Source organism: Pseudochaenichthys georgianus, chromosome 13 (genome assembly GCF_902827115.2).
Source record: "Pseudochaenichthys georgianus chromosome 13, fPseGeo1.2, whole genome shotgun sequence".
NCBI lineage: Eukaryota > Metazoa > Chordata > Actinopteri > Perciformes > Channichthyidae > Pseudochaenichthys > Pseudochaenichthys georgianus.
In genome coordinates, this window is record NC_047515.1 from 23,075,692 (window position 1) to 23,147,780 (window position 72,089).

The window sequence follows — 72,089 nt, forward strand, 5'->3', positions numbered from 1 at the left end:
GAACTGTTGGCTATAACAAAAAAACATGGAGGTGCAAGATGTAAAACATATGACTCTTCCAGCAAGCAGCTAGTCAATAGTCGACTTACCAAAGTCTGGACAGATGGTCCTCCAGAGCTAATAAAATAAATGAAGAAATATGTGAGTGAGAAGTAAGTGGGGAGCCTAGGAGGAAGAGAAGAGTGAAGGGAAAAGGAAAAGAGCAGCACAAGGACTGACACTGAGTCACACAGCAGGACAGGAAGTCTTACATGGAGACACCCTTCCTTCCTGTCAGCTCACTGATCACCAACAGTGGACACCATTCAGTCTCACATCACATGACACATGGGACAAGTATTATGCTGGGTAGTAATGAGCATTGCACTTTGTTAAGGAGTTGTACTACTGTGTATTACCCATAGTAAAAACTGCAGCATCGAGTCAAGCACTCTCACACACACAACACCAGTCAGTAGGCAATCTTTTCAGGGAACAGTAGCATTTTCTCACCTTCTGCTTTCGATTGAAGTGCCTGTGATGATGAAAAAATACCCAGGAGGTATATATTTTTTCATCCTCAGTGTCTTCTTTTGGTAAAAGCCTATAGGCAGCAGGATTACGACACACTGAAGTCTTAGCAGCCAGACAGTGCATTTGAGCCCATTGATCAGCAAAATACTTTGTAACCAAGCACAGAGTGCCAAAGGCTGAAAGGGCATTGAGTTCCAGATTTATGTGAAGCTCCCATCTGTTAACATGCTTTTCAGTTATCTCATTGTGCCTGTATAGCCTAGCAATACATTTGCATATGAGCATTAGATGACTGCAAATATAATTTTGACACCTTCAAAGTAAAATTAGCGGGATTTGATGTAATTTTCGCAGGCAGACACTGGCTAACTTAGCTCACACCACTAAGTGTGATCTGTCATAATAGAGGAAGATGGCACATTTGTTACCATGCACCATTGCTCCACTATTGCACCAAATATGGCAGGAGATCTTGCCACTTCTTATTTAAGATACCTTGTTGAGTTATTGAAAATGATTAACACTATGGAGAAATGTTTGATGAGTTTTTTTGTATGTTGTCTAGCATGCACCATAAGGCCCAGCCAGGAAACATAGAAGAAGGGCAAAGGGCAGAGAAGAACAAGTCTGCAAGGCTGAGTAAAGTATCTTTACAAAGTTTCAAAAAATGTATTGTTTAAATAGCCTTGTTTCATGAGGAAGGAAACACATGTGTTGTGTTGTTGTAGCGAAACACTGAATATAACATAGATTTAAGAAAACGTATTTAAGTTAGACCAACATATCAATGCAACAAGTGTTCTGATCAATGATGTCAGAATCACGTCTTTCTTTCCGCAGGTCCTAAGTAAAACCGTTAACAAAGCAAAGCAGTAGTGGAGCAGGATACAGAGCCCAGGGATGTGGGTCAGCAGACTGGAGATTCCCACTGTCACAGGAGACTTCCCCTTCCATAGCTCCACACAGGATATGAGCAATTTCCTTGGAGCCTAGCTTCTCCAAAATTCCCAGAAATAATTTCAATGCAGAGGGTCATATCTGGGGCATCTGCTACATCTACCATATAGAGTATAATGTAACTTATGTATGATCATTATGCTGTTGCATGTGTGAACAGTTAGCAATTGTACATGCAGGTGTGATTGCACATGTATACACTCTACTTTGTCAGCACAAACATCTCACAGTGGTTTCACTGAAAATGAAAGAGCCCAATGTGTGAATCATGTTGTAATAACCCGATGTCATGTGTCAGCTGCAGAGGTATGAATGTTTGCTCACTTCCTGCTGCAGTGTGTTGGTGTGCGAGGCAGATACTCTGGCATTCTGGGTGGGGCTGTTGTGTAATGGTACAGGCTAAACTCAGCTGTGCAACACACTGATTTGTCCATGCACACTTCCTGTCATGACCATATTTGGAAAAAGTTTCAGAAAGGTAAATAAACATGCTTTGATACCTCGGCTGTTGATTGTGTAAATATAGTACAACATAATCCATAAAAGATCATTACCTTTTATTAGAAAATATTCTTTACGATTTACAAACTTTCTCAGATTTGTGTTATGATTTTTAAAGATTACAATTTATCTAAGAATTTTATGTATTGGAAAATAAGAAACCATTTAAAGTTAATTCTGAAGAAATAATACAACATTTTATATTTCCCTAAATTGTAAGGGTTTATATGTGAGTTGGTGTGCAGATTCAATACATGCACATTTGAGTTTGTTTCAATTATAGACATAGAATACTACATGTATTTGCCTTTTTTGGATGCCACTGGATTACTTACTGTGTGAATGAGCCGATTTATTGTTCTTGGTAATGTGATGATTTTAGGAATGTTATGAACATGACACTTTGGCACTGTTAAGGCTAATATAACCATATGTTGGATAGAAATTTGAGAGACATCCATACTAACGGCGACTATAAGGACACATATATCCTGAGAGCTCACACAAACAAGGCAGTACGGAAATACACACATACTTCTCACTATGACACATTTGGCTCTTTCTGTAGCTATTATCTCCCACAAGGTTTCTTTTTTCTGCCCCCTAGTTGCTCAGGTTATAAAACAGTATTGCATAACAGAGCCTTGAGAGAAAGGTTTGATAATAAATCTGGACTCATAACTTGGGGGAGGAAGGAGGCAGGCAAAGAGAGGTATAGAGGAGAAAATAACTATATCAACAAACCTAAACAGGAACAAGGTATCTATATAAAAATGCTCTTCCGGTCTCACCTCACCAAAGAAAACACACACCCTGAACTGAAAAAGCACAAAGTGACAAATTCCTAGAAATGCATGTCAACCCAGATTGTAGTAAAGAGGTGGCGGGAATGACAGGATATACCCGAGTAATGATGACAAGATGCAGAAACTCAGTGAGGAGGGGGAAAAGATGATGGAATGAGAAAAACAAATGGGGTTGAAAATGGGGGAGGAAGGTCACGGATGTCACAACATGTTAGTCAGAATGCTGACGTTGCCGTGGTGACAGGAGGGTAACACTAGGGTGGTGGGAGGCTGTTACATGACCCAGGATCAGGCCCTGGAGGAGAATGCCACAAACCTTTTCCTGACCAGATAGGGGGAAGGAAAGGAAAGGAGGGCAGGAAGAAGAAGCTGAGCGCAAGTTACGTGCACGTGATAAAGTTCAGCTCTGAACAAAGCAGGAAGCAGAATAATGCAGCGAGTGAAGACAGATTTCTTTCACCAGAAGGCCAAGGGTTCAGATCACACTACATCAAGCATCCTGTCCTGCTATATTGTCCAAAGCTCTACATTTACTCCCTCAGGAGCCATGTGAATATTTTCACCAGCTTTTAACTGAGCCTAGTTATTACCCTGTTGACTAGTTTGAGATGTACGCATCACATCAATACTAGAAAAGGATTTAAACTCAGATAACTGCTTGAAGACAACCAACTGAAATGGCTAATGTTAGCTGGATTATAGAGTATCCACTGACCTCGCAACATTCCACAAAATAAAACAATTTACCTCAATTGACTAAACTTAAGGCCAATAACATTAGACCAAATAATAACAGCACAATTTGATTTTACCCACTGATTATAAACTGCATAAACTCTGAAACTCACTTTCCGACATGTATGTATAAGAGATTCACTATTCACTAAAGAAGGTCATTACAGACTTAAGGGACTTCATTGGATGGTGCTAGAGATAAACTAATGTTGACCAGATATAAAGGGATTTAGTAAATCCCTTTAAAACTAGCTCCTAGTTTTAACCAAACTCAAACCTCTGCCAGAGATGCTGTTTTGTTGCAAAATGTGTTAAATGTCCTTGTAGTGGGTGTTGCCATAGTTAAAGGGTGTTGGTATTATTATATCATACACAGATTCTCATCAAGGAACTGTCACAACCAATAGTTTCTAACTTTTCTCTTCTATCAAAATCGCTCTCAGAGAATGGCCGGGTCCAAAGGATGTTGTTTTCCCTTCTCTAAATATGGCCTAATGCATCACTTCTAAACATCTGTTGACACAAACAAACAAGGAAGTATTCAAGGCCATTCACTTCTTGTAAGTCCTCTGACAAAAGACGTCAGCCTGTCATTCAACTGAGAAACCAAGCACGCACAAACCTCAGGAGCTACATCTGAGGCCTGCTGCAGAGCACCAGCAGCAAAGTCACTGACGCAGTGCGTGACTCACTCAGACCAAAGCTAACAGAGATGTTATTGAGAATGTATAGGCATCTCTCGAAAACCATATATACCGATACAGAAAGATCAAACTGCAGCCTGCCATGCCTTCACATGTATGACCTGGTTTTTTCCCACCATAATTAAAACCCTTATTGCAACTGAGCTCAATTACAAATCGGGTCCTTAAGCATTCTTTTTCCTCACTGACACCAGTGAACAAAAGCTATTTATCATCCACACAGGGGACTTTGCGAGTAATTAGTCCTGTCTGTCTGACTAGCTCAATTGACCTAGTTTCCTATTCAGATGGAGCTTTGATGCAAACTAAGGCAACGGTGCTAGGATTATCTAAAGATGGGTATAAAGAGCAGTTGGACTGCTTGCCAAGTGGGATCCATCTTGTGACAGAGCGGGGCGTGTCTGGAGGCCTGTATAGACAAACCCTGCACTCTCGCTGTTATCCCTTATCTCAGCTGATCTCTCCTTTTCTCTAACTTTGTTTGTTGTAGCTTCTTGGTGATATTCTTCTCTTGTCTATCATAGTGGTGATCAGAAGAGAGAAAAAAGCCTTGGGAACAACAAGGGTGTTACTTCCAATCAGACTTGAAGGACAACTGGAAGGCCAATGCCCCGAAATTAACCACAAAGAACACATGAATGCCACTCCTTGTCACAACTTTCTCCCCTGATCCATCTCTCTCTCAGTTCAGGCTAAAGGCATGTCCAGACACTACAGTTGAAGGAATGACAGGAATGAGAGGAATTCTGGGGCATTCCCATCTCGGCACAGTCAGCTCTCTGAATGAGAAGGTCGCTCCATGATTTACTGAGAGAGGTGAACCAAGACACAAATGGATAAAAAGTCACAACAGTTTTAACTCTTAACTGACACTTGCTATGTCCGGACGAGATATAAAATGAGAAATAGTAGTTCACACAATCAAGCCCACTCTTGTGTATGGAAAAAAGCAGCAGAGCAGCAACATTACTGTAAGATATAGCAAAATCTAGATATTAGAAGTTCCCTCACAATCTACTGTCAACTGTATGGTAAGATGTTACACTTAAATAAAGCATGGCCAAACTAAAATGAATAGTCTCATGGGCTAAGTAATACATGGATAAATATGAAACTGACAACCAATGTTCCTGTGAGTGACAACAGAGGAGGTGAGTGAAGCCTCTGCAGCTTGTGTCTGCACAAAAACTTGGTGTAGGAATGCTGCAGGAATCTAAACTGCAGTGGGCTTAAATGTGCACAACGTGGGTTAACTGCAGTGTGTGTGTTCATCTGTGACTGAAGGAGAGAAAAAACAAAGCTAATTCAGCCTTCTAGGCTAAGACAAACAACGAGTGAATGGTCATTCCTGTGTTGTTAACAGCGAAATGACTGTGACACAAACTATAAAATTAACAATGTTGCCACATATAAACTAAATGGTCAACAGTAGAAATGCTTATAGTCAAATGGATTTCAGAGCGCACACTGCCATAGAGTGCATAACACGCACATGTGCCAAGAAAAACCAGGCGAAAACCACACTCTTGAACACAACAGAGCCTCAGAAATAGCATGATGACGCTGGGAGAAAGAGAAGTCTGTAATTCAGCAAAGAGCCTATATAGTGATTAAATCCCATGTAAAAAAATGCAAACACGCACCACCCACTCTCTCTGGCTGTGTAGCAACACTTCCTGTCAGAGCAACCGCTACCAACAGCTAAATATAAAGAGAAACAGCACAGACCCTTTGCAGCAAACGATACATTTAACCCTTATCTTAAACATTGAACAACATCTATATTTAGTTATTTGCAACCAAGGAAAGGCAATTATTTGTCTAAGGCTGTACAAATCTGCCCCCACAATTATCAGCAGGAATAAGCTAAGAAAGTGAAATTGCACTCCCTGTAATAGCAAAAAAAATATGTTTATGGAAATGGAGTGGAAGATGATCAAAGAGACCGACACCCTCCTCTCGTACAGTCACCATTCCAGCAGTGACTGAACGCCCATAGGTCACGAGGCCACCCTCAGCAGCCATACCACATCCCAACCCCCCTTAACCATGGCAACCACATCACATGACTATCTCCCATGACCAGCAACCACTGACAAACCAGGCCATCCATAAACCTGATCATAACCGATGTCCTGTTGGTTGCATCTGAAACCAATAGTTATCCTCATTACATGTGTTACATTAAAATAAAAACACTGAAATTGAAGAACACAACAACATACTAAGACCTAATAACTAATATGCTTAAACCTATTAAACTCAAAACCACACAAAGAGTCTACATTGGCGCTGAGTTGTGCAGAATTAAAGGTTAGGAAGTGAAACTTTTACCTTCTCACTTTCTACAGAGATAAATCAAAGGAAACAGGAACTCGACAGGCCCCTTTCTTTCCAAAGGGCAAATTCTTCAGCTATCAGATGTTTATACCACAGCAAGAGACAGAAGCTGCGCAACAGTCAGAGATGGAGATGTACACGTACAGTATCTGGGGCATAGCTGTAATAACTTCTCCCTCTTATCCACTTACAGTTAGCAATATTATTTTAAAAGGTACAGTTCAAGTTCAGCGCTGTCTAATCACGCAACCTGTATCAGTGTCTTGGAGGAAACCTGCCATCAGTTTTGAAACAGGTGTGAACAAGCCACGGCTTGTGATGGGTGTAAGGAAGATTTGAGACCTGCTGCTATCAACAGCCAGACAAACACAAAGCACATCTGGACTAAAGTTCATGCCGTCAGCTTAGGGGAGAAAAATACAGTGTGGGAACATGGAAATGTTTTCTACTAACACACAGAAAGAATCGGCAATCACTGTAACATATGTAATTATCATAAAATCTCTTTTTAATACCACAATACTAACGTTGACCCCATTTGCCCAGCTCTTATGTACATTACTCTTTAATTGCACCTGTTGGATGCAATATTCAAGCTGAATTTCTCCTGTACCCTGACCTCCTCATGCCCCACAGTCACATGGTGCAGGCAAGGCCAAAGAATGCATATGATAGCATCGCTTACACTGGCTAACAGGCACAGATACCCGGCCCACAGAGGGGTCCGAGTCTGTGCAGGGCGGTGACAGGCAGACACATATGCTCACACATACCAAAACACAACATATACACAGTATACAACTTGAAGACCAGCACATATTTACCCACAGAAAAACCGGACTATATAAGTAAAGCTTGTGTTGCGTTTGTTTACTCCCCCGCCCCAAGCCATACTGCGGTCAGGCAGCCAGAAGGGGCTAAGTAATCCCTGTAGGTAAACAGAAGCGGATCGGGGCCTGCTCAGTCATAACGGCCTCTCCACATCACACACACTGCACCCAGGCTGAAGATCTGGGCTGAAACACTGCTACACCCACACAGTTAAGAGACATGACAGCACAGCCTGGCTTTGGCTATCAATGCACTGATAGACTGATAAGACTGACAGACGGAGAAGATAGACGCATTTTCCTCTTGATGACATTTTGTTGCTGAATATGGTAAAGGTAAAGCAAATCTACTTAATATATTTTAATTTACAATTATCTTTACACAAATTCCTGCTCTTAGGAACGGAACATGCGCTCCATAGCCTGACAATAACCATCCTTACATTACCAGTGTCATGTTTGTAAACAATGCAACATACAAGGTTACGAGGTTAGTTAGTCATCCATTTTAGAATTAGTCATGACATGTGCACAGTCTGCACACCTTAGTCTGGTTTCTTTCAGCTCTTGATTTTTCACATTCAACACATGCACAGTAATCTCAGCGTTAACCACACAGAAGGTTTTGTGTTTGTGAAAAAATAGCATTACAGGGCTTTTTGTCCGTTTGTGATTAAGGGGAAGTCCTGTTACTGTAAACTATGCATACAACAACATTTCCTTTTTTATAAACTGTTTTACTGTGGTTTTTTTGTAGTAAACTCTTATTGTTGCAGTATGTAAATATACTAAGCTATATTAAGTAATGATAAACTGTTACCTAAACTGCTCATAACATCTTTGTTTAGGATTAGCAAACTAGCAATTATGGATACACAATGAAACAAGTGAACAAAGAGAAAACACAGCATGGTTTCTTTAAAAAAAAAAATGCAATTTGTATTAAAAGTCTTGTTTTTGACAGCCCATTGTTAAATGGCTGGTCTGAAATACATCTTACAATCAGGTTAGATTTTTCAACGGTACATCATCACATTTCCTGTTAAAAACAACAAAATAAACACAAACAGAATTTGATTTAAGTGGTCTGGAAGGTAAGCATTTGGGGTTGTTATCGCGTCTAGGGTCATTCCAGTACCTCTGCATTTCAAGATATGTTTGGCCAGACTAAGCAGACATTGCAAAATGAACACCTTAGACTTAAAAAAGGCCAACGTAAAACATACAGAAAACCGCCATTCCATTAACAAAAAGCCTATTGTAGTTTCTTTTCAGCCTCCACCCCTACGAGATTATCCAGAAGAACAGTTCCCTAAATTGTGGATTGCCATGTTGAAGGGTTCTTTTGGTGATATGTAGGTTGGCACTAAATCTGAACAGCTGATTTGTTTAGGAAAGGCACTCGACACAAGGGCGATCGGGTCCCCATGTCACTTCAGTTAAGGTCCTCTAACACACTAAAGAGGAGATGAAGAAAAAAAGTGGCACTCATCACGTTTACTCCACCAGCAGATAAGTGGGGTCAATTTCTTTTGACTTTGGAAAAAAATAGGATTTGGAGTGTTGTGGAACGTCGCTCCGATAATGGGTTAGGGAGAGATATCACCAAAAATCTTTACCCACCCCAGACTTTGCAGTTTATTTAACAAAATATACTCTATCTCTCTGTCTTCTTATACAGAAACATCAATTTATGAGTGTCTTTTAAGTGTTGCCCTCCATTTCTTTTCCATTGGGGTTTAGCTCCAGTTGTGAATACAGTTGGAACTGGTGAGGGGGTTGTTGCTGAAACTCTGGATCTGACACTGTGTTGACATCAATGGTGGACACTGATCGTGCAGCAAAGATACTCCAACCCAGTAGAATTCCTGAAGAGTGGACCCCTCCCTCTGAGTCTCAGTTGCTCCCCTCCTCCTCCTCTCGTCCCCCTGCAGCATTCCTCCAAGGCCAGGGTGAGAAACGAAGAAGAGCTCAACAGTACACACTCGCTGCAACACACTGCCACAAACAAAAGATAGGAAGAGCCATGAATGAACTACAACAACCTCTGACAAAAGTAAAAACACATTTCATTTAAGGCTTATTCTGGGAGTCTTGAATCTAGGCCATAGAAGAACATCGGAATCTCCTGACTCCTGTTAACCTCATTCTGGAAAATACAATTGTAGCTGTTGTTTAACAACTTCAGACTATAGGTGTAAATATTAAACTACTAAGTGTGTAACCCTTATTTAAGTAACTCATAGCTTGTCCCTCCAGTTCAGACACTTCCCCAATCTGCTTGGCAAAACAATAGACTGCAAGGTTCCTATTGTATGTCACAAGTGAACACTAACACTGAGCTTGTTTAAACGAGCACTGACATTTAAATGAATACACAAAAAGGCTCAAATTAAGCCCAGTTGAGCATACATCCGGTATGTCGCAGTGCATGTATCTATAGGCTACTTAGTATGGACATGTGCTGAGAGGATTTCAGTAAGTGTAATAAGTAGCCTAGGTTACTGGTGGTTACATAGTGTCAATTGATATCATTAATGTCAGCTTAACATTTCAAGTCTCAACTTACCATTGCAAACTTAAAACCGAGCAAAGAATAACACTTTATGGTTGTCCTTTTTCTTAAAGAATGACACAAGACGAGCAGCACTGGTCGTCGCCATTAGGTGTTGAAGAATAGTTCATCTGTCGGACAATCTCTGCAAACAGTTCGTCCACCGACGTTTTATTTTTGGCAGAAGTTTCGATGAACGGGCAGTTCCATTCGTCCGCCAGTGCCTTCCCCTCAACGGACGAGACCTCCCTCTCCCCCTCCAGGTCCACTTTGTTTCCAACCAGAATCATGGGCACTCTCTCGTACCTTTTCACCCGAATGATCTGATCCCTCATAGGCTTGATGTCCTGGAAGCTTTGCTGGTTCACCAGGCTGTAGACCAGGATGAAACCCTGCCCGTTTTTGATGTACAGGTCTCGCATGGAGGCGAACTGCTCGGTCCCCGCCGTGTCCAGGATCTCCAGGACGGACGGAGAGGAGTCCACCTCGATCTCCTTCCTGTAGAAATCCTCTATCGTGGGGTCGTATTTCTCTATGAAGGAGCCCGTCACGAACTGGACGGTTAACGCGGATTTCCCGACCCCTCCGGATCCAAGAACCACTACTTTGTACTCTCTCATGGTTCTCAGCAGACAGTCCTGCTTCCTCTCCGCTGTGAGCTAGCCGCCCTGCTGGGTTTCAAACCGCTCACCGCTGCGCCTCCGCCAGCACTTTAGTACGGGCTCTGCTCGGTGGATACGGGGCGTTGCCCTCAACTATCGCTGTACAGGGGATAAATACGGCTGTTTCGCACCCACGCTCAGCATTTCTATTGTGGCATGTTGAGTTCCCGACGACAGCCCAGCCGGTTCTTGAGCGAGCTTCCCCCGTTTTCGTTCAAGTAGCCACTGTGCGCCCGTTGCTGTCTTTGTCAAGTCAAACACTTCCGAAACAATCTACTTCCTGTGTGTGCTTTCACAATAAATGTTTAATGACCTGATGTGTCGAAGTAAATCCCAATATGTAGAGCTAATTGAATAAAACAATTCACATGCTGCTTGTGTAGAAACAATGTGCGTAGTATTCTCTCTAATTATTACACAGAAGTAATAGCGGATTATCACATTATTGAAATAAATATACAGGCTTTATTATATCCGGTATGGTTCTTGCTAACTTTAGCTAACTTGACGTCGTGATTCCTCTGTGCTTCCTGCCCACACTGCGCACGCAGTCTGCGTCCCACGTCACTCAATACATACAAGTGTTTAGTTAAAAGTGCAGTCGGACTTATCGCACTGTCAGCGCGGCTGCTACTCACTACCCACGCAGACCTGCTGCCACACCTTAGTTTCGACATTACTGATCCTGAGGTTGACAAATGCTTGACTCATTTGCACACAAGTTACTGGAAATACCTATTTGCTGCAATGTGGGCCGTGAGATAAGGTGTGTTGCTTAACCCCCAAAAGCAATTCAGGGCTTATCTTCTTAAACTCCTGGTTCATCATGAGTTTCAATATTTCCAAAAACACAATTTAATTCAGTGTGTATCACAAAACAATATTTCACCTAAAATGTTAAACATTTTCCCAATTGTGGGATAGTGGATTGTACCTGTAATGTAGCCTACATAGGCCTACTGTTAAAAAATACCAGCAAGTTCTGATGAAAAAACAAGAACATGGAGGATGAACTTACAATTACAAATCACATGAAGCATGACTCCACATGACACATCATAGGGCTTTTGTCTTGCATTCCCCTACACTCGTGTGCATATTTTGTTTTCTTGTTGAAACCTAGCACCATATTTATCTTAATTTCCCTGTTCACTGACTTGTGCAATCGAGCCTATTTTCTGTAGTCTGTCAGATCAATATCTCTACCACAGGAAAAAAAGTTTTTAGTTTTTCTCTCAAACTGTTCTGAATTTTGAAGTTATTGCTTGACTGAATAATTGTGGTGTAATCTTTAATCCAAAGGAAAATATATTAATAATAATAACTTTAATTTATATAGCGCCTTTCATTAACCCAAGGTTGCTTATTGGTAATAAAATCAATTATTTAAATCTTCAGATATCCCCTTGTGTGTGTTCATGTGGGTGTGTGTTCATCATAACATCCACTGATAAATCGTGAAACATTCACTGTTTCTAATCAATGCCCGTCAGCATAGCGCAGTGATGATTAAACCACACTTGTGACCTCATCACCCCGAGGGATAGCTGGGAAAACTGTGCTGGATCAATAGAATCTTAATTCATCCACAAATCACAAACAGTCATAAAACACACACGTGCAGTGCGGTTACACCCATAAATGGGGAAGCACATTTGTGAGTGAGTGCATTGATTGTTGAAGCTTTAAGAGAAAAATATTTCCATACATCTAACATGGATACAGACATTCAGGGGATTTTGGCTCTAGTTTGAGTAATAGGTGAGACATGTGAGCAGCTCGTCATGTGGGCTTTCCAAGTGCCCTGCAGCCAGCCCCTCGCTAAATCGTGTTAACAAACAGCAAGTCAAAGTCTATGAAGACAATCAGCATTCTGCCCCATGGGGAGTGAGGGTAAGGTGAGCTTTAGCCTTGTGATGTGTATTGTCACATCTGTGAGAGTGATCAGCCTGAATGTAAACTAGGCCATCCTGTCAGAGTTTGTTTTCACACACCACTGATAATTAGATATGGTTACTTAATCAATTAATGTTATGCCAAAACACCAAGGTGCATTCTCCACAACAAACTAACAAAGAGATGTTTGATAGTGAAGGGTGGACGGTCTCTAATAGTTGTCATGTGAAGTACCTCACTCTGTCTTACATAAGTTTGGTGACAAAAGACAATATTTGCAGGGGGATTTTTGTTGCTGAATTATGACTTGATGTTAGTAAAAACAGGTTTGAAGTTGTTCAACTTGTATTTGCCAAATACATTGGAAAGTGCAAGACTCAATACATCTTTTTTTTGTGTTACAGTAACCATGAACATTTAAAGAGGTGTGACAGTCCCTCTACTGCTGTTCAGCAGGGTATCATTATTGTAAGTCACTTTGGAAAAAGCGTCAGCTAAATACAATGCAATGTAATGTAATGTATCACAGATATGGATTTTCAGAAAAAAGTAGCTTTCATGTTGTAATGTTGAAGCATAAACACATGATTAGACTAGTTCAGACTGCTGAGGCCTCATAATAGCTTTAGCTGAACTTAAGATTTTACTTGCAAGTAACAATGATTGTAGACATTTCCCCCCCATTTCTTACACTTTATGGCCAACTAGGAGGAGGAATGATAACAGTAACATTAAAAGACTTTGGTGGATGCACTATTTCAATGCACATATGGCCATGTGAGTAAACCCTATAGTCCTACATGTATTTGTCTATATTTTGGGTTGATTCAGAGAACTGGGAACAAGCTGTTAACACACATTGCTATATCATCAATTGTAAGTCGATATTGTAAACCTGTTGGCAAACACAAGCTTTTATACACATCCAACAGATAAAGCATCATCAGCTTTAACCTGAAGTTATTATAATAGCAATCTAGTTGTACCAAGTTGTACCATAGGTCCAATATTCTCTCTCCTTTTAATTTGAACTCTCAACATAAATCGTATGCTTTTTAGCTGCTTAATACTCCAATATGTTAAGATACTCCAATATGTTAAGATAAGATAGTCTCTTTCTGTCTGGCTCCTTTGAAATAGAGATTTTTGTAACTCTCTTAATACTTTAACTCTCCTTGTTACAGCTCCTTATAACCTCCACCAAGGGGCCTGGGCTCCTTGCTCCTGACCAGCACTTTAATCTCATATCGTCCCTAGCTTGAGCTAATTGAAATAGCCTGAAATAGCCCAAGTATGGCCCCTTTGTGATGTATTTAGTAAGAGGTGAACGTCTACAACAACAGAATAAGATGTAGTGTGAAAGGTCTTTAAGTCCTGTGAGTGTGACTGAAGAGACTAATTAAAATGTCTGAGACTAGTGAGCTAATTAATGACGGAGATAAATCCCCTCCAATGTTTTAATCCTGCAGGGACTCAGAGGCTTTTTAAACACAATGCAGGCTGTCATCTTAAAATAAAAAATACTTGCGCCATTGTAAGGCCTATGTGGTTAAAATGCAATGTTTATGGCCTCCTGGCTTTGGATTATTTTATTATAAGTTCTTCACAATTTTCCACTCATCCACTGTGGCAATGTGTGTTTTGATTTATGAATAATTCAGATGGTGGGATATGCCCATTCATCGTTTCAATAGCATCAGAGCACAGTGTAAACAAAAATGATTCCCAAAGAACATACTGTGATTTAGCTGTATAAAACCACATGTATGGCCATAACGTGAAAGCTATCTTACACATATTTTTTCTTATTAAACAGTATTACTAAGGGCTATGGATGTTAAAATGTCTAAATGAAATCCTCTATTATCTTTTCCTTTTTCAAAAGATATTGTCTTCACAGTTCACACTACCCATGTGATATGGATTTCTTTTTAGAAAAAGGGACAGTTAATTATTGACCTCAGAAATATTAGTTTGGCAAAATGATCGTAAGCCAAACACAGGCCTTTCAGCTAAAAACACATTTGTTTACCAGTATTAGCTAAAGAAAATGTATAAAAACTACTTGTTACTGTAACACCATTTTGAATTGATTAAATGTTTCTCTCCACTACAACAAATTACACATTATTTCTCCTTTGGCCCTCAAAAGCCTCAGCAGTAAAACAAATGTCCTCTCCAACGCTTGTTGACCGTCCTTTAAACAGTTCTGACAGAATTAACTTGCAGCTTTAGACCTTTTTGAGATTTTACTAACCTCAAACATATGTTGTCCAATGTAAGATAAAATACTTTGCGTTTCTTAATTTGTTGGTGAGTTCCTTGTTGGCATACGAAAGGTATTTGTTATATGCATCCCATGTAACGTAAAAAATATATTTTGGGCAATTGCATGGTGGACATTCTACAGGGAACACAGTGTGAGCATTTAGAAAGATCATTTGGCTCTTATTATTATTTGTTATTGTTTCTAACTTTTCCTGGCTAATAGGGCTGGCAGCACTGAAATAGAGCAGTTCTGCCTCTGTGTTATTCATTGTGGCTCTTTGTCCAGCGGAGGGCAGCAGAACTACATCCAACCTTTTAAATGCACTGGCATTTCCTCTATGAGTTCAGATGTTGTTCAACAGCTCAGGTGAGAAAGAGACTCCACACTGAGATGAGAGGGCAGTGAAATGTGCAGCGTATGTGTCATTTTCCAAAAAAATAAAAAAATAATACCCATGGAACATTTCTGGGAGTTCACATGAGGAGCCAACACTAATGGGGCGGTGTTTTGATTTGAGATTATATAGCATTCATATGTAAAACAGCTTCACAATTCTCAAGGGGAGGTTATAAAATGCACTGCAAGGAGGGAATTGAGGGAATCTTGCTGGATTCAGTATTGTCCAAACAGCAGAAGGAGTGAATACAAAAGGCTGTTGTCTTGTGTACAATGCCATTATATTCTCCAACAAAGCCAGAACAGCCTGGAGGAATGCTGATAGAAATTGAGGCATACCTTTTAAACCAAACTGATTGCAAAATAATAGAGAGAAAGAATGCGGGATATAAAATAAATTGGAGCAAAAAATATAAATCTAAGTTTGAAATAAAAGGAATGGGTGACAGAGAAAAGACACAGGGTCTTTCATCCAGCCCACAAAGGCAGCCTTTCATGTGTGGAATTTCGCCATCATTAATAATACATACAGTTCTATCCAGCTCAGTACAGTTGGCTGCTGGGGGTCAAAGTTTGGGGTTTAGAGTCACAGTAGCCCTCATCATTACAGAGAAGAGCCTGACATTCTCACTTCCTCTCACCGAAGTTGATAGGGGGTTTGTATTAATGAGGAATGCTGTAGGCTAAGCGAGTGTGTTCTTCTCACAAGTGGAGCTTGAATTTTGTCTATCAGGCAGATGTGAATATTCTAGTAATACCCAGATGACATTCTGAGGAGCCTGATGTCGACAGTTCAGTGTTGTGACCAGGGAGACATGGCAGAATCCCAGCAGCAACGTAATTACTGCTGCTGCTAACACAATGGGAGCAATTCATCCATTAAAATAGGAAGTACGTTAATGTGTGTGTGTGTGTGTGTGTGTGTGTGTGTGTGTGTGTGTGTGTGTGTGTGTGTGTGTGTGTGTGTGTGTGTGTGTGTGTGTGTGTGTGTGTGTGTGTGTGTGTGTGTGTGTGTGTGTGCGTGCGTGTGTGTGCAGGCACTCATCCTCTAACCCACTCCACATACACTCACACAAGTTTTAGTAAATCGGAATTGAAATTGGAAAGGCTCTAAGGTCCACAGGGATTTTTCACGGAATACCTCAAATTAATACAAATAAAACGCTTGACTTCCCGCCTTAGGACTTCCCGTCTTAGGACTTCCCGCCTTAGGACTTCCCGCCTTAGGACTTCCTATTGCCATTGCATAAAGTTATTGAGTGACATTTGGAACATTTCTATACTTATAAGACGACAGTTGAGTGTTGAAGGATGTATTTTCACATGAGCACTTTGAGATTTGAGTTTTCTTTGCAGTTCAAAATTGACAAAACACAATTTAATTTCATCAGAACTCTTTTTGGAGCTGAATAAATAGATTATTTATGGCGCATTTCCACTGCAGCGGGTAGCCCCGTTTAAGCGTCCTTAACCAACCTGATCTCACCAGAATGCGTGACTCCACCACGACTCCTTAACACCACAATGCGTGGTGGAGTCACGAACTTTGTTACATTTGCGTGTCGGCACCACGCAAACAACCCCAATGTAAAGTGAATGAGGCTCCTTTGTCGTGGTGCACACACGCATTTCTACAACGTGCATTGTGTGTAATGCAACTGTTATTTTTATTAAATTAGTTAGTTTTTAAGGAAGGCCAGAGCTTCAGCTGTGTCAACTAGATTGTTCCCTTCAGTTAACGTTATTTAAAAGATAATGATCATGTCCCCTGTATTGTATTACGAGCGTCCATTCCCATTGGATAACGGAGCATTTTACACCCGGAAGTAAGTAGCCTATTCTCCTTACTGTCGATTGATTTTACAGTGATATCTGCACTACTCATCGACTAAAAAACACCAAATTGTCCTTGTTAATTACACAACATTGATTGGTTTGAATTGTGTACAATGCTTTTGTATTTTCCCCCTTCGATTCGGAGAAACAAATATATTTTCGGAGTTTTTGGACGGCAGAAGACACTACACTACCCAGAATCCTCAGCTATCGTTTGGGACTACACCATGTGCTTATCTTGACAAACCCCGTGATCAGTCCTCAACCTCTGTGATTGGATGCGCGACGTTTACACAGAGCGTCCAAAAGGACTTTGAAATGGAATGAAACCCATCGACGGCACACTATTCAAAACAGGAATCGAACGTGTCCTACCCCCCCCCCCCCCCCCCCCCCCCCCCCTTAGGTCACAGACTCCTGTGACAGTGCTACGCAATAAAACAGATGCACAGAAAAAATAGTGAAATAGTGCAATAAGAGTCTATATACAAGTGATTGGAATATGATATATTAGATAAATAATTTCTAAGTAGCAGCCAGATGAATGTTATTTCTAAGTTCAGGTGTTTAATAGTCTTCTGGCCTGTGGGATGAAGCTGTCTCTGTGTCTGGTGGTTTTAGTCCGAATGCTGTGGTACCGCCTGCCAGACTGCAGCAGACAGAACCGTTTGTGGCTGGGGTGATGGTGGTCTTTTATAATCCTGAGGGCTTTCTTTAAGGTTAACCTGGTATTTTTAATCCACTACATTTATTTTAGTTACTTTACAGATTTGGATTAATGATGTGAAATATAAACAACCCTTAAATCAGACTTTAGTTACACCTGAATGAAATTCAGTGAAGGTGATTGTCAAGTGCCAACAATCAGGCGAGATATTTGATAGTTGGTTGCTTGAGAAGACTAAATATTTATCTGCAGATCCGTTTAAAGCACATTCATTACTCGTTATTCTCTAATAGTTCATTAAAGACTGTATATAATTGCTATTTTGCACATCCCTTTCAAGATTTCAAGATTTTCTAAGGTTTATTGACATATCATACACACAACAGTGTAGTTATGCAATGAATGAACAACTTGGGTCACAGGTTCATCAACAGTGCATTACAAGACATCTATCAATGTGTGTATACTTCCACCATTACACTGTCGTATTCTGCACATTTCTTTAAATAAAGCCTTATTAGTTAGCACATCCTCCTATCAGGCACTAAACTGTTTTACTCTAGATATCATTTGAGTATCTTCTTGATATTTTCTATTCTATATTTATATAATTGACCTTCTACTTTCCCACTATTTTGTATGTACTCTTAATATTTGAATGTTTTCATACAATATAACACATTCAAAAGTGCGTTACAAAAATGAAAGACATTAAGAAAAAGGCATTTTAAACAGTCATTAAAAAGCAACACAATCTTCCTGCATTGCAATTACTCTAAACGTGTAATAACGTGCTTTAACCAGTAGGTGGTTTGGGTTAAAAGCATAGGTTAAAAGGCTGTCAAGTTTACAGTGTTAACAAAATAAAATATACTGCTGTTTCCGGTTTAGTTTACGACGAATATTATTTTGTTATTGTTTTGATATTTGTAACACAAAAGCGATGGAAAAAACCCATAGCAACCAAAAAAAGATGGTCTTAACATGACCCAGTCGTCTAGTAGTTAATCAAAAACAATAATATCAAAACAAAATATTACTACTAACTTTATTGTGAAATTAAAACAGAACGGTAAAAGAATAGTTTCCGGTGTATTCTGATGCCCGATCTCTGTAGATAAATAAAGAACTAAGACAGATGTGTAATATTTAATGCAGCCAAACCATTTATTACAATGCATTCATGTGATGACTATCAATCAATCAATCAATCAATGTTTATTTATATAGCCCAATATCACAAATGTTACATTTGTCTCAGTGGTCTTCACAGTGTGTACAGAATATCAGTATGACAATACGACACCCTCTGTCCTTAGACCCTCACATCGTACAAGGAAAAACTTCCAAAGAAAACCCAGTTTTAAAGGGAAAAATGGGAGAAACCTCAGGGAGAGCAACAGAGGAGGGATCCCTCTCCCAGGACGGACAGACGTGCAATAGATGCCGTGTGTAAATTGAAAAGATAATACATTTGCAACATAGGTAGTCCAAATGTTTGGAAATGCATGTGTGTATAATAGGAAGATGAATCCACGAGGATATCCATCCAGGACCTATGATCCAGGACCACAGCCACGACTCAAGATCCAGCGCTCGCGATCCAGGACACAGGACCGCAGGATCATCCATGACTCCGGATCCCAGCGTATATAGACACCAAAAAGAAAGACATTTGGGGAAGCTGGGTTAATCGGAACATGAGTGTACACGGGTATAGACAGAGAGAAGGAAGAAGTAAGATGTCCCCCGACAAACTAAGCCTATATCAGCAAAACTAGGGGCTGAATCTAATCAGCCCTAACTATAAGCTTTATCAAAAAGGAAGGTCTTAAGCGCACTCTTAAAAACGGATAGGGTGTCTGCCGCCCGAACACAAACTGGAAGCTGATTCCACAAATGTGGAGCTTGATAAGAAAAGGCTCTACTATCAAAGAGTAAAGCAAGCACTGCTGAATAAAGTATGATTTTCTCTTTTACGAAACGTTTTTTTTTATATGGAATGCAGTTGGAGGTCAACCAATCAAAGAACTTGAGGACTGATCACGGGGTTCATGGTGTAGTCCCAAACGATAGCTGAGGATTCTGGGTAGTGTAGTGTCTTCTGCCGTCCAAAAACCCCGAAAATATATTTGTTTCTCCGAATCGAAGGGGGAAAATACAAAAGCATTGCACACAATTCAAACCAATCAATGTTGTATAATTAACAAGGACAATTTGGTGTTTTTTAGTCGATGAGTAGTGCAGATATCACTGTAAAATCAATCGACAGTAAGGAGAATAGGCTACTTACTTCCGGGTGTAAAATTCTCCGTTATCCAATGGGAATGGACGCTCGTAATACAAGACATGATCATTATCTTTTAAATAACGTTAACTAAAGGGAACAATCTATTTGACACAGCTGAAGCTCTGGCCTTCCTTAAAAACAAACTAATGTAATAAAATTAACAGTTGCATTACACACAATGCACGTTGTAGAAATGCGTGTGTGCACCACGACAAAGGAGCCTCATTCACTTTACATTGGGGTTGTTTGCGTGGTGCCGACACGCAAATGTAACAAAGTTCGTGACTCCACCACGCATTGTGGTGTTAAGGAGTCGTGGTGGAGTCACGCATTCTGGTGAGATCAGGTTGTCCTTAACCGTCCTCAAGCGGCCAGGCCAGTTTTTGGTGGCCTTTCCATATAGCCTAGTACCGGCTAGCGGGTACTTTTTCCCTCTTTTTCCGGCCCCATAAAATCGTGGTTCTATCAGACCAGGCCAGGGCTGTGACGTCAACACTCGACTGCTGATTGGTCAGAGAGAATCGTCACAAGATCGCGCGTGAGATCATCCCCAGCATTGCATATAGATCTAGAAGCAAGCTTGCAGCATTTTGTAAACGGAGGAGCTACAAAAAAGGCAACGTCGAAGAAAAGCACACCGTGGTCAACCGAGGAGGTGACGACGTTCCTTAATCTCATTGGGGATGATAAAATCCAGCGGGAGCTCGACGGAACAACGCGAGGACTTTCCTGCGATGTAGGGAAAACAGCAACGGCTTTACTGGAGTCCCTGCAAGGTACGCTCACTTCTAACAAAGAAGTCTATTTTATCCTTACATTAATGTTCCACAACCCATGCTTTTATGGAGCCCCGAAGAGCTACATAGCTAGCTAAGGCAGATAGCCTTAGCTAGAGCTATTGTTTGCTAACACCATATGTGCCATTGTTTACGTTCAGTTTTTCTTTTCTATAGTTGTTGTTGCTATTTAGTATTGTGCTGCAGTAGTTTGTGGAATTAACAAGTCATGTTGCTGTTCTAGATGATTACATTGGGACTCGTGAGGAGGAACATTCCCGAACAACGGGTGATGGCAGTGTTCCGTCCACATCGTCATCGAATCCAGAACGGACCCCAGCCGAAGAATCGACACCAACTCAACCACCAACACCGAGTGCCATCACGACACCGCATCGTGTGGTTCTAGGTAAGAAATAGAAATGGCAAAACGACTGGAATTGTGTTTTGTTTTTTTAAACCTTGGATCATCCATCGTCAGTAATTAAAATAAGCTATACCACTGTGTGGAAATGCTCTGTTACAAGTAAAGTCTTAGCTAGTAAGCAGCTAGTACAGTTGTGTGTGACATCCTATCATATACATATATTTATATTCATTATCAACAGGCTGGACATAATGTAATTCACTTTCACAATCATTGTAAACATCTAGGGCCAGAACTTTCTTTAGTTCACCTTACTGTTGTTCTGTTTATACATGTTATTCTTATATCCTTGTGTGACCTGTACCTGTCCTGTGTTTTTTCCTTATTGCTAATTATTATCTTATTGTCACCCAGGCAAGAGGAAACGAGGAGGAGAGGATCGGTCCCAGCAGGAACGGCACCATGACTGGGCAGCCGACTGGCCCGTCTCCTCCGTGATACTTAAAAAAACCGTAATAGTTATTGTACATATTATATATTTTATCTAGTTAATTTTTAAATGCAACATTTGTACTTCCTTGTTTATTTATTTTCTTAAAAATGTTCATTTTATATTTACAAATCCATGTATATTTATGCTGGCTGCAATACAGTTTTACATTTTTTTTTATTTGTATTGTTTAATGGCATGCCTTTTTGATACAACATTTTTTTTGTATTTTTATACTGCCATCAATAAAGTACTTCTTTGACCTATCTTATCTCTTGTTGATAATGAATGGCACCCAACAGAAAAAAATCAGATTCACATCATCTTGATTTAGAGAAGATATAAACATACATGAATTTATAAAGCAATAACAAACACCAACAGTTAGGAAAAAGCCCCATACTTTTAAGAGATTTAAAGCAATAAATTGAGTTTGCTAGCTTGAGGTCCTCCTCTAAAACATTATTACATGTTTATTTTGTAATAGTATTAAGAATACATGATAAATATATAATACATGTAGAAATTGCTCAATTGTAATACCCTCGTTCTACTAGACTCAAACACATTCCTTATATATTTCAAAGACGAGAGAACAAAAGAAACCTATAACCCATTCAAGCAAGCTTTTAACATGTCTAGAAGAAAGATTGAGGTTATATTTTAATATATTATTTTATATTGTGGATACTTTAGCCTCCATCCATGTTTACAATTGTCCACACTATTTTACACTTGCATTTATGAATATAGTGTTGCCTTGTTTTACACTTTAGTATTTATGTTTATAGTTAGCTTTGATATTTGCTTAATTGATTAGAAAGATTTTCTTTTCATGATCTGATATTTCCTCAAATGTTATTATGGGGCAGTACTTACTGGTGCTTGAATTTCAAATATTCAATTCAGATAATATTTGTTTAAAACATTTGACAAACACATGTATATGAAAAAAAAAGGATTTATTTATGTTCAATACAATGAATACAATACAATGCTTGCTGTGATCACTTTCCTTCTTGCTGTGATAACATGCCACACACCAAGAAACAAGTAAACGATCGCTTCCACATCCTCCATTGTTGTGTGTGTTTTGTGAGTTGTGTCGCATTGAAGATGACGCCACTGCAGTTTTACCCAGCGTCGCTCCGACCAAAAAGCTGATCGCCTCGCCTACACTGCGTTGCTACCCCAGGTCCTAAACTGTAATGGAAATGCGCCACGGCCTGAGCGAGGACGCTTAGGGACACTTAAACGGGGCTACCCGGTTGCAGTGAAATAATCTATTTATGTGCTGATACAGCATTCCCACTATCTGTTATGCTAAGCACAACATTCTTTATTATTCCCCCGGGTTATTTTGCACCTCTTCTTCTCCCACATTCCACATCGCAGAAACTCCGTTCACACATCAAAGCGTTCAGCTCGGTCGGGATTACTTTTCGTATTCGTAACTTTCATAATTCCAGAGATATATCCCATAATTCATCAAATTTTTTACATGGAAGTCAATGGAGAAACTCTTCAACAATCTTCATGCAACTTCGACTGCTAACTGCTCCTTCATACTTTCACTCAGAAACCTGTACTTTACACATCTTTCTGACATTATTCATGTACCACAACTTTTAAATCTGATTCGTACTTTTAGAGATATTAAACATTGTTCAGACCTTCTTCAGATTTTAGAGTGCGTGATGTCACAGCTAGAGTGGAGGACAGATTTAATTTTGCCTTCATATTTTCTTTTAAACCTGTCATAATTCCCAAACCCTACATTCCTGAGACATAATTGTTCATGAGAAACGTGGGAAAACATCTCGTAGCTTTAAAAAAAAAGAAAAAAGAAAAGCAAAATAATTAAACAAAATGCCTCTTGAGGGCAACTTTCAACATGTCTCCATTAAACCCCATTGTAAGTTCAGCCTCATCTTTCCCCACCACAGCAGCCTGCAGACTGTAATAATGTGGCCTTTTTGGCAGATGAACTAAAGGTGTGCACCTTTAGTTCATCTGCCAAAAAGGCCACATTATTACAGTTATGTACAGTTATATACAGTTGTGACGTGCCACAGGGGCGGTTCTAGGGGGGGAAGGGGGGGCCAGTGCCGCCCTAACACTGACCTCTGACCCCCCTGTGGCCCCCCTAAAAATGAAAAGTGAAAAATATGAAAAGTTTATGATTTATTACACGATTTATTGAATGACGGAATAGGCGGAACTAACGTTATTCGTCATTCTAGTCAGTATATAACTATATAGTTGTGAAATGTATATCTAGCGGTTATACATTTATATTCTGCGTTGCTGAAGTGTTGTCCTCCCCCTTTGTGTTTGCTCTATAGTTTCAAAATGAAGCGAGAAAAGGACATAATTATGTCCTTTTTCGCCCCCCAAAAAAAATATGATGAGGCAGACAGTAACACACAGCAAGAAGTGCAGGTTGCCACAGAGACAGAGCCAGAGGAATTTTCAGAAGAGACTGATCTGGAAATTGAAGGTTCAGAGCAGGGAGAGAAACATGGGGAGTCACAGAGTGAGGCTGAGGATGAAATCGAGAGTGAGACAGAGGATAGATCCACAAGTACTGGAACATCAGGTTTGTGATTTTGAAAAACAAATGTGCCTGCTTTAATCGTAGTTACAGTTCAAATGGTTTGTCGGAGTGTGTGTGATTCTAATTCATTTTCCCTCATGTCATAAATCTTTTTTTTAACACTTATATTTTATTAAACATTTTCAAAGACAAAACATACGGACAATGACATGGCTCACACACATCACAAATAGGACAGGACAATAACATGAAGGGTGGGGGGTAGGGGGATTACAGTGTCAGTTACATTTTATGTATGCATATGGCGTTGTATTTATACATGATTTGCTTCATAATATAGATATACTTCTTTTTTATATATATACAATGTTTTTTATTATAAAACAAAAAAAAAGTGTAATAAATAAATAGATACATATATAAATATATATGCACACATATGTACATATACACACACATACACATCTTCACCTATTCATCCATTTCCCATTTCATTTAACTTCTTTCATTATTATTATTACAATTATTTTTCTGTTTCTTCAGAGCTTATTTATATGTATTTATTAATATTAATATATTTATTGTTGGCAGCCGAGATGGTTTGAGTCCAGGAAAGCCCTTATCTTATCCCAAAGCCTGTTGTCTGGCTTAATCAAATATAAAGCAGCTTCGTGTCATAAATCTATTAATATAGATATCTAATTTGTGGTTGTTCATTGCTCTGGTAAATGTGCATGTATAATTTATAATGATCTGTTTCAATTATAATAATAATAATAATAATAATAAACATATTTGCGTTATCTTTCTCCACAGCAACTGCAAAGAGGAGCCACCAATGCAACCACACCCTAAATTGTTTCCAAGGACCTGGATGGGCGACCGGAGAAGGAGTTTCAAGGCTGACTGGTACAAGATTCACCCCTGTCTTGAGTACTCCAAAATGTCAGACTCTGCTTATTGTTACGCCTGCAGACATTTTAGCCCTCCGAATAGCACAGACACTGTATTTGATTCACCTTCAGGTTTCAAAAACTGGAAGAAGGCAACATACAAAGAGGGGAGATTTGCAATCCATGCCAAATCTGAGCGGCACATGCACGCAATGATGGCATGGAAAAACTACCGGAGAGCTGTGACATGCAACATTGGCAAATGTACTTAACAAAGAACATAAGAAACTGGTTCAAGAAAATCAGACAAGACAGAACAAGATAACAAGATAAACACGGGTTTCGTACAGCCTTTTTCTACCCTGTCATTGATCAGATGCTCAATGAGTTTTCAAAACACAAACTGTGACATGATGAAAATCATCCAAGCTCTTAACCCCAAAAGTGATGCATTTCTGAAGGAGACAACTCTGTTTTCATTTGCTCAGTTGTATGATGCAAATATTGAGGACTTGGAGCATGAACTACGTCAGTTCAGCAGAATTTTAGATAGGAAAATATAGATTGGGATGCAGAGACCTGATAGTACAGTGGAGCTTGTTCAGTTCATTAAGCCTTATAAAGAAGTGTTTTTTGAGCTCTTCAGACTCTGCAAAATAGCAGTCGCAATCCCAGTCAGTTCTGCTTCCTGTGAGCGTAGTTTTTCTACATTGAAGCTGGTCAAAACTTTTCTTAGATCCACCATAACTGATGAGAGATTGAGCAATCTGGGTGTCCTTAGTATTGAGTCAAGGAGGTCAAAGGCTTTGAGTCTTGACTTATTTGTTGATCGGTTTGCCAAAAACCGCAGGATTTTGTTGCTGTAATGTGACATTTTGGGAAGGAAACTACAGCCTGGGATGCAGACACCCTTATGTAAAGTAGAGAAGTAACTGTTCATTGCCTTTATTTTTATATATAAGTCTGTGTGTTTTCCAGATATCACTGTGTTACGTTTATTAGAAATGTGACGGAATAGACAAAACTGATTAGTGCGCGTGCAGAACAGGTGTGCTTTCTGTATTCAGTCTTCATGTTTGTTAAATAGCCTACTTGTCTGTGCTTATGGGAAATAATACATCTGAAATCTATGTATTTTATTTCATTTAAAGTCAACATTTAAGATTTGTAGACTTTTACATTAAATCCTTTTCTGTGGATTTAAAAATGTATATTTTCTGGTACTCTTGTTGCGTAAACTTGTTGATCGGTTTGCCAAAAATCACAAAAACCGCAGGATTTGTGCTGTAATGTGAGATTTTGGGAAGGAAACTACAGCCTGGGATGTAGACACCCTTATGTAAAGTAGAGATCAATCAAATCAAATCAAGTTTTATTTATATAGCACATTTATAAACGATTTTTGGTCGAGCCAAAGTGCTGTACATAAAATAAAAATAGCCTACAGTAGAGACACTTTACAGCAAATACAACAGCACAGATTGTTCAGAATATCAGTATGAGAAAAACGACACCCTCTGTCCTTAGACCCTCACATCGTACAAGGAAAAACTTCCAGAGAAAACCCACAGTTTAAGGGGGAAAAATGGGAGAAACCTCAGGGAGAGCAACAGAGGAGGGATCCCTCTCCCAGGACGGACAGACGTGCAATAGATGCCGTGTGTAAATCGAAGAATACATTTTACAGCATATAGACCGAATGTTAGGAAATGCATGTGTTTGTAATAAGAAGATGAATCCACGAGGATGTCAGCTACAATCCTGTGGAAGCCATCAGGGAAGCAGCATGACGAGACTCAAGGCAGGACCGCAGAGACAGGTTCAGCCACGACCCGAAGTCCACGACTTAATCCAGAACTCAGGATAGAGGATCCAAGACACAGGACTACAGCAAGAGGATCAGCCTCGACTCCCGTTCCCGGCGTAGATATAGATACAAAACAAGAACAAATATTTGTCTGGGTTAATCGGAACAAGAGAATACACAGACACAGACAGAGAGGGAAAAGGTCATTGGATAAAAGTTATTCTTGATAACCCTCTAGAAAGATCTCATGAACTTCCCCACTCAATCTATCAAGACCCGAGCAGTTCTATTAGATATAGATAAGAAACAGAGATAGGGAGCACAACAACCTATCTCTTCGTCAGATGCACTCCCCCGCTTATCTAAGCGACTCTATACCCCGTTGAGATGTAACTGTTCATTGCCTTTATTTTTATATAAAAATGATATGGTGTTAGTGCAACAATTGTACTATAACTTAAGCTGAAGCTAACAGTAATAACTATAAGATCTATCTCAGTGGTTCTCAACTGGTCGGTCGCGAACCAAAAGTGGGTCGCGGACCCGTTTGGAGTGGGTCGCGGATGTGTGAGTGAAGAAAAACAAAATTTAAATGTTTTCTTTTTGGGGGGGAAAAGTCAAACTTTTATTTTGAAGGCCCGATTTTCTAACGCTGTGCATGCAGTCGGCGTTGGACTGGAAGTACCGGAGACCATAAACGGTTTTGAAAACTTCTGTCACGTAGTGATTATCTTCTCAATAAAATATCTTTGCTGATGTTTTTTCGAGTCTTCTGGCCAATCCGAATCAAGATTGTTGCCGGAAGTCCGAGATGGGTCTGTCTGCAGACCGCAGCAAGGAGGCGTTTCCTATAGGGGCGTTTCCTATAGGGCGTCTCCTATAGGGGCGTTTCCTATAGGGGTGTTTCCTAACTTTTTTTATCCAGCTGCTTTTATAAATCCTCGCAGAAGAAGTCATTGTTCTAGTGATGGGAATTCCGGCTCTTCTTGCTGAGCTGGATCATTTGGCTCACCAAGAAGAGCCGGCTCTTTCGGCTCCCAAAGGGCTCTTCAGTTTACCACATATTATACCTTTTAATTAAATCAAATGTAGCGCTGTTTTGACTAATGATTTATATGTGTACACATATATCACTTAAATTATTCAAGACATCCTTTGTACTAAAGTATTCAAAAGTAAAAATTACATGTTTAATATAAATTATTTGCTGTGGCCAATTGTCTTCATTGCATTTACAGACCCGTGTAACTCTCTGATACCACCCAATGAATGCATTGCCTTGCTTGTAGAACCACGCTACACAAAACAGATAGCAACACCTATAAAAACTATTTAAAAAAAGGGGCTACTGTATCAACCTATATAAAGTATATAAATATAGTTTTTCTCCCTGCAGGAGAGGGGAGCGTGCTTTGAGATCAACTGCTAGGCTGCAGCGGGGAGAAGAGGGGGACAAAAAGTAGGAAGAGAAGTAATGGGTCAGAAACCCTCCTTTTTACGCAGCGGTCCAGACATAGACATCATAGCGACGGCGACATATATTCAGTTGCCAGTTACTTTTGGCATTAGGGCAGGGATATCTTTCAAGGTTTGACATAATGAATTGTGCTACTTTTAAAGCAAGCAACGATGTTTTCAAATCTGTAATCAAAAGCTCCTCAAAAACACTATAGAAGCAGTTCCTGCCGTTGTTACGTTAGTTCAAACAGTAACAACGGACTACTTTTCTTAGCGGATGCATGTCAATTTAAATCAATACAAAAAACTATTTTTTAAATCAATAAAATCTTTTTCTAAATCCATAAAAGCATTTCAATTATTATTGGGAGTCATGTCGTTACTTTGTTGAGAATGTGGCCATGTGTAATAAGCGGGATAATGTCCACATTGCACATTGCATAATGTGCCTTCATGCCGATCTAGATCCCTCCGCAAAAACAAAACAAAAAACGTCTCGTTCGCGGGCGAGAGCCGGCTCCCGTCGTTCACTATAGGAAACGCCCCTATTAGGAAACGCCCCTATAGGAAACGCCCCTATAGGAAACGCCTCCTTGCTGCGGTCTGCAGACAGACTCTATTGGGAAGTCCCCACGGAGAATAACTTTGTGGTAGAACTCTTCTTTATACATCCATGGGTACAACTTCAGATAAAAATTAACACATAATGAAATATGACCCCCGGTTTGATGATTGACAGGTCACAGAACAATGGGAGCTATCTACCCTTACCCACAATTTAAAGTAAGTTACACAGACTATCTCCTCTTTACTCTTCTCGCAGCAAGATGTCAGAAGAAAGTGAAAAACAAACAATCGCATAAAATATCATCAACATGTCGGGTAGTAATAGATTTATTTATTTTCTTCTCAGAGTGTACCAGAATGCATAGTTTATGTTAGTATGTCTAAAAATCTCCTGGGGGAGAATCCCCCCAGACCCCCCTGCTGGGGTTGGGTTTTCAGCATGTGTGCCTTTTTATATAGTTCAGCTTTGATTCCATCATCTCATTAAACCTTTTTTAAAAGCATACTTTAGTTCTGTGAAGGGATATAAGGGATATATGCACTGTACTTCACTTTTATTAATATTGTATGCTGAAAAGCGTATATATTACAGCACGTTTTTTTGGGGTAGATAGATTTGAGTGCTTCAAAATGTTGGGTCGCGATGTATTGACCAAGTAAAAAGTGGGTCCCGAGGCCTGACCAGTTGAGAACCACTGATCTATCTGAAATAAATAAGTGTACTGAAACAAATACCAATAACTGTATTGCATTGTTTTCTTATGCACAATTACTTCATACTGTCTAGTTCTCTTTTTCGTCCTGCATTTATTGTGCCCCCCTCAGAAAATAACTGGCCCCCCCAGTCAAATTGGTCTAGAACCGCCACTGACGTGCTGAGTCTCTTCATAAACGGACACAAAGAGCTTTCAACGGATTGCAATGTATTCCCATCGGCGGCGGTATTTGACGCTCAGGGAAGCACCGCATCGGTCCATGTCGGCGACACTTAAAGGCAATGTGAGCGTCCATTCCCATTGGATAACGGAGGATTTTACACCCGGAAGTAAGTATTATCTTTACTGTCGATTGATTTTACAGTGATATCTGCACTACTCATCAACTCAAAAACACCAGATTATCCTTTTTAATTACACAACATTGATTGGTTTAAATTGGGTACAATGCTTTTGTATTTTGTTCGGAGTTTAGGGTGGCAGAAGACACTACCCAGAATCCTCAGCTATCGTTTGGGACTACAACATGTGCTTTGCTTCACAAACCCCGTGATTAGTCCTCAAGCTCTGTGGTTGGATGTTGGAGTGGCAGTGTGCGAAGTTTACACAGAGCGTCAAACAGCACTTGGAAATGTAATGAATCCCATCGACGGCACACTAACCACAACAGGAATCGAACGTGTCCTACCCCCCCCCCCCCCCCCCTTAGGTCACAGGCTCCACCAACAGTGCAACACAATAAAACAGATACACAAAATAGTGCAAGTAAATAAAAAAATTAAAATAGTAAAAAGTGAAATAGTGCAATAAGAGTCTATACAAGTGATTGGAATATGATATATTTGACAAATAATTTCTAAGTAGCAGCCAGATTAATGTTATGGATGTTGTTTCAAAGTTCAGGTGTTTAATAGTCTTATGGCCCGTGGGATGAAGCTGTCCTTTAGTCTGGTGGTTTTAGTCCGGATGCTGCGGTACCGCCTGCCAGACGGCAGCAGATAGAACAGTTTGTGGCTGGGGTGATGGGGGTCTTTTATAATCCTGAGGGTTTTCTTTAAGGTTAACCTGGTATTTTTACTCCACTACATTTATTTTAGTTACATTACAGATTTGGATTAATGATGTGAAATATAAACAACCCTTAAATCAGACTTTACACCTGAGTAAACATGTCTTATTCTATCTACATAGATCTTATAAGAGTATAATTAAGCAATAGCTCACGACAGGCCATGGTATATGCTCATTATATCACAGCTAAGGGGCGTGGTTCGGCCCGACGCAGAAAGAAGACGGATTGTCTTCTTTCTGCAGGAGGAAATGGCTGGTTCTGGCCGACTACAAGGCTATTGTTGGTTACATCTACGAGCTGTTCAAAGGGGATCTATTGTTTCACAAGAAACGATGAGACTTGTAATCAAGGCTTTGGATCCAGAAGGAGTCGAACGATAGCCTTGTAGTGGAATCGGAATGAGCTCCCCATTGAAATCAGGACAGCTGAAAGCTTACATATCTTCCGGCGCAGACTGAAAACTCATCTCTTTCGACTCCACTTCGAGCGATAGAATTACTAACAAATAATTGCTAACAAAGCATTTATACTAATAAAGGACTGGCTTATCTAAAGCAGTTGAGTAGCACTTGATATGTTTCAGCTCTATGAAACCTGATGTACTTATATGATTCTGCTTTCTTCAAGTTTGTATTTTGTTGGTCGAATGCACTTATTGTAAGTCGCTTTGGATAAAAGCGTCAGCTAAATGCAATGTAATGTAATGTAGTCGGCCAGAACCAGCCATTTCCTCCTGCAGAAAGGAGACAATCTCCTCCAAGTCCGCTTCTCAAGTCACTTATGAAACTACGACTTTAATCTCGTAATTATTACTTTATTCTCGTAACATTACGACTTTATTCTCGTAATATTACGACTTTATTCTCGTAATGTTGCGACTTTATTCTCGTAACTATGACTTTATTCTTGTAATATTACGACTTTATTCTCGTAACTATGACTTTATTCTCGTACTTTACAAAAATGAAAGACATTAACATTACATGTCACTTGTTAGACGCTTTAAGAAAAAGGCATTTTAAACAGTCATTAAAAAGCAACACAATCTACCTGCATTGCAATTACTCTAAACGTGTAATAACGTGCTTTAACCAGTAGGTGGTTTGGGTTAAAAAGCTGTCAAGTTTAGAGTGTTAACAAAATAAAATGTACTGCTATTTCCGGTTTAGTTTACGACGGATATATTTTGTTATTGTTTTGATATTTGTAACACAAAAGCGATGGAAAAAACCCACAGCAACACAGAAAAGATGGTCTTAACATGACCCAACGGTCTAGTAGTTAATAAAAAACAATAGTATCAAAACAAAATATTACTACTAACTTTATTGTGAAATTAAAACAGAAAGAATAGTTTCCGGTCTATTCTGAGGACCGATCTTTGTAGATAAATAAAGAACTGCGACAAATGTGTAATATGTAATGCCGCCGAACCATTTATTACAATGCATTCATGTGATGACTTTCAAAGAGTAAAGCAAGCACTGCTGAATAAATTATGATTTTAGCTTTTACGAAACGTTTTTTTTTCATATGGAATGCAGTTGGAGGTCAACCAATCACAGAGCTTGAGGACTAATCACGGGATTTGTGAAGCAAAGCACATGGTGTAGTCCCAAAGATAGCTGAGGATTCTGGGTACTGCCATCCTAAACTCCGAAAAAATATTTGGGGGAAAAATACAAAAGCATTGTACACAATTTAAACCAATCAATGTTGTGTAATTAACAAGGATAATCTAGTGTTTTTGAGTTGATGAGTAGTGCAGATATCACTGTAAAATCAATCGACAGTAAAGAGAATACTTACTTCCGGGTGTAAAATCCTCCGTTATCCAATGAGAATGGACTCTCACATTGCCTTTAAGTGCCGCCGACATGGAATGATGCAGTGCTTCCCTGAGTATCAAATACCTTCGCCGATGGGAATACATTGCAATCAGTTGAAAGCTCTTTGCGTCCGTTTATGAAGCTGAAGGAGACTCAGCGCGTCTTAACTGCACGCCATAGGACCCTGACCAAGCGTCGCTCCTGGACGTTCAGGGAGTGAGACTGTGTTGTCTGGACAGTACATGTTGTTAGCTCAAATATAAACACCTGTGTTATGGAACACGATGATGTCATAACTCCAACTGACATGCTCAGAGCAGCAGACTTCAGATAATGTTTAATGGTCCTGCCCTCAACAGCTCTACGTCAATTATGGGGTGTCATCATATGCCGTTTCCATGGAAACGCATCCCTCGCCATAAAACACGATGTCGCTGTAGCTCCAATGGACACAGTACGGTCGTCCCACAATCTTCACCTGTATATCACCTTTCCATGCCTCAACAGCTCTACGTCAAATCTGACATCTCACCATATGCCGTTTCCATGGAAAAGCATCCCTCGCCATAAAATACGATTTTGTCGTAAGGCCTATGAAAAGGGTCAAAACAGCACCAGACTTCAGATAATGGTTAACGGTCCAGCCCTCAACAGCTCTACGTCAATTATGGGGTGTTATCATATGCTGTGTCCACGGAAACGCATCCCTCGTCAAAAAGACGATGTCGCTATAACTCCTATGAAAATGTTCAAAAAGTGCTCAAACTTCACATGTTTGCTAACAGTCCAGCCGTGAAGACATCTACAGGACGGTTTTGAGATTTCTTCAATTGCCGTTGCCATGGCGACACAATGCTCATCATGAAACACGGTTTTCTCATAACTGCAGTGAAAATGCTCCAAACGGCACAAAACTAAACAGGTTTGGTAACGATGCAGCCATCAACGCATCTAAGCGTATTATGGGATGTCATCAAATGCCGTTGGCATGGCGACAGATCATTCACCATCAAGTTAGTTCAAAAGTTTGCAGTTCAAATGTTCTGCTGCTTTTCCAAGCCTTTTTACTTTATTTTCTTCTCTCATCACACATTCAAGCCCCCAGTGTTCATTTATCATTTCAATCTAAATTCTTCACTTTCTTCTTACACATTACATTTCAGCATAGCAGTTTAGCATCAGATTTTCAGCATAAAGCATTCCCACTAGCAATGTCTTCATGAATTGCATTCTCTAGTTTGTTTAGCTGCTTTCATCCTTAAAAAAAAGATTGATACCATCTGTGCACAGAAAAGAACTGTAAAGGGGACCTATCATGCAAAATGCACTTTTGTATGTCTTTTACATAAATATGTGTCCCCGGTGTGTTGGGGAACTCACGCAGCGTCAGAAAATAAAACCCTTTCCTCCGTACCCAAATCTTTTAAAAACGGGGGTACAACGAGCGGATACGGATTTGCTGCCGATATGACGTAATTTCGGATGGTGGACCCACAGAAAGTTGCTATCAGAAACAATGCCTGACGTGTTTTGGACATAATATGGCCTGTGTTTACATTAGCAAGCCTCACTAACACTCAGAGATAAACTGTATTGGAGAGAGCATGTGTTTAAAAAGCAGGAAATATAACAATGAATTCACCTTGTGATAAACCCGCAAGAGAAAAGGCATTTGAGCTCCATAATGTTTCAGAAATAATCCTTGATATGGTTTAGAACAGGATGGCGTTTCATCACAGCAGAATTTAACTTTATCTCCGGTAGAATTCTGATCAGGCATTAGCTCCGCCTTCTCTTTTTTTTTTTTTCAAGCTAAGGACCCAAAATCCTCATTTCTCTGACAGGGCTGAAATAAAGGGATATGAGGGATGTCTAATGGCGCATTTCCACTGCAGGGCCTTGCACGGCTTAGGCCTTGGTAGGCCAGGCTCACTTTATGCGTTTCCATTACAGTTTAGGAACTGGGGTAGTAACTATAGTAACGCAGTGTAGGCGGAGCCGTGACGTCATCTTCAATGCGAAACACAAAACCAACATCAGCCGTTAGCTGTTAGCCCTCAGAGCTCACAGCTCCTCACCTCATATCTATTCAGAAACTAGACACAAGTTAAACAACTACAAACCAGACTGTCTGTATCATGGCGAATACAGTCGCTGGGTTATTTATGTCTGTATAGGCCGTTGTTGTGAGTGTGGACGGTCGGAGCATATACAACGTTAGCTTAGCCGATCTCCATTCAGAAAACACGCATTTTAAAAGCTTTTCGCCTGCCATCTTGTCTGCAGACTTGTCAAAGCATTAATTCATGGTTTTTACTAACCGGTATCAGTATGAAACGGCATCATTTTGAAACGTGTATTGCAATTAAATCACGGTAAAATATGTTCATTTTGTTGTAGTTGCCAGCAATTCTCTCACTAGTTTAGCATACTCAGCCCGGTTGTTGGCCCGGAAAGAACCTCGATTTTGGAGAGCCAGAAAACTGTGAAAAGTACCCGCTAGCCCAGGGGTCGGCAACCCGCGGCCCTCGAGCCGCATGCGGCCCTTTAAGCCCTCTGTCTGGCTCCCTTGAGTTTAGACAAAAATAAGAAGGAAATAAAATAAAAATGTTTGTAGGACTATTTATATTTTGTTGCATGGTTGAAAATGTTTCGTATCTTGTATTTTGAGCTGATACTGTGACACATAAATAAAAAACAAAACGGTTTTAATTAGGTCAACTAAAATATGCGTCACATCCTGCTACGGTCCCGCGCTAGCGCCTTTTCTTGGCGAATAACCTGATCCCCGGCTCGATGAGCGAACTATGGAAAGAAAAGTACCGGAGGAACACAGGATTTAATTCTGTGTGGACAGAGTTATATGCTTTCATAGCAAACAATGCTGGTTTACCGGTCTGTTCGATATGTAGAGAGAAGTTGTCAACGGTGGTGCAGCCTTTACGTATCGAGGAACAACAAGGGAGAGGAAGACAGCTGACGATCTTCAGTCATAATTCAATGGGGTATGTAATTTATTTCAGAAAACACTTTTTGTTATATTCCATGGAATGCTCTTAACGTCCCGATAGCAATGAATATATTAAATGCTTTGACAATAAATACATAAAAATGTTTATCTGTGGAAGCCGTAGCGCTATAAAAAGCACGACCAATCATCTGAGCCGGCCCGGCTAAAGTAACTGGATGGCCTACCTGCCTGTCAGCCTTCCATCTGTGCACAGACTTATCTCGTGCCCTCATTGGTCATGTGCGCGTTCGTGTGTGTTGGAGGAGGGGCTCTGTGAGGAAGTCTGAAGGAAGTGGCATATTTTCTCCGGTTGTGTATTTTCAAATTCTAGCGCACTCGAGCTGGTTTCTCCATTCTTACCTACCCTACCTTTAACTCTTTTTAGGGTGCAGCTATATGTTTTATTTATTTCAAAGTGGGCCCATTTTAATTATATATTTTTTTCCTTCAAATGTGCAGAGGACTCCCCAAGTGCTGTGTTTCATTTATTTTAAAGTAGGCCTGTGTATTATTTTTAATTCTCCTTATAAGAGTTCTTTGTTTCTTATTAGAGGTTAACAGTTTTATATCATGTAATAAATAGCCTAATAAATGCAAAAAAACTGTAGTTTTTGTCTGATATAACAATAAATACAACTTTATTAGCTATCAAGCTATGAAATATGTTTTGCGGCTCCAGACAAAAAATGTTTTGGAAAAATGAGCAAAATGGCTCTTTTGGTCAAAAAGGTTGCAGACCCCTGCGCTAGCCGGAACTACGCCTAGTGGAAACGCAACCAAAACGGACCGGGCACGGCATGGCATGCTTAAACCGCGTTCCGCACTGTAGTGGAAATGCGCCATAAAATGCATGATCTGTTTGTATTTTGAGCAAAACACATCATCCTTTTATATATTTTTATTGATCTGAGACCCATAATATATGCCTTAAAATAGCATGATAGGTGCACTTTAATACAAATGATCAGCTAAACAGCTTGAGGCTGTTGGATAAGATTACAGTGAGTGTTCGGGCTCCAAGTGTATCACCCAAAATGTAGAATGTTTCCTTTAAAGACTAAAATATTAGTTAACAATCCTAGCTCAAGGACAACTTTCGAACCTTTTCAGGAGTTTTTAGTAAGCGTGTGCGGTTTGCACAGCAAGATGAGATATTGATCTGTTGACATGAACGCTTAGTAGCTGTTTACTTTATCCATAAAACCTATATGACTTCTCAAGATGGCTTAAAGTTATGCATGGGAGTATTCTTGACCTTGAAAATAACAGTTTGACAATGAAAAATCAGGGACCACCTATCAGCTTTTTCCAAGGCTTTAAGCCTTGTTACACTGTCTAAATTAAGAGGTCTTCCAGTAATACCTTAAATCTGTCATCTTAAACTTGTTGTTGTATCAATATAGAAAAATGCACAGCATTATTTGTGATGACATTAACACAGTTGATCGTTTGTATAGTTTTGCAGTTATCAAATAAGTTATCTAATTTCACAGAAGATTGAAAATGCAAGGTTAATCTGTTAATTCAAGCGTCACAGTGAGCCATGAAAGTGATGCACAATGCCAGGACCCTGATGCAGCCATCATTCATTTTTCTTATAACCTCTATCAATGCGGTTATGTTTTCAGCTCAGGTTGTTTTTGTCTGTTTGTCTGAAATATCACAAAAATAATACTAGTACGCCTTCCTACATTTCAAAATGGGAGTATACGAGGAGAATGTGAATGCACCATTGGCCTTGGTGGATGTCTGTTCTTTCTATACTAATATGTCAAAATGCCTTTTGTCAAAAATGGCAATGGAAAGTAAAATATCAGTTGACTGGAATTTTCTAATTAATGGATTTAGAACATATTTATTATGAAAGTCAATTCATAATTGGATGAATGGACTCATAATTGGATGAGTGGACACTAGACGTGGTTGAAGGTCCAAATTTGATTTAAAACATATCTAGATTAATATTGATGTGACCCCAAACCCACCGTCAGTCCGTCTTGGAGTACAACTTCTATGACTCATGGTGCAGCCACCCACTGCTGTCCCCAGCCTGATCAAGATTAATTTCAAGTGTGATATCAGCAGGCTAAAGCCACAGGTATTCAGGCCGGCTCCAGCCTGAAAAAGAGAGCACGGCCAAGGCCAAGACCTGCTCAGTGAACCATGCGGATGACCACTCAATCATTACCACAGTCCCTTGGCTATGTTTAGCAGGGAATCCAGGACAAGTGGATCAGTTTACAGACACTCACACAAGCATATACACACACGTAGAGGGGAATCCCAAACAGATTAATCAGAATGTGGGTACAAACTGTACAAGCTGTGTTAAGCAAACGTTAACGTATGTAGATTCTCTTGCAACTAATTTTAAGCTGTTGTCATCAGCAGTGGTTTCACAATTACCCTATATTCCTCTTTACTGATTCACAGCTCCTTTTTAAAGCTCATCACTTCCACTTCATTTGAACTACATCCCCATTTCACTTCTCTGTCTGACACAGGCCATAGAGAGAGACACCACCTTGCACTTTTACTTTCAGACTGGCAAACCCCTCCTGACAAGAAATTACCAGAACACATGCGCAAGGTAAGTGTGTATATGATGTGTTTTGGTGCATGTGCCTGTATGTGTTGCCATTTTCACCTCGCCTAACCCAAACCATTAATCATTTGCAGCAATTCGGTAGCCACTACACTCTCACACTAGCACCACTTATAGCCTACACAGACATATATGGACACACACACTGACAAACACACACACACACACACACACACACACACACACACACACACACAAACACAAACACATTGAGCTGCTAGAATTAATAGGGTGAGGCAGCCAAGCAGGACAGGATAATAGAATCTAAACAACAAGGCTGTTGGGAAAGAGGAAAGGAGAAATGGGAAGGGGAGGCATCTGGACAGAGACAATTTATCATTGCAGGAGGTCAGAGAAGTGGAGGTGAATGTATGGTGTAGAAGGAGAGGTGAGAGGTCAGATTGATAACTCAGAGTAAATGTTGGATGCAGAGAAATACACATTTCGTTTTGTCCAGGTGGCATTCTCATATTAACTTTCCCTCTAAATGTGCATATGTGTTGGTGCAGCAGTTTTAAAGGCAAGGCAAGGCAAGGCAAGGCAAGTTTATTTATATAGCACCTTTCAACACAAGGCAATTCAAGGTGCTTTACAAAAATGAAAGACATTCAGACAAAGGCATTTAAAAACAGTCATTAAAAAGAAAAGATAATAAAAGAAACATTAAAGAGCACAATGTTTTGTCAGACATATTCTTGAGAGGACTACACACTAATGTTCATATCTTTCTGCTAATGGAAAATGGATATGAGTGTTGGCAAGTCAATATCTGTAAATGCACATGTGTTTGTGTCAGTATGGATCACAGAAAGAAATTTTTTTAAGAAAATGTGATTACAAATGTCAAATACAAATGTGGAAATTACTTTTGTTTTGTCTAAGTATTTTTAAACCATTTCTTATTGACTGGCTTTAATGAATTATTTATTTTTGCACCAGGAAGCCGTCACAACCTTATCTCTGTTTGGATTGATAAGCCCTGCCTTTGTTAGACTTTTAACACACCCAAACCAACACAGCAATAAAATAACTGAGAGTCACCTGCTAAGCATGCAAATTGTATCTCTGTCGAATTACCTGGAAAACACGCCTCCCAATGGTAGCTGGATTCTAGATTAAAGCATCTGGCAGATCATTAGACCTCACATGCTGACTGAGGAACAACACATTAGGTTACAATGTAGAAGCATTCGAGGCCAATGTGCTGTAATCTACTTCGCAAGCACATACAGTACGGTGAGGGGAGTGACAAAACAATGGAGGCACAGAAAAATAACGTTGAAGTGATTGACTTTGAAATAGCTAAATCACAACTACACTCTAAAAACGAATTCAGGCGACCTTTCACCTCCACTTAATTAAATGCATGGTTGCAAGATAAAAATGTGAGTTAATTGATTTAGATAAACATTAAGTTGCAAACATTAATTTATAAGTTGTGTTGACGTAATAATGTTGGTAATTACATCAACTTAATATTGTGTGTAATTTGAACTCTGATTTCTGTGTTAATTTACTTAAAACTAAATTAAAGTTGTAGTAAGTAATGCAATTGGCTTGATAACTTAATTGTTCTTTACCTTGAGTTAAGGATTTCAAGTCCACTCCCACTTAACATGCCTGGACAAGTTCCGACAGTTAAGACAAATAGAAATATACAAAGGACATTTTAAGGTGAGTGTCATCTTTTGTCATTCAAATACAGTATAGCCTTGTAGTTGCACTGTATGGCAAATTGCTGTTTGACCAAAATTAGCAGCCTGTGAACTGTGAATAGTTCTGTGAGAGGATACAAAGTAGTAGAGGCTACTGTGAGAGTAAAAATACTTTGGTTACTATTGTGATATCGCTTTTTATTAAAAATGAATCTCGTGAAGCAGATCAAGGACATGCTTCTTGAGGTAGGATCATTATTTAGAGTTATCATTTAAATGCAAGTCGTTGGCAGTCACCCATTCAGAATAATTAATTTAGGTAATTTCTCTTTTTTTCCTTTTTCAAAAATAGCACAATACAAATGAAGCTCAGCGCAAGTTCAGGCAGGAAGACCTATCACTCCGTATTGCTCGTCATGGCAATACTCGCTCCCTCCACTGGATGACAGGGAGCGCCACTCCTTAGTAGGGGTGCAACAACTAATCGACTTAATCGATTAAAATCGATTACCAAATTAGTTGCCAACTAATTCAGTCGTCGATTCGTTGGTGACGTCATCACGTGTGTTTTACGTGCCGTTAAGATCTAACTTTATTGGTCTTTTTATCGGTACTGGAGACATTTAAAAAATATATGTCATGTATTATTGCTACAAAGACATTATATCGCAGTCTCAGTGTCTCTCCCCCGCCTGCTTGCGAGGGGGCGGGGCAGTTTACACACGGGCAGCTGCAACATGCAGCAACACACACACACACACGTGGGAGATGGCGGAGAGAACGCGCTCCGAGGTGGTTAAACTTTACCCGTCTCGATGTGGAGAATGCACGTTGCCAAAAGTGGAATAAGAGTTTAGCATGTAAGGGCGGTAACACAAGCTATTTGTCTAAACATTTAGCAAAAGTGCTCCACATCCAGACGGAGGAATGCACCGGGTTCCACTGTCTTTCTAGTAGCTCTGTAGCCCCGTCCACGAGGAACGTTTCCACGTCAGGTGTTATGTATGCTAGCAGCAACACACGGAGCTAACTACATTATACAAACATAATGATTAGAGGTAACAGAGTTATTTGCGGACTGTTGGTGACAGAGCCTTCAGTGTGGCATCCCCCACCCTCTGGAACTCTCTCCCCCCCCGAAATCCGTAGCGCCCCAACCCTGGACATTTTCAAAAAAGCCCTCAAAACGCACCTTTTTACCAAGGCTTTCCCCACTGTATAGTTAGTTGAATAGGTTTATTTACTTCCCCCCCCCACCCCCTTAACCTGTCTGCCTTTTTCCCCCTACTCCCCCCCCCCCCCTACCCGACTTGTAAAGCGACCTTGGGTTTCCTGAAAGGCGCTATAAAAATATTATATATTATTATTATTATTTAGTTTGTTAAAGTTTCAGCTATTCTGTTTACAGTTCTGTCATTAGATTATTTAATACGATTTGTTAAAACACTGTTGTTTCTTTTGATGTGAAATATTATTTATTTAATTTGAATAAAAAGCAATGTTAGTTTTGTTCACAATTTAAGTTATTTCAATAATATATGTATTTTGGAATCAAGTATTCATCTTTATTGTCTTCATTGTTAGTTTCCACATGCCTAAAACAACCTCAAGCTAAATCTAAAAGTTGATGGCTAAATAAGAGCGTTTGAGAACTTGTGCAAGGCGTACAGTAATAGTCCGAATAGTCGATTAATCGTTTCATTAATCGATAGATTAATCGATTATCAAATTAGTCGTTTGTTGCAGCCCTACTCCTTAGCCAACATATCACTTCCCTCTATTCACAAGCCTAATTATCGCACCTGTTAAACCCTCTATATATGCTCTCCCCTTTTCTATCAGCTGTCTTCCAGGCGTCAACGCGCAACCCTCCTCCACCCCTTCGCCTCCTGCTTCCAACTCAGGGCCAAGCTCAACCAACACACTCTCACTCCCTAAGCGTCCAATAGCGATGTTTGGTCAGTGTCCGTGGCGTCCAATTGTGATGCTCCTAGGCTCCTTCAGCGTCATAATGGGACGCAAATAGCTTTCAACTGATTGCAATGTATTCCCATCTGCGTCGGGATTTGACGCTCATGGAAGCACGGCATTCGTTTATGTCGGCTGCCCTTAAAGGTAATGTGAGCGTCCATTCCCAGGAGTAAAGGATGGCAGAAGACACTACACTACCCAGAATCCCCAGCTATCGTTTGGACTACGCCATGTGCTCTGTTTGACAAACCCCGTGATAGTCCTCAAGCTCTGTGATTGGAGAGTGTGCTCCGAGGGTTAAGCCTCGAACAGCACTTGAAATGGGATGGAACCACGGCAGACTGTCCAAAACTGGATTTGAACGGGTCCACCGCGTCCCCCCTCCCCCACCCCGTCCCCCCTCCCCCACCCCGTCCCCAGAACTACACATGCTGGCTATTCTGTTTCGCAACATGTTCTCTATGGCACGTCTCTACTGGGAGTTGTAGTTTTAAAAGACGTTTTCGTATTTCCCATAATAAGAAGTTGCCAGTATTAAACTGTGTACATCCCTGGAGGTTTAGGGGACAGGAAACACTCACATTTAAAACATATAATTAATAAATAGGTGAACATTGCTTGTGCCCATTATGGGCAGTATTAATATATATACCCACATGCCAGCTAAGGTCAGAAGAGCTTTATTTAACAGCTGGTCTTATGTGTGTGACCCCTGTGATAACATTACATTACATTAATTGATAAGCCTGAAACATGCACTTGTCAAGGTTCAGAGGCACATTTTGCAAATATGGCAGTAGCCATCGATCAGCTTAAGATAAGATATACTTTATTGATCCCAAGTTGGAACATTTGCGTTACATCAGCATGTGTAACAGTTAAATATGCAGTTGTGTTTATTTGAAAATCATTTAGTATAATCACATAAATTCTGTGTTTTATATTCAACAATTCTGTGTTCTTTATTTATTGATTGTTCAATACCTGACTAGGCCGGAGATGAAATATCTACATACATCTTATAAGAGTATAATACATTATGTATAATATCAGTTAAAATAAGTGCTTCAACATAGTTAACATTGCTGGAGGTATGCACAAATATTGATAGATGTCTTGTAATGCACTATTGAGGAACCTGCAACCCAAGTTTTTCATTCAGTGCAGAACTACACCACAGTTGTGTAAGCCTATATGATATGTCAATAAACCTTAGAAAATCTTGAAATATTGAAAGGGATGTGCAAAATAGTCATTACATACAGTCTTTAATTAACAATTAGTAGAGAATAACGAGTAATGAATATACTTTATAGGGATCGTATTCATATCTAATAATAAAAATATTGAAATTCAATAACATGCTTTAACCACCAGGTGTCCCTTTATATCAGCTGTGCACCTTTATGGTGTAAATACAGCCTATCTACCAATTGGATCAAATATAAAAGTGAGCCGAATTAGTGTTGATACTGCAAGGAGACGTATTGTGTGAAAAGAAATGTAAGATGTTGTTTAATGGCTGATATATTTATGATCCACGTCACGTTTTCAGTTCCTCATGTTTGTCTTCTCATCAGGGCTCTATAAATACAGAACTACGGCAGATATGTAATATGTAATGCAGCCGTACCGTGTATTACAATGCCGTTATGTGATGACTTTCAAAGAGAAAAGCAAGCACACTCGGAATAAGGTATTATTATTATTTTGGTCTGTTTCCGGTATTTGTTAATGACGATGTGCTCTGAGATGTGAGACTGGAATTGCACAGGGGGGAAATAACGTAGGCTATCTTTAGATGCGGATTTTGTTAAACTAATATGTTTAGGCTGTGGACCAACACTATACATTGACGGGGAAGGGGGTAGCAATAAAGATAACACCATTAAACAGTTACACAACATAACAGAAATAATATCGATAGCAGCGTCCCTAGCAACCACCTTGGTAACAATGAAAACGTCGCGATTTCCTGAAGTAATCTTCGTAATAACTAGCAAACTAAAGATCAGGTACATCCACTGCACACATAATCTTAAATAACAACTCATATTTCTCGCATCAAATGACATCAAAATGCATTTTAATGGCCAAACTAACTTTAAAATAGGCATTTTCTACCGAGAATAAAACGAATTTCGGCCATGTTTTCTTTTTCTGCAGGGAGAAATTTGAAGATCACGTGACATAGACGCCAGCCATCGGAATGAATGGTGAAAAAAACGAGGTTTGTCAAACAGAGCACATGGTGTAGGCCAAACGATAGCTGGGGATTCTGGGTAGTGTAGTGTCTTCTGCCATCCTTTACTCAGAAAACATATTTGTTTCTCCGAATCGAAGGGGAAAAATACAAAAGCATTGCACCCAATTTAAACCAATCAATGTTGTGTAATTAACAAGGATAATCTGGTGTTTTTTAGTCGATGAGTAGTACAGATATCACTGTAAAATCAATCGACAGTAAGAGGAGTACTTACTTCCGGGTGTAAAATTCTCCGTTATCCAATGGGAATGGATGCTCACATTGCCTTTAAGGGCAGCCGGCATAAACGAATGCCGTGCTTCCATGAGCGTCAAATCCCGACGCAGATGGGAATACATTGCAATCAGTTGAAAGCTATTTGCGTCCCTTTATGACGCTGAAGGAGCCTAGGAGCGTCACAATTGGACGCCACGGACACTGACCAAACGTCGCTATTGGACGCTTAAGGAGTGAGAGTGTGTTGGCTCAACCTCCTCCCTTCCAACCGGACCTAACCACTTATCACCACCACCAGGTCTAGACCCAGGGGGGTTCATCGGAAACGGTTCTTTCCCTTCCCGAATGATGTCCTACAAAACCTGGGCCTAATCGCCAAAACACATTTCATTCACTTGTTATAAACTGTCATCATTATGTTTCATTTATATAATGTGACCGATAATAAACATGTATTCCATACATCACGTCTCTCCTGATTGAATTGAAGTATGCAGAGAACTATAGCCATCCGCTGCCTTGTCGTGTCCCTTGGAGAAAAGGAAGAGGACCTTTTCAAGGAGTTTAGCGACGTAATTAAAAATCTTGAAATAAAATAAAATCCATGGGCACAGTGTACACAGGACAAAAGCACTGTGCTCTCTGTCAGTTACATTTTGAAGCATATTGCACTTTTGGCCACACCCCAATCAATAATATCTTAGCAACGTTTAGCATGGATAGGTGTTGACAGCAATAGCGTGGGAAAAGGATTGTGTAACATTTGAAAAGTGGCTTCTGCTCTTCACTGAACCAGTTCACATATTGTATGGAACCTGCAAAAAAGATGAGAAGGTACACTAAAACTTGCACGGTTGTGATTGACAAAATCTGTCCACATGCATTTAAACACTAGGCAAAGTACTCAAAAGCACCTCTGTGTGTCTTCAGGACCACATTGCCATGATGACACACACATGCAGACTCAATAGGTGAAAACAATACCAGCGTTGCTTTAGCAGCTGGTAATAATGGCTCTGAATTCGCTAAGAGTGACAGTTTAAAAAGTATGCAATTACCTAATTCATTATCTCTTGTGCGCTATCCTATTATTTAATGTGCTTCAAAAGGACATGAATATCGCCTTCATCAGTGACCGGTCCACCCAGGATCTGACCATACAATGGCAACCATCGTGGTCGAGGGAAACAAATGAATGAGCAAGCATTCTGCGTTAAATGTGTTCATACTGTTTGAAATAATGACTGCCGGCAGTGCAAACATCTTTGTTACATCTTTTGTAAAATTGATGTGTGTGATCTGCAGATTGGTGGCCATTGAGAGTTTGTTTCTGTAGTTTTACAAAAACTTTACAGATTTTACATATTTGGCACTGGTTTTAAATATGCAAAGGTCTCTAACTTCATTGTGATGGCAGCATTTATTTACTGTGTCCCCATGTCCCATGGTAATATGGCTAATGTGTTTATTTATTATTTGTGGGGCAATTTAAATTTGTGTTATTTATCTTTTTTTTCAAGATTGAAATGAAGCTCAGCGCAAGTTCTTTCAGGAAGACTGGGTGTATGTACATTCACTCCGCAGCTGCATATAATCAGCTCATCACAGGCGTTCTCTTTAACCTATTACATTTCACCTCATTCTCCAGCAGCCAATCAACGTGCTGCAGCCAAACTATAAAATGGTTCTCCTCTCTCCTGCAGTCAGCTGTGATTTCAGGTGTTCATGCACCTTATCATATGGCATGTGTCAATACATTTTCAAACTAAATGAATTCTCTCCTGATTGAAACATCATGTGTTGAAATAAACAACAGCAGTTCAAAATAAAAAGTGAATTGCCTAATATTTTTGTTGTGGAATCAATTAATTTCTTTCTTTAAAAGGCAAAAACATGAAAAAGCTAAGAAAAAAAACTATTGAATACAATATATTTGGAGCAACTTCATTTATAAATGGTTGTCAACTTAAAAACGTGTGTTCACAATGATGGTAATTAAGTACATACAACTTAAAATTCCTTTTAAATCATGTGGTAAAACTAGTCGGAACAACTTCATCTTATACACGTTGTATACTTACATTTAATATCTAACTCCTTCAGCCTACTACTACTACTACCACTACTAGTGAATGAATGTTTACAAACACCTGTGTGTGTAAGCCCAGAGGCCTGTACGACAAAGCCGGTTCAACATAACCTGGATATGTTTGAGTTAGCCGGTTGGCCTAATCCAAAACATACGCGCTCTCACTAAGCGGTCCTACGATGTGAGTTATCAAGTGGATTGCTCAAGCCAGCCGTGTCCTATCTAGTTAGGTGCACGTTCACATGAAAAGGGTGGTATTTGGAGCATTCGACCAATCACAAACATGGACAAGCGTACTGACAGTGCAGCGTCATACTTCCTGAATAACTATAATATTAGACAAATATGAAGACGTTAACATTTAAACATCCATGACTAAAACACTTTATCCAGGATAAAAGCCACATAGTTGCACCTGCAAGGTGAATACAGCTGGTAAAAGAAAAAGTGTTTGAATGCGTACATTAACAGGTTTATGATATCACTGATATCACTAAGACACGAGTGGATCTGACTTTAATTACATTTGACTCGAGTGTTTCATCAACTTAATGTGTTGCTTAAAATAATACTTCTGCATACAGTATGTGACACTGTAAGTGTTGCACGGCCAGATACGGCTCAAGAAGCTGACTCAGGTAAGGAAATATATGATACATTATGATGTGATATGATGTGATGTGAATGATAATGGGACACATCGACGTCTGCACTCACAGTACCGCGGACTGTACATAATGTTACTATGATCCGGTTACTTGTGTTGTGGCAGATATTTAAAGGAGACCTATCATGCAAAATGCACTTGTGTACGTCTTTTATACATGAATATGTGTCCCCGGTGTTCCAGGGAACTCACCAACTGTCAGAAAACACAACCCTCTCTCTTTTCCTCCATACCCAAATCTCTAAAAAAGGGGCTGCAACGGATCTGATACAGACTGACACAGATTTGAACACTTTATTGACGTCAGTAAAGTGGCGTTACGGCTATATGGCCGGCCATAGAGTGGCGAAGTCACGCCCATCTACTTCTGGTCCATGGGACCTTATTTCGAAAAAAATAATGTATTGAAGTCAATGGAGAGAGAAAACGTATCTTTCGATCCCGTTTGAATTGTGCCATGAATTACACATGATGTTTGTCAATCTTAAACAATTATTTCCATGTCAAAAAAGTTTGTCATAAAACTGTTGAAATATAAGACTATGAAATATACGCAACTAGAAATACTACAAATCCCAGAGTCGCGTAAGTGATGTTACAATTGTTTTCCTCCACTAAGAGATAGCTAAGATCAGCGCCATATAGATATAATCTGTCTATATGGCGCTGATTAAGATAAGATAACTTTAACAAGATGCCTGTGTGCTTAGTACCAGGTTGTTATCATACCAGCAATGAGTCTTGCTCGTTCTTTCGCTTCCCGTCTGATGAAAGGACCAGGAGTGGCAGGATCAAGTTAGCTACCTAGCTAGCACGTTAGTTAGCATTACAGCCTTGTCATTTTTATTAGCCTTAATATGAAGTAACATTAAGTAACCCAAATGGTAAACAGTAAGAGTAGTAGTCATATTTCGTGAACCCTTTGAAGAGTACTGTCACCGGTGTGATCATTCTATAATACACAATTTAAGCCCGGGGGAGAAATGCTAACGCTAGCATCGGCGATCGCCGATCTTTTCTACTTCATGCTATCTGCACAAATGGTTGACATTAAACATTAAAAAGACCAGGTAGTTCAGAGAGAATCAAAGGAAGGCAGGCAGGCAGGCAGGCAGGCAGCTTTGCATGACATTCTTCTGGACGTGTTTCATTGTGGTGATAGTGAGGGTAGTCAATCGTTTTGTTGACAAGACAGTAGTGACAGCCATCTTGGTGACGTGTGTTGTTGTGAGAGTCTGCGAGACCAGAGATGTAGTACATTAAGCATTTCACACAAACAAATGTGTTACTTCACAGTTTTACGACACATTTTAATTTTTTTGACTTGCAAAATTATCTTTTAAATTGACAAACATCATATGTGTAATTCGTGGCAAAATTCAAACGGGATCGAAAGATAATCTTTCTCTCTCCATTGACTTCAATACATACTTTTTTTTAAATAAGGTCCCATGGAGCTCCACCGGAAGGGGAGGGACTTTGCCAATCTATTGCTGCTCGAAAGCGCTGGAGATGCTGTAGTACATATGCCAGGCCTGTAAGTGGCGCTGTAGTCTGCCACAAAAGCAGCAAAGAAGACTTCCCTTGCATGGTTGCCATGGTTGCCCTTCTGTTTATTCTCCGCTGTGGTTCTTTTTCTCCCTCCCCGAGGCAAGCTTTTGCGCCTCCTGCTTTAAAACAAATGAATAGTGACTCTATATAATCATATGTAAGGGATAATGACGTGCAGTTACGCGGTCATTATGGGGAAAAGAACACCGACAGGCTGATCAGGAGCCCGACGCGAAGCGGAGGGATCTAGATCGGCATGAAGGCACATTATGCAATGTGCACATTATCCCGCTTATTACATGGCCACATTCTCGACAAAGTAACGACATGACTCCCAATATTAATTGAAATGCTTTTATGGATTTAGAAAATGATTTTATTGATTTAAAAAATAATTGTTTGTATTGATTTAAATTGACATGCATCCGCTAAGAAAAATAGTTCGTTGTTACTGTTTGAACTAACGTAGCAACGGCAGGAACTGCTTCAATAGTGTTTTTGAGGAGCTTTTTGATTACAGATTTGAAAACATCGTTGCTTGCTTTAAAAGTAGCACAATTAATTATGTCAAACCTTGGAAAGTATCTACAGTTGCAAGAAAAAATGTGAACCCTTTGGAATTACCTGGATTTCTGCATAAGTTGGTCATAAAATGTGTTCGGATCTTCATCTAAGTCACAACAATAGACAAACACAGTCTGCTTAAACTAATATCACACAAACAATTATATGTTTTCATGTTTTTATTGAACACACCATGTACACATTAACAGTGCAGGGTGGAAAAAGTATGTGAACTCCTAGGCTAAAGACTTCTTCAAGAGCTAATTGGAGTCAGCCAACCTGGAGTCGAATCAATGAGACGAGATTGGAGGTGTTGGTTAAAGCTGCCCTGCCCTATAAAAAATACACACCAGTTTTGAATTTGCTATTCTTAAGAAGCATTGCCAGATGTGAACCATGCCTCGCACAAAAGAGCTCTCAGAAGACCTACGATTAAGAATTGTTGACTTGCATAAAGCTGGAAAGGGTTACAAAAGTATCTCTAAAAGCCTTGATGTTCATCAGTCCACAGTAAGACAAATTGTCTATAAATGTAGAAAGTTCACCACTGTTGCTTCTCTCCCTAGGAGTGGCCGTTCTGTAAAGATGACTGCAAGAACACAGCGCAGAATGCTCAGTGAGGTGAAGAAGAATCCTAGAGTGTCAGCCATGGGCGTCGCCTGGGGTAGTTTTTTCTTTAATAAAAAAGATGGCAATTCTCAAGGTATGTAAATGTCAGTAAACTTACAAGTTATGTCAACATGTAAGCAAAGCATAAATTATAGCTACGTTGACGTTACTTTGAATCGTGTGGGTAAGCTAAACCGTTAGCAAGTAGCTTTAGCTAGCCAGATATATTAAATAAACACTTTGTCATACAATCTAAATGTTGTGTTTTTTTAGCGTTACCTGGTGATTTCAAAGAAAGCTCTCTGGGAAATGTTGACTTACTGTCTGTTAGTGTTCGACATGAAGCTAGAAGCTACCTTACATTACACAGTTGATCCTGAGTCCTGTCAGTTAAAGTGTTTCATAGTTAGCTTAGCTAAGCATCAACCTAGCACTAAAATATATGGATGTTAAAGTTAAAGCCTTTTATTGTCATTATACACAGAGTATAACGAGATTCAGAGTGCAACTCTGTCCCGGTGTGCAAAAAATACAAACAAATACATAACACTAAAAAACACGGCAATAGGACAGATAACATACAATCATACGAGGAATAAATAGTTACAAATATTGATATAAAGTGTATATTGTGGTGCCACGTGATGGGACATCATTCACCTCTGGTTATTGTGTTGCAAACACGGACCCGTTAGAGAGGACACCGGAAGCTAGGTTCATTCATGCTAGCTTCACAACAAGTAATAAGCTAATGTCTTAACTTGTCTGAATGTTCTTTGATAATAAAGTGTGGAGTTCCATACTGAACACACCGCCTCCGACTCCCATTCATTGGCTCTACCCTGGTGACCCCGACTTTTCCGAGAAGGTTTCCGGAAAATGAACGAACATGGCTGAGCGCGATGTTTTCGTAAAGCTGCCGGAGTTTTGGGAGAATGCCGCTGAGGCGTGGTTTGCACACGTGGAGGCGCACTTCGCCTGCCGGCAGGTCCGTGACGGGGACCTGAAGTACTACCACGTTGTAGCAGCGCTAGGAGGCTCCACGTCGTCCAGGTTGGTTGGTTTTATCACAGACCCCCCACACCATGGAAAATATGAGGCGATTAAGGCCCTCCTCCTTAAGACATTTAGCTTATCTGCTAAGGAGAGGGCCCGCCAGTTACTTGACATTCAAGGCCTAGGAGACAGCAAGCCATCTCAGCTAATGGAGAAAATGCTAAATCTGCTAGGGGGGGAAGATCCCGGATTTTATTCACGGAGATTTTCCTGCGTCACTTGCCTCCCCGGGTCCAGACGGCGCTGGCCACACGCCTGTCACGGAGCCGCGTGCCTTGGCTGAGGAAGCGGATCGTTTTTTCCTGGCTACACAACAGCCCGGTGCAGAGACGTTAGCCGCGACGCTCAGCGGCCCATCTGCAGTCAAGACAGCATGGCGGAGGCCGGACACTGCAGTTTCGATCTGGCGTGGAGACACCGGAGAGTGCTTTTACCACGCACGTTTCGGGACAATGGCGAAGAAATGCATCGCTCCGTGCAGCTACAAACCCCCGGGAAACGGAGGGGCCGGCGCTCAGTAGTGGCCCTGAGCGTTGGCGGCACGTGCAGGCTCCTCTTTGTCAGTGACAGCATTTCGGGGAGCCTGTTTCTGTGTGACACGGGCGCTCAACGGAGCGTAGTTCCCGCGTCGAGTTAAGACGTCACCCGGGGTGGGCACGGACCGCGATTGACGACGGCTAACGGCGGTCCCATTCTCACGTACGGCGTGACGCCTATGTGTTTGTGCATCGGAGGACAGCGTTTCAGCTGGGATTTTGTGACAGCGGACATTTCTTTTCCCCTCCTCGGAGCGGATTTTTTGTGCGCTCATGGACTCTTAGTGGACGTTAAGAATAGGCGTTTGGTTGATGCCTTGACGTTTTCTTCCCTCGCGTGCACACTTGGCAGCGCAGCGTACGACGGGCTCGCTGTCGGGGGCAGACACGTTTCTCAGACTGTTGGCCGAGTTTCCAGACCTGTCGCTGCCCACTTTTTCTGCGCTTACCACTAAGCATGGCGTGGAGCACCACGTCACTACAGAGGGGCCTCCTGTCTACGCCAGGGCCCGGCGGTTGAACCCTTCTAAGCTGGCTGTGGCGAGGGCGGAGTTCGCAACAATGGAGCGCCTGGGCATTGTCCGTCGCTCCGACAGTCCTTGGGCTTCCCCCCTGCACGTCGTCCCCAAACCGAACGGCGGGTTCCGCCCATGCGGGGATTACCGCCGACTCAACGACGCCACTTCACCTGACCGCTATCCAATGCCGCACATTCAGGACTTTTCGGCCCATCTGGCCGGTACAGGGGTGTTTTCCAAGGTGGACCTGGTGCGTGGATACCACCAGGTGCCCATGCACCTCCTGGACATTCCCAAGACGGCAGTGACTTTTTGAGTTCCTGCGGATGCCTTTTGGAGTCAAGAATGCCGCTCAGACGTTCCAGCGCCTGATGGATTCGGTGCTGCGGGACCTGCCGTTTGTGTTTGTCTACCTCAACGACATACTTGTCGCCAGCGCTTCAGTGCAGGAGCACCTGTCCCACCTCCGAGCCCTTTTCACACGACTCAACGAACACGGATTAATCATCAATCCTGCAAAGTGCCAGTTCGGTGTGTCTGACATTGATTTCCTGGGGCACCGCGTCACCAAGGGCGGTGCGACACCTCTGCCAGCGAAGGTGGAGGCTGTAGCGGCTTTTCCTCGCCCGCTCACAGCCCGGTCGCTCCGAGAGTTTCTGGGGATGGTGATCTTCTACCACCGTTTCATCGCCCGGGCCGCACACATCATGCGGCCGCTGTATGAAGCGTTGAAAGGCAAGACCCCCGTCCAGGCGATCGACTGGACAGCAGAGGCGGACGTCGCTTTTGCTGAGGTTAAGACCGCGTTGGCTCAGGCGGCTGTCGTCCCTGTCAGCTGGAGTCGTCCTGTGTTCGAGGCGGTGCACGGCCTATCACACCCCGGCGTTAAGCTTTCGGTGCGCTTGGTGGCCGCGAAGTTCGTCTGGCATGGGCTGAAAAAGGATGTGAGGACTTGGGCTGGTGAGTGCGTGGCTTGTCAGCGCGCTAAGGTGCACCGCCACACGAAGGCCCCTTTGGAGTGTTTCCTGGTGCCTGAGAGGAGGTTTGACCACGTCAACATCGACCTGGTTGGTCCATTGCCCTCCTCTCAAGGTTTTTCCTACCTCCTCACCATGGTGGACAGGACGACCCGTTGGCCGGAGGCGGTTTCTCTCGTGTCAACGTCAGCCGCAGACATTGCCCGAGCTTTCATTGCGACGTGGGTGTGTCGTTTTGGCACCCCGTCAGACATTTCCTCGGACAGGGGCTCACAGTTCACGTCCGAGCTCTGGAACGCCGTGGCGAGTGGTCTGGGGGTTAAGCTGCACAGGACTACCGCTTATCACCCTCAGGCTAACGGCCTCTGTGAGCGGTTCCATCGCTCCATGAAGGCGGCCCTCAAGGCCGGCCTTACGGACGGGAATTGGGTCGACAAGCTGCCCTGGGTGATGCTGGGCCTGAGGACTGCACCTAAAGAAGACCTGCAGTGCTCTACGGCTGAGATGGTATACGGTCAGCCGCTGAGGGTTCCTGGGGATTTCCTCCCTAACGCATCGGTTCCCTGGTCGGCGTCGGCCCAGCGGGCTTTCCTGCAGGACGCCGCTGAGGCCTTTGCTCCGATCCCTACTACTCAGCACGGTACTCAGGTGTCCCGGCACGTGTTCATCCGGCACGATGCGCACAGAGGCCCCTGCAGCCCCCTTACGAATGGCCTTTCCGGGTCTTGGAGCACGGGGACAAGCACCTGGTGGTCGACCTGGGTGGCAAGGCCGAGCACGTCTCGGTGGACCGGGTGAAGGCTGCTCACCTGGACTTAGACCAGCCGGTGGTGCTGGCTCGACCTCCGCGACGGGGACGCCCCCCGGCTGTGACCCCTGTCACGGATTTAGGACCTGTTGTTCCGGTCCCTCCTCTTCCGGGGGCCGTGCAGGCGGATGTCGCTTCTCCGGCTCCCGTGCTCAGGAGTTGTGGGGGTCGGCGCGTCGTTCCTCCCCGCCGCACAGACTTTCTTTACATGTGAATTCTGGGGGGGCTTGTGTGGTGCCACGTGATGGGACATCATTCACCTCTGGTTATTGTGTTGCAACACGGACCCGTTAGAGAGGGCACCGGAAGCTAGGTTCATTCATGCTAGCTTCACAACAAGTAATAAGCTAATGTCTTAACCTGCATTTAAAAGTGTGAGAATGGTTACAGTTATTGCATTATGTGTGGTGGTTGAGCAGCCTGACGGCCCAGGGGTAGAAACTGTTTTTGAGTCTGTTTGTCCGTGACTTGAAGCTCCTGTATCTCCTCCCAGAAGGCAGGAGAGAGAACAGTCTGTGACCTGGGTGAGAGCTGTCCTTTATAATTTTGTTAGCTCTGCTGAGGCAGCGGGAGGTGGAGATGTGTTCCAGAGAGGGCAGGGGGCAGCTGATGGTTTTCTCTGCCATTCTGATCACTCTCTGCAGGGCTTTCTTGTCCGCAGCATGTGACAGTATTTCTGAGAAAAAGTCAGCTGCAATGGTGGCATAGTTGCCACTGCTTTACGTGTCGACAGCATGTTTGAACGTATTTGCAGCAGTAAATGTGGCCGTTTGGCCACTGACGTTGCCATAACAACACCTGCATTTAAATGTGCAACCTCTTTTTGTGACAGATTTTTGCATGAAATTATAATTCTTCTGATTGATATTTCCTATTGACAGCTAGTTTCTATGTGAACATTATGGACAGATGGACAGCCAGCTAACAAGCTTTATATACAAATATTTCAGATCAAAGCTAATCCAGTGGGGCTCCTGAATGGGGGCAAGGGACACTATGCTCCCAAATATTAAGCCTTGACCCCCATCTTAAAATCTGCATTGTCGGAGGACTTTTTTCCTCATTATCATGTCAAATTGTACAGCTTTCCTTAGTGTTGAATGCAGAAAGATGACTATATTAGAGTATTAAGTGAAAATGACTATATTAAAGTGTTAAAGGTAGGGTAGGTAAGTTTGAGAAACCGGCTCGAGATCGCTAGAATTTGAAAATACACAACCGGAGAAAATCTGCCACTTCCTTATAGAGCCCCTCCTCCAACACACACAAACACTCACATGACCAATGAGGGCACGAGATAAGTTTGTGCCCCGATGGAAGGCTGACAGGCAGGTAGGCCTTTTGTACTTTTTACAGTATTACGGCTTCTACAGATGACATTTTTTTATGGATTTTTTGTCAAAGCACTTAATATATTCATTGCTATCGGGATGTTAAGAGCATTCCATGGAATATAACAAAAAGTGTATCTCGCCGAGCCGGTTTCTGAAATGTACCTACCCCACCTTTAAGTGAATATATTAAGTGAATTACTCAAACTGCATTTGTATAGGAATGATTCTGTCCTATTGGCAGATAACTACTCTTAACAGTGATATCTACAAGAGGTTTCCAATGTAAATTTAACAATTTTCAATTGGTTAGTATTACATTTTGTGACAGTGTGGTGACACTCATTTTAATGAAGACATATTTGTGTATCTTGAAATTCATTTATTTGACAGAGCTGGAAACTGATTGACTTACATACTTGTTTGTGTTTACCTACACAGTCATCACAGATGAGCCAAACAGAGTAGAGGATATAGAAAGGGGAACAGGAGAAAGGGACACACAAGAAGGAGATACAACAGACAAGAACGACAATGGAGACAACAATGAACAGGAACACCAGAACAGACAAGAGTCAATGGGTAACATGACTGATTTAGGGACTGCAGATACGGGGCCAAGGCAAGTGAGACATCACTGCTTTCCATCCAGCATGTTTGGCCAGCAAAAGAGATCATTTGAACCGCAAACAGCAAGTGATGAGGGATTATTATGTCCTCCTTCCATCCCTTTTTTCTGTTTAATCTGATTACTAACAACTTCTAATAATTTGACATAGTTTATGATTTAATTGGAAAATGAAGTGTTTTTAAATAATAAACCCGTTTCTGATTCTGATTCTTTGATTTATTTTTTACATACAGTATGGGTGTTGAGAGATGTATCATATCTCTTAATGTTGCTCTCAAAGTGCACAAGATTGATGCTTTTAACTTCAATATTTAAAGAAAAATCTTCCTGGGGGACCCCAGAGGAGGTGAGTTCCCCCCAAAATAGCACTTTATCTCTGCTTATGTAACTCCGGTGTAGTGTCCCCTCGGCAACAGATCACTCAGAGCTGATTACTTTCCTGCATTTCAATGGACAGCATATAAAAAGTACACGTGAGCTGCATTGCTTAAGAGATCCTCACATGCTATCTCTTTTACAAAATAAGTGTCCAGTCAACAACAAAACATCAGTGATCGTATAGTGGTAGTATATTTTTCACAAGCAATGTGAAACATTAAACTTATACAAACTGGTGTACAAAACTCACATACCTGCGTTGATCGACTGGAGTGTCTCTACTCTTTCTTCTCCACATCTCTTGTCCACCATCAGAGATTGCAAACATTTCAGAAACAGCTAGAGGTAGGGGACAAACAACTTGTTCGCTGGGCATGTCAAAAACCTCCCTGCTTTGATCAAGACTTTAGGGAGCCTTTCAGCCCCTCTAGCAAAGGGACTGGAAAGCAAGCTTTGAAAATTCAGTACCATCTACATGCTGTCATGTTCCAGACACTGCTCTCAACCACTCAGGGCCTGCACAAATACCTGCAGAAAGAAACAATTGACTTGGTGCAGGCTGTAGATTACAAAACAGCAGTTGAGAACACACTGAAAAGTTACCGAAGTAACGAGAAAGCACATGAGGTCTATGACAAGACCAAGGCCCTGTGCAATGATCTTGATATTCCCGAAACTGTGACACAGAGGAAGAAGCGTAGAAACATGGAAGACTTTGTAGTCAAGGCATCATGTGGAGCAATGTGAAACATTAAACATAAATAAACTGGTGTACAAAACTCACATACCTGCATTTCAATGGACAGCATAAAAGGACACGTGAGCTGGGTTCTGGTGCTCAGATTAGCTATTGATGATCACGTTGATAAACCATATAAAACAAATAGCCAATCACACAAAAAACATGTTGCTGTGACTGTGAGCATTAACCAATTAACATTAAACTAAACAAACACAACAGTACGTTTGTCACAATCGAGCTGAGGACCAAAGTGCAGAACACGGGAAACCAGGGATAGTCGGTAATCAGCTTTATTGATGGCAATAGGCTGGTAGGAGACAAAACGGCAGATAGTAGGCAAAGGGCTGGTCGGGGACAGGCGAGGGTTCCAGGAGAAAGCAGGACGGGAGTCGCAGGTACAGCACGGGTCAGGGAGCAGGCAAGGCAGGCTGGTCAGGGACAGGCAGGGTCGAAACCGGGAGAGCAATCTGAAGGGTAATGCGGGAAAGACTGGCATGCTGCAAAGTACGATCTGGCACTGAGGTGAAAGTGAAGTGGGCCTAAATACTAATGGAGCTGATGGGTGCAACAGAGTGAGAGAGAGACAGGGTGTGACTACCAGGTGACTAAGGAAAGTTAATGCAGAAAATAGGTGAGTGAGAAAGCAAACTGTGACAGAACCCCCCCCTTAATGGACGGCTCCTGACGTCTAAGAACATTTCTAGGAGAAAAAGAGAAAAAAAAAAAAAAAAAACTATATATATATATATCTAAGAAGAATAGACAAAAACCCTACAGACAAAGGGTGGAAGGTGGAGGTATGGGGAAAGGCTAATACTCATCTGAGAATGCTCTCTCGGTTTCTCCCTCCTGGAAATCCTCGTCCTCGACTGATGACGCTTCCCCCTCCCCCTCGACGAAGCCTCTGGTCTGTAGCGGACGAATGCCCCCTGGCTTAACGCCTGGTTGAGCGTGGGTCCTAGAAGGCTGCTCCGGGTAATGCAGGTGGAAGTCTCGGATGAGTTGAGGGTTGAGGATATGGCGAGCAGGAATCCACTGCCTTTCCTCGGGACCATAGCCCTCCCAGTCCACCAAATATTGAACCCCTCTTCCTCTGCGACGGGAACGGAGTAGACGACGAAGGGTGTAGGTAGGGCCCCCATCGATCATCCTAGGGGGTGGTGGTGGAGGGGCGGCGGGAATCATAGGACTCTCCCGGACCGGTTTAATCCTGGAAACGTGGAAGGTGGGATGGATCTTCATGTTCCGGGGCAAACTCAGTCGAACTGCTGCGGGGTTAATGACCTTGACAATCTCGAAGGGTCCAATAAACCTGGGTGCTAACTTTTTAGACTCCACCCGAAGGGGAATGTTCTGAGTGGAAAGCCACACCCTCTGGCCTACCTGGTACACAGGTGCCTTGGTGCGTCGGCGGTTCGCTGATGTGGCGTACCGGTTAGCAGACTGAAGCAGAGTTGTTCGAGCCTGCCTCCAAGTCCTCCGACAACGTCTGATGAAAGCCTGGACAGACGGGCAGGTAACCTCCTTCTCCAATGCAGAGAACAATGGGGGTTGAAAACCGTATGCACACTGAAAAGGGGAAAGACCAGTAGCGGAACTGATGAGGGTGTTGTGGGCATACTCCACCCACAGGAGTTGTTTTGACCAGGTTGTGGGATGATCGGAAGCCATGCAGCGGAGAGTGGTCTCCATCTCCTGATTCTTCCGTTCGGTCTGGCCATTGGCCTGTGGGTGGAACCCGGAGGTGAGACTGACCGTCGCCCCGATCAGTTCACAAAACTCCCTCCAAAACACAGAGGTGAACTGGGGCCCCCGGTCAGAAACCACATCAGTCGCCAGTCCGTGAATGCGAAAAACGTGGATAAGAATCAGTTCTGCCGTCTCCTTAGCTGACGGGATCTTAGGCAGGGGTACGAAATGAGCCATCTTACTAAACCGATCTACCACCGTCAAGATGGCAGTATGTCCGTGGGACGGTGGTAGACCAGTCACAAAGTCCAATGAAATATGTGACCAAGGGCGACGTGGGACCGGTAATGGATGAAGGAGTCCCGCTGGCGCTTGATGAGATGGTTTGTGCCGATTGCACACAGGACAGGCGTTCACAAACTCCCGAGTGTCAGCCTCCAGCGTGGCCCACCAGAACCGTTCTAGAACCCTCCCCTTGGTACGTTGAATTCCAGGGTGGCAGGAAAGTCTGGATCTGTGAGCCCACTGAAGCACCTCAGCCCTCAAAACCTGAGGCACAAACAAATGGTTGAGAGGACAAGAACTCGGACCGGGTTGGTCCACCAAAGCGGTCTTAACCCTCTCCTCAATCTCCCAAGTGAGGACGCCGATCACTCGAGGAGCAGGAAGAATAGTGTCCGGAATACCCCAGGTGTCTCCCCCCCTCTCGAACTGCCGGGACAAAGCGTCGGCCTTAACGTTGCGGGAGCCCGGGCGGTAGGAGAGGAAAAAATTAAACCGGGTAAAAAATAACGACCACCTGGCTTGTCGGGGATTCAGTCTTTGGGCCGACCTGATGTATTCCAGGTTCTTATGGTCGGTCCAAACCTGAAATGGTTGTTCTGTCCCCTCAAGCCAGTGTCGCCACTCCTCCAACGCCAACTTGACTGCTAGAAGCTCCCGATTCCCCACGTCATAGTTCCTCTCCGCCGGACTCAATCTCCTCGAAAAGAAAGCACAGGGATGGAGCCTCTGGTTCTCCCCAGAACGTTGCGACAGGATGGCCCCCACCCCAACGTCAGAAGCATCCACCTCCACCACCAACTGACCAGCAGGATCTGGTACCTGCAGGATAGGAGCCGATGTAAACCGGCCCTTGAGGTCCTGAAAAGCCTCCTCGGCTGCAGGGGACCATCGGAACGTCACCTTGGACGAGGTCAGGGCGGTGAGCGGGGCGGCCACGGTGCTGTAGCCACGGATGAACCGTCTGTAAAAGTTGGCGAATCCCAGGAAACGCTGCAGCTCCTTCCGGGAATCAGGGACCCGCCACGAAGTAACCGCAGAAACCTTAGAAGGATCCATCTCCACACTTCCTTGACCCACGATGTAGCCGAGAAAGGCGACCGAGGAAGTGTGAAACTCGCACTTCTCCGTCTTGACGAACAGCGAGTTCTCCAGAAGTCTCTGGAGGACCGTCTGGACATGATGGACGTGTTCCTTGAGGTTCCTTGAAAAGATCAAAATGTCATCCAGATAAACAAAAACATAACGATCCAACATGTCCCGGAGTACGTCGTTCACCAATGCTTGGAAAACTGCAGGGGCATTGGTAAGTCCAAATGGCATCACCAGGTACTCGTAATGTCCTGAAGAGGTGTTGAAGGCGGTCTTCCATTCGTCCCCCTCACGGATTCGTACCAGGTGATACGCGTTTCGTAGATCCAGCTTAGTGAAGATTGTAGCCCCCTGTAGTAACTCAAATGCTGACGAGATGAGTGGCAAGGGATAACGATTCTTCACCGTGACGTCGTTCAGGCCCTGATAGTCAATGCAGGGTCTCAGGGTCTTGTCCTTCTTCGCCACAAAAAAAAACCTGCTCCTGCGGGTGATGTGGAAGGACGAATAATTCCTGCAGCCAGAGAGTCATTGATGTAAGTCTCCATGGACTTCCTCTCTGGTGCCGAAAGCGAGTACAACCGGGCCTTGGGTGGAACTGCTCCTGGATGTAGCTCAATGGCGCAGTCATAGGGCCGATGAGGTGGGAGAGATGTCGCCTTAGCCTTGCTAAAAACCTCCTTAAAGTCCAAATATTCTGCCGGAACCCCAGTAACATCCGGAACCAGGTTCATATCCACAGATAGTTGAGGTGCGGAAGCCTGCTTGAGGCAAACCTGATGACAGGAGGAACTCCAACCTAAGATAGACCCAGTTGCCCAGTCAATGTTTGGGTTGTGGCGGCGGAGCCACGGATAGCCCAAAATCAGAGGGATTTGGGGGGACCGTAGCACATGAAACTGGATTGTCTCATGGTGGTTCCCCGACATGAGCATATGTACCGGCGTCGTCTGGTGTGTCACTGTTCCCAGTAGGTGACCATCCAAAGCATTAGCCGGTACCGGCTGGAGCAACCGAACCTGTTGGATGCCCAGCTGTAGTGCGAGCTCCTCGTCAATGATGCTGACATCTGATCCGGAGTCGATAAAAACAGCCAGAGCCTGAGATTTGCCTGTCAGGAGGAGTTGAGCATGGCACAAGGGTCTTAGATTGGGGATCAGCTCAGAGGTTTGGCCCACCAGTATACTCCCCATTACTGATGAGCTCTGCCTTTTACCGGACAACGGGAAACCATATGTCCAGCCTGACCACAGTAAAGGCAAAGATTACCTCTTCGACATAACTCCCTCTCCTCAGAGGTAAGACTGGTACGACCCACTTGCATGGGCTCGACCTCCCCGTACCGTGAGTCAGAGTAGGAATGGGAATTCTCCGCCGAAACCGGAAGTCGAAATCTCCCAGAAACCGGAAGTTGTTGTCGCGAGCAGCGGCCCGCCGCTCGCGTCTGTTGCTCTCCTCTCCGGGTCTGGATTCGTCTGTCAATCCGAGAGGTGAGCTCAATCAACCCATCCAAGGAAGCAGGGAGATCATAGGAAACCAGCTCATCTCTCATATAATCCGCTAATCCTCTCAGAAATGCGTCACACTGCGCCGGCTCGTTCCAGCTGCTGCGGCGGCTGCTGGTGCGGAAGTCAAGAGCGTAATCCACCACCGTGCCGGAACCCTGGCTCAAACTCAGCAGACCCCCGGCAGCGTCGGGACCCAGGCGAACGGAACCGAACACCTTCCGCATCTCCGCGGAAAATGCAGCAAAAGAGGCGCAGGCTGACGTCTGCTGCTCCCACTCTGCAGTTCCCCATAACCGGGCTCTTCCCGTCAGATGATTAACGGTGAAAGCTACACGAGCCGCCTCGGAGGCGAAGGTGTGGGGCTGCAGTGAAATCAATATGGAACAGTTTGTGAGAAAAGGACTGCATCCCTCCGGCTCACCAGCGTAGCGTTCCGGCGTTCCCACACGAGGCTCCGGAGCGTATCCCGTCGGGCCCGGGGCTGGAGCGGGCATCGGAGCTGCGGGCGGAGGGGCGGTAGCAACCATGGTAGCAGTTAGCTGTTGTACCGTGGCGCCCATCTGTTGCATCTGGGAGGTAAGGTAATCCAGCATTTGTCCCTGGGTTGAGGTTGTCTGGTGGGTCTCGGTAGCTAAGGTAGCTATCGTGACCTCCTGTCTTTGGATGGCATCCTCAACCCTTTCAAAGCGGTCTCTAGGAGACCCGGTGTTTGCTTGGTCCATTTCTGGCCAGATCGTTCTGTCACAATCGAGCTGAGGACCAAAGTGCAGAACACGGGAAACCAGGGATAGTCGGTAATCAGCTTTATTGATGGCAATAGGCTGGTAGGAGACAAAACGGCAGATAGTAGGCAAAGGGCTGGTCGGGGACAGGCGAGGGTTCCAGGAGAAAGCAGGACGGGAGTCGCAGGTACAGCACGGGTCAGGGAGCAGGCAAGGCAGGCTGGTCAGGGACAGGCAGGGTCGAAACCGGGAGAGCAATCTGAAGGGTAATGCGGGAAAGACTGGCATGCTGCAAAGTACGATCTGGCACTGAGGTGAAAGTGAAGTGGGCCTAAATACTAATGGAGCTGATGGGTGCAACAGAGTGAGAGAGAGACAGGGTGTGACTACCAGGTGACTAAGGAAAGTTAATGCAGAAAATAGGTGAGTGAGAAAGCAAACTGTGACAACGTTATTGTCCTTATAAAATAAAAACATACATTTTGTCCACCGAGATAATACAGGCACCTTACCCTCAAGAGATCCTCACGTGCTATGAGAATCTCCCACAATCCATTGCCGTAACAAAGCTAATGCAGGCACACGTTTGTGACACCAGATGGCGCAATTGTGTATGTGCGTGTGGGGAGTCTTGCAGTAGAAAATTCGACTGTAGCACCGCCACTGTGGGCTACGCCCCAAATGTTTCCAGGTCCAGGCGACGCCCCTGGTGTCAGCTAGAGACTTAGGCTGCGGCCACACGAGGTCATATAGACCGTTCGGCCACACGAGGACGACCGAATACGGCACTAAACGACTGAGGAAACGATAACGGTTCCCAAGGTGGATAGAACGGCATACGCAACGCTCTGGGGGGTCCAACGGCTCCGTGTGTACGCCCTATACGATCATTTTCTGATAATGATGAGGCAATAGCCCCACCTCTCCCCACCTCTGCTGCTCACCCCCGCGTCAAAGTAAACTGCACACTGAATTCAGATTATTTATCTCTCGATATGGACCTAAACGCGAGTGAAGTCTAATCTGACAGGACGGAGACACGCAACTCTGCTCACCTGCAGCTCCTCCCGCTGCAGCAAAACACACACTTCAAGTCAGATCATCACCCTTAGCTATTTTATTTACCTCTCAAACTACCTAAACTATTTATAAATATGTTTATTTTTACTGTCGGCCGGGTCACTCATTACTGGATCAGCTGCTGCATGAGACAGACACTGACGCTGTCCGAAGAGAGGGAGGAAAAAGAGAGGCTCCGTGTATTTTATTATTATATTATATAGAGTCGTTATTCATTTGTTTTAAAGCTCAATAAATAACAAAGAAGACCTTTGACCTGCACTTTTATAATTTTGTCCGGAAGATTTAAACTTTAATACACGTTGACTGGCGAAAAACTCTGCTCGGTTCCCTCGGCCCCCACCGCGGAGAATAAACAGAAGGGCAACCATGACATGACAACCATGCTTCTTCGCTGCTTTTGTGGAGGAAGTTACAGCGCCACGTACAGGCTCCTGCATATGTACTGCAGCTTCTCCAGCGGTTGGAGCTAAACGGAGTGGTCTCGTGTGGACAGACACTATCCGGATAACTATTGCGTGTGGACGGAAGTTTTTTTGCGTTTGCGTTTGCGTTAATCCTATGCGTTTAGCCGTTTTCGTCCTCGTGTGGCCGTAGCCTTAAAGAAATCTCTGGCACATGCTAACATCTCTGTTGACGAATCTACGATACGTAAAACACTGAACAAGAATGGAGTTCATGGGAGGACACCACGGAGGAAGCCACTGCTGTCCAGAAAAAACATTGCTGCACGTTTGAAGTTTGCAAAAGAGCACCTGGATGTTCCACAGCACTACTGGCAAAATATTCTGTGGACAGATGAAACCAAAGTTGAGTTGTTTGGAAGGAACACACAACGCTATGTGTGGAGAATCCAAAGGGTTCACATACTTTTTCTTGCAACTGTAGATATCCCTGCCCTAATGCCAAAAGTAACTGGCAACTGAATATGTGTCGCCGTTTGATGTCTATGTCTGGACCGGGTTTCTGCCCCATTATTTCTGTTCTTAAGAATAAAACACAGTGGACGGAGATCTCTTTTTCTCCCTCTCTTCTCCCCGCTGCAGCCTAGCAGCTGATCTCAGAGCACGCTCCCCTCTCCTGCAGGGGGGCGTGGTCAGCTGCAGCTCACAGAATCAGCCCCTTGCAAAAACAGCGCTGGAAAGGGCAAATAGAGTGAAATGAGGCATGGCTAAAATGCAGGATCTGTTTGGTATTTTGAAAAAAATCTATATTTATATACTTTATATAGGTATGGCCCTACAATATATTGTTCAAATATAGCATGATAGGTGTTCTTTAAGTAAGCTTTCTTAACGCTGATGTTATAATACTCAGAATGCTCTGAAGATGGGAGGTGATATTCTATTAATTTTCACGTTCACAGTCTTTCCTGCAACGGCAGTTTAAACTGTATTTCCTTTCTCCTGTAATATGACTTTTCATATTGTCATATTGGTCAGCAGGCGGTGCTTTCACTGACTTGATCTCTTAGCCTGCAACCTAACCTGCTCCGGACCAGGTTAGCAGCGTCGTAGGACCGGAAACCCCGAGTTTTCCCTGAAGTTAGCCCACTAAACGAAACAGTGGTACAGGCCTCTGAGATCAAAGGTTACCATGGTGACGACGTTATCAAACAGCTGTTTACGTGAGCCCAGAGATCATAGGTTTCCATGGAGATGTGCTTTTTTCGACATACCTGTTAAGAGCGGGTCCTCTCCATGGACGCCTCTCTCCCTCACACCAGAGGAGTCAGGGACTCGAAGGCTCGGTTCTGCGACTGCGGGTTGAAGATAGCAGGCACAGACTCACACCAGGTCTGCTCGTCCTGCCTCGGGCTGGAACACGCCCAGGAGGCTATCGACGACCCCGGCTCGTGCGGGCATTGTGCCCACCTCACATCAACCGCGGCAGCCGCGGAACCGGTTTCCCGCGCCATATCAGGCCGGGTCCCGGTGGCGGCAAAGGACGCGGGAACGGGACCCCACGCTATACCAAGCTGGGGCTCCCGACTGGACCTCACCATGGTTTCACCCGCGGAGGATGTCCTGGAATTAAATTACATGGAGGACGAAGAGGATGCCTCTGAGTTCCTCCTGTCTGATTCGGACGAGCAAGAAGACGACATCTTCATGTCATCAGCTCAGGCTGCAAAGCCTGGAGCGATGGCTGCTCTCTCTGGCGATAGCACACCAGCTTCGCCCTGTCTCAGTATGGACCTACAAGCCGTGTGTCAACGTGCTGCGGCCAGACTAGACATCCCATGGCCCGAAGTGGCCAAGGAGACCTCCAGGTCCCGTTACGAGGGAAAACTGTTTTTCCAAACAACGAGGACAAAGAGGCAACTCCTCCCGGTCTTCCCGGAGATGTTGGATGAGGTGTCGGTCTCGTGGAGAGACCGGCCCTTTAGCAACAAGTAGTGTTAATTTCGTTGACTAAAACTATGACGAAATATGTTCGTCAACGACCTTTTTTTCCATGACGAAAACGAGACGATGACGAGACGGCACCGACGGCAGTAAACAATAACTGTAACGAAATCATCATGCAATATCGTTGACGAAAAGTGACAAGACGAAAATGTAGTTTACTAAATAAAAACTATGACAAAATCTCTCTTTACTTTCGTTGACGAAAAATGAGGAGACGAAATATTATCAAAGATAACGTTAAATCTCTGATAGTCAGTTTTTCTCCCAGCAGTTCCATTTCCGGTGCTGCGGCAGAGCAGCAGCTGTTTCTGTGCTGCGCGCGGCGGTACATTTGAATTACACCGGGCAGCGGCACAATATGAACTGTCAGGAAGACTCGGGTGGTCTAACTAACCTTATTTAACAGAAAATAAAATGGCAACAACAGGGCTTAGGAGCAGTGGTCGCGTTAACCGAATACCCCCCCGATAGCGCGAGTGAGTGATACATTGTTCACTCGACGGATAATAATGGATTATGACGGAAATGTTACAATCCTGTCCGTCAAAATGACTGACAACGAAAAAGTCTAAAGCCACCACTGCTTGGGAGAAAGAAACAATGTGATATTTGGGCCCATTTTCGCTACAATGAGGCGGAGAAAAAAAGCGAATGCATTGTTTTATCAGAAGGGAAGCAATGTGGCCATAACACAGCTGGTAAAAACACCACAAACCTGAGCAGATACTCTCTGCAAAGCTGCTTTCTTAATCATTCAACCTGTGTTTTTCATCAAATAAGGACAAGATAATCTTATTTATTTATATACTAAAATGACAAATTATTGGTTTTGGCTAGACTAGTTTGACTGAAATGTTCTATATAATCTGATGACTAAAAAAGACTCAACCGTTTTCATTGACAAAAAGTAGACTAAAATAATTAGTTTTCTTTGACTAAAATAAGACTAAAATGCTCAGACTTTTAGTCGACTAAATCTTGACTAAAATGTTTACTGTTTTAGTCGACTAAAATAAGACTAAAATGCTCAGACTTTTAGTCGACTAAAACTTGACTAAATAAAAACAGGATGAAGGTGACTAAATATGACTAAAACTAAAAAGGAAATTTAACACAGGACTAAGACTAAAACTAAATAAAAAAATAGCTGACGAAATGAACACTAGCAACAAGGCCCCAATCCAGGGTGCCTCCTCCCTTGACTGTGACGGTATGGAGAGGCTCGGCCTGCTCCACATACCGCCTATGGAACCGCTGGTGGCAGCCCACCTCCTACGGAGGATGGGCCCGTCACCGAGCAGGAACCCCACACTGCCAGCAAAAACAGACCGATTCCAGTCGACCATGACGGAACGGGCCTACAAAGCTGCAGCATTGTCCGCCAGAGCTCTGAACGTTTCCTCGATGCTAACCGCGTACCAAGCGGAGCTCTGTGAGGATCTGTCGAGCGATTCTGGACCGGCCACTCTGGACGAGATAGCCGCGGTCACAGACATTTGTCTCCGTGTCCAACGCTGCGCCGTCCAGGCCACGGGCAAAGTGATGGGGATCATGGTGGTGCAGGAAAGAGCTAGATGGCTCAACCTCACCAACCTCCCGGACCGGGAAAAAGAAGATGTGCTGGATATGCCCATCGTTCCCGAGGGAATTTTCGGCTCCGCTCTCGCTTCCATGCAGAGGAGGTGCGAATCGAAAAAGAAGGAAGACGAGGCCCTCCACCTCTGTCTCCCTCGAAGGGTCCAGCCGCTGCCTCCGCAACAGCGACCCTTCGCCCAAGCTGCTCCGAACCCTGCTGGATCTAGAGTACCAGATCAGCAGAGGTCGCAGCCTTCCCCCGAGTCCCCAGCCCAGGCAGGAGACGAGGGCGAGTTGGTCTAGAAAATCTCCGGTCCCGGCTGCAGCCCAGGCGCAGCCAACCCAGAATTTCGGCCAGCAATCAAGGAGGAAGAAGCGAGCGGCATGACAGCCCCTCCTTCTCCCCTCTGTGACAGAGCTGGAAGTTCCTTCTCCGGCTCGAATTGTGTTCCCGCTGCCTCGAGAGATGCCTCAACGCCATCCTCAAGTCCGCACAAAACACATGTCACATCATTATTGTTTGAATAAACCATTTTTCGCTGACGCATCCAGGCTTCGGCCAAGGGCGCAGCTCAAAAAAATGAAAAGAAAAACAATAAACAGTCCGTTAACCATAAATCCCCTTCTGAGAGCAGCTACGGCCTCTCTCAAAAGGCGGATAATAAACGGGTCTGTGAAGGCACCACCGCCACGCGCATGTGCAGTGCCGGTTGGGGCTTTAAGGGCACTACCGCCACGTGCGCACGCAGTGCCGGCTAGAGCTGTAAAGAACGGCCCGTCAATCCTTTCCCTTTCGAGAGCAGCTACGGCATCTCTCAAAGGACGGATTATTGACGGGTCCGTGAAGCCACCGCCACGTGCGTGCGCAGTAACGGTGGGGACTGTTGAAATGGGGTACCACCGTGTTCAGACACTAGAGGGCCCCATGACACAACAAACAGAGTCTCAGAGGGCAAGAGATGTGACATCTCCGCTGGCTCTAAGGAGCACACAGTGGAAGATGCTCACAACATCTGCTTGGGTTTTCAAGACATTAACACGGGGTTACAGACTCCAATTCGCTGTCACCCCCCCTCGTTTCTCGGGCATTTTGTATTCACAAGCCCGAGGAGAGTCAGCCCATATTCTAGAGAGAGAGATCCTCTCACTTCTAGAAAAGAGAGCTATATCTGTTGTACCTGCCGAGCAGAGTGGTTTTTATTCCAAGTACTTCCTCGTCCCCAAACGAGGAGGGAACGGAATCCGGCCAATACTGGATTTGAGGGTTCTGAACAGATATCTAAAAAGATATAAATTCAGAATGCTCACTCACACATCTCTGCTGCGTCTCGTGCGACAAAACAACTGGTTTACATCAGTCGACCTGAAAGATGCGTATTTTCACGTCCCAGTATATTATCCACACAGGAAATATCTGAGATTCGCATTTCAGGGGATCTGTTACGAATACAGAGTACTTCCCTTCGGCCTGTCTCTCAGTCCAAGAGTGTTTGTACGATGTACGGAAGCCGCGATAGCCCCGTTAAGACAACAGGGTATTCGCTTGGCGACCTACCTGGACGACTGGCTGCTTCTCGCACAGTCGGAGCACGAGGCTATTACGCAGACAAATGTTCTCGTAAAGCACCTGCTCAACCTGGGGTTCATAATAAACACAGAGAATAGCATGTTGTGCCCCGCGCAGACTATACTCTTCCTAGGGTTACACCTGAACTCGGTGCCCTTTTCAGCTCGCTTGTCAGCGGAAAGAGTGAAAGCTTTCAGAGCTTGTCTCGCTTTATTCCAGCGTCGCAAACATGTTCTCTTCAGAACATGCCTGCGGTTGATGGGGCTCATGGCGTCAGCCATCCTGGTCGTACGACTAGGACGCTTACACATGAGGGAGTTTCAGCGCTGGGTAGCCGCCTTAAAACTAAACCCCGCGCGTTATGGCGCGCGGAGGGTAATGGTTACTGTGAAATGCGTAACGGCACTGCGCCACTGGCTGCACCCGACTTTTCTAGTACGGGTCGTGCCTATGGGTGCTGTCCTTTCACGAAGGGTGGTCACCACAGACGCATGTCTGACAGGTTGGGGAGGTATTTATGAAGGCCGCCCGGTGAGGGGTCTCTGGAGCAGAGACCTCCAGCGGGCACACATAAATTACCTGGAGCTTTTAGCGGTGTGCCTCACCCTAAAGCACTTCCTGCCTTTTCTCAGAGGACACATGTCCTCGTGAGGACAGACAATACAACGACAATATCGTATATAAACCGCCAAGGGGGTTTGCGTTCTCTCCAGTTACACATGCTGGCACGCAAACTGATCCTATGGAGCAGCGGGCGTCTCCTCTCCCTGAGAGCGACGCACGTACCGGGTGTGTCGAACCTCGGGGTAGATCTGCTGTCCAGAGGTACACCACTTTATGCAGACTGGACTTTACATCCAATGATTGTGAGGCACTCGCACACGTTTGGCCTTCGGGCCTTCTGTACGCGTTCCCACCCTTGGCTCTGATTCCCCAAACTCTGGCAAGAGTGAGGGAACAACGCCACACACTTATTCTGATAGCTCCGCACTGGCCAGCTATGTACTGGCTGGCGGAGATTTATCAGCTGCTGTGCGGGCAGCCATGGCAGTTCCCACTACACAGGGGCATACTGTCCCAGGCGGGGGGTGAGATTTTTCACCCACACCCAGAGCGCTTGGCCTTATGGGCCTGGCCCGTGAGTGGTACAACCTGAATATAGTGAGGGTGTTAACACTATTCAGAGTGCGAGAGATTCCTACACCAGGTCTCTCTAACATAGTGCTGTTACTGACCCTGGCTTCCGCCAGGCGAGCCAGTAATGTTTTCAGACACTGTCTGTACATGTACCCAATGAATATTGAGACATTTCCTCAGCCGCTGGGTCCCTACGGTGAACAGCAGCGGGATTTGCTGTGTCCAGTTTGTGCTTACGCACCTGTATGGACAGATCAGGGGTGTTTGTCATAATGACCAACTCCTGGTGTCCTGGGCTAACCCTTAAAGGGGGGCAAGCCGGTTACTAAGCAACGGCTCTCCCACTGTCGTGTGGAGGCTATTACTTTGAGACCCTTACGAGTCAGAGTTTGCAGGCACCTTCGGGTCCGCGAGCTCTTTCAAATCAGGGTCTGGCTGCATCCTGGGCTCTGTCCAGGATGTCTCCCATCCAAGACATCTGTGTAGCGGCAAGCGGGTCTTCGCCGCTCACTGTTGTCTGCTTTTACAGGCTGGGCGTATCCGCTCCAAGCGTGGCCCGAGCAGTGCTGGGCACCTTGTTGAGTCGGGACTCCACCTGTTAAATTCCGGTTGGTCGGTGGTCTTCGAGATAAGCTCGTCTGGCAATACGGGAGCTACAATATCCCATAGTGAGACATTGAACGGAGTGTTATGAATGAGAACTATAGGTTACTTACGTAACCCCAGTTCTCAGAGTAACATGAAGTGAGATGTCTCACCAGACTACCTTGCTATGGTGAAGCGAGAAGAGGTGCTTATTTTGAATGACGCATGCGTCGTGGCGCAAGCTACTTATAGGGGGTGATTTCCCCTGACGTTGACGTCAAGATCACCAGCCAATCGGGATTGGCGTAATGAGATTGATGCTTCTGTTTGCTCCGCGATGAGGCGCATCCCATAGTGAGACATCTCACTTCATGTTACTCTGAGACTGGGGTTACGTAAGTAACCTATAGGTTTCCATTGTTCTGAATGAGAGATAAACCTCTTACATGTGAACGTTTTGTGGAAGAACCGTAACAGATATCTGTGAAATTTCAAAACGTGAAGCATTTCAAAGAAGTTGAGTATCTCAAGTGTAATTTTTGTGTAGTTTCGGGTTAATAATATGGCCTTTTTGGCAGTTTAACTAAAGGTGTGCGGCTGCTGCCCTGAGGAAATATCAGCCTGAAATTACAATGGGCTTTAATGGAGGAATGTTGAACGTTTTTGTCACTTCATACCCTCAAGAGGCATTTTGTTTAATTATTTTTGCATAATTATTTGTCATTTTTCAAGCTACGAGATGTTTTCCTACGTTTGTCATGATAAACGATGTCTCAGGAATGTAGGGTTTGGGAATTATGGCAGTTTAAAAAATATATATGAAGGCAAATTTCAAGATTTTCTACCCTCTAGCTGTGACATCACGCACTCTAGTTAATGTTAAAATCTGAAGAAAACCTCTATAACAAGGTCTGAACAAGGTCGTGTTTTAGACGAATAATGTCAGAAAGATGTGTAACATTTTAAAGTTGGAATGAGGTTTCTGAGTGAAAGTATGAATGAACAGTTAGCAGTTGAAGTCGCATGACGATTTGTTGAAGTCTGAAGATTTCCTCCATTGACTTCAATGTAAAAAATGTGATGAACTATGGGATGTATCTCTGGAATTATGAAAGTTATGAATGAGAAAAATAATAGCCATCGATTCCCGACCGAGCTGAACGTTTTGATTTGATTTGATTTTCCGTTTGAACGGAGTTTCTGCGATGTTCAATGCGGGAGGAGAAGCGCGGCAAAATACTGGCGGAATAATAATAAACTTTTTGTGCGTAGAATAACAGATAGTTGGAATGCTTGTTATCAGCATTCACACTAAATTAGATTGAAAAGGATTTGTTAGCCCTTCACTAATATGTGGGACTTCATAATTTTTTGAATGAATAAAATAAGTTGGCATACAAGTACTAAGGCATACCAACATTTCGACTTTTAATTCATGTTCAGTGTTAAGCCTTCACTAATTAACACCTTTTTACTTTGCTTGAAAACGTATTTTCATAAATATCCCCTCAGGGTCATACATTGGGCCTTATTTAAGATGCTTAGCAAACTAAAGAGTGGTTTTATAGAGACCGATCAATTCAGATCTAAACAAAAATGGATTTTCCTGGGATGTTGTAGCACAGGGTGTACTGAGGCCTTACAGAAACACAAGCTTTTGTCTTACCAAATACAGCTCTGGATCTGCATGACCGCAAGCAAAGAGTGGTGAGGAGGAGTGAACCTGCGAAGGCGAAAAACGACCCCTCTACTTCCTTAGATGACATATATGGC

At 42.9% G+C, this 72,089-nt stretch overlaps 1 protein-coding gene and 1 long non-coding RNA gene across 3 annotated transcripts; one reads left to right on the top strand and one right to left on the bottom strand.

Annotated features, from left to right (window-relative positions):
• Nucleotides 1-8,303: 8,303 nt before the first annotated feature.
• Nucleotides 8,304-10,871, bottom strand: LOC117457162 (ras-related protein Rap-2b-like). Of its 2 annotated transcripts, none has more exons than XM_071205181.1 (2): nt 9,956-10,871; nt 8,304-9,325 (listed from the first exon to the last, which is right to left on the bottom strand). In XM_071205181.1, exon 1 carries the CDS (start codon nt 10,558-10,560, stop codon nt 10,009-10,011), a length of 552 nt encoding a protein of 183 aa, XP_071061282.1. In that variant the 5' UTR covers nt 10,561-10,871; the 3' UTR covers nt 8,304-9,325; nt 9,956-10,008. The 2 variants fall into 2 exon arrangements, with proteins under 2 accessions (XP_071061282.1, XP_033952948.1); XM_034097057.2 differs by having other exon boundaries at nt 8,304-9,384; nt 9,956-10,869.
• A 27,131-nt stretch (nt 10,872-38,002) lies between these two features.
• Nucleotides 38,003-55,725, top strand: LOC139434990 (uncharacterized). Its single transcript, XR_011644262.1, has 3 exons — nt 38,003-38,088; nt 49,649-49,785; nt 55,359-55,725. It is a non-coding gene; the product is annotated as an uncharacterized lncRNA (long non-coding RNA).
• The last annotated feature ends 16,364 nt before the right edge of the window (nt 55,726-72,089 follow it).

What these genes read in the sequence shown, in the direction of transcription:
- LOC117457162 (XM_071205181.1), bottom strand. Translation starts at nt 10,560, where the DNA reads ATGAGAGAGTACAAAGTAGTGGTTCTTGGATCCGGAGGGGTCGGGAAA.